Source organism: Bos javanicus, chromosome 18 (assembly GCF_032452875.1).
Source record: "Bos javanicus breed banteng chromosome 18, ARS-OSU_banteng_1.0, whole genome shotgun sequence".
Classification (NCBI taxonomy): domain Eukaryota; kingdom Metazoa; phylum Chordata; class Mammalia; order Artiodactyla; family Bovidae; genus Bos; species Bos javanicus.
Window position 1 is genome coordinate 52242751 of NC_083885.1, and position 72089 is coordinate 52314839.

The 72089-nt window shown below is 42.1% G+C and overlaps 2 protein-coding genes across 3 annotated transcripts in view; both read right to left on the reverse strand.

Moving 5' to 3' along the window:
• Positions 1–18412: 18412 nt before the first annotated feature.
• Positions 18413–35988, reverse strand: ZNF235 (zinc finger protein 235). Its single transcript, XM_061388559.1, has 5 exons — positions 35483–35988; positions 33306–33371; positions 28947–29073; positions 28019–28111; positions 18413–21256 (listed from the first exon to the last, which is right to left on the reverse strand). Exons 2-5 carry the CDS (start codon positions 33318–33320, stop codon positions 19290–19292), a joined length of 2202 nt encoding a protein of 733 aa, XP_061244543.1. The 5' UTR covers positions 33321–33371; positions 35483–35988; the 3' UTR covers positions 18413–19289.
• A 14445-nt stretch (positions 35989–50433) lies between these two features.
• ZNF112 (zinc finger protein 112) overlaps positions 50434–72089 on the reverse strand; it is a 27996-nt gene continuing 6340 nt past the window's right edge. Inside the window, exons 2-5 of one of the 2 annotated variants that reach the window (XM_061388551.1) lie at positions 64595–64642; positions 61469–61595; positions 58901–58987; positions 50434–54363 (exon numbers count right to left, since the gene is read on the reverse strand). In XM_061388551.1, the coding sequence (XP_061244535.1) occupies positions 51869–54363; positions 58901–58987; positions 61469–61595; positions 64595–64609 (2724 nt within the window). In that variant the 5' untranslated portion in view covers positions 64610–64642 and the 3' untranslated portion in view covers positions 50434–51868. The remainder of the gene's footprint in view (positions 54364–58900; positions 58988–61468; positions 61596–64594; positions 64643–72089) is intronic. The other variant, XM_061388550.1, reaches the window with a different exon arrangement.

Genomic DNA, 72089 nt, shown 5'->3' on the forward strand with positions numbered 1-72089 from the left:
CGTCTGCTCTGTAGGAGGGGCACCTTCTTGTAATTTTCACAAAGATGCCAAACAGGCTTTCTCTCATCATGTCTTTTTCTAGCTCTGTCTTCTCATGACTCTGCCCTTCCCCAGAGGAAGGAGAAAACAACCAAGTTCCAGGTGAGTTGTTTTCTCATGTCTTGTTTTGTAATGTGTGGCCGTGTCTTTTCTGATTTCTGGAAGTATGAAATATGATACTGAATATTTAGTACTTGTGATGTGCCAGGCATTTGCCTTTTATGGTGCAATTTCATTTATAGTTTTTGCTTGTTCTTGTTTGTTTCCCAAATAATAGTATAAAGGTGAATTTAAAAGTTTCTGCATTACTACTTCATTACAAACCAGTTTTCTGACTTGAATTTTATTTACTTGTTATTGAAGTTGATCTTACAATATTGTGTCTTAGATGTATAGCAAAGTGACTCAGTTACACATATATTTATATATCTGTATTCTGTTTTCAAAATTCTTCTCTGTTATAGTTTATTATAAGATACTGAATATGGTTCCATGTACCATACAGAAAATACTGCTCTTTATCTATTTTATATGTGGTAGTGTGCTTCTCTTAATCCCATACTCCCAATGTATCTCTCCTCTAAGCCAGTTGTTTTCAGCGCTCTTTAAAAAAAAAAAAAAGGCATTCATCCTTTCAACCATGAAATTTTTGCATGTGTTTATGTTCCTGGATATGTTCCAGTGTCTCCTAGTTTATGGGAACTTGACTAGAATTTGTATCCTACTGTTGTGTGAAAATTGTAAAAAATTTAATTCTGTAGAATTAGTTCGTAGTGCTGTCTCAGCTCTACTATGTTCTCTGTATATTCATTCTATTAATTTTTTGAGTGTTTGCTATTGAAACTAACCAAATATCTTAATTTATCCACTTAAATAATTGTAATGTATTTTTGGTTGTTGTTTGGTTGCTGAGTTATGTATAGTGGAACTATATGTAACCTTGTTCTGTATTTTCCAAGTTACTTGTATCTCCCAAGTAAATGTGTTGTTATACTTTCATAATTTAAAAAAGAAAACATAGGCATTCGTGATAATATTTGCAATAATAGAAAAAGTGATTTTGAAGAGTGCTGTCTTTGCCTACTTTTTATAACTGCTTAATTGAGCTATAATTCACATACTGTGTAATACACCCACTTAAAATGTAACATTCAGTAGTTTTTCATATATTCACGGATATGTGCACCTATCACCACAGTTAATCATGGAGCATTTTCATCACCTCAAAAGCAACACTGTACCCTTTAGTTACTACACCCCCAAACCCCTCATGAAAATGGATCCTATAATATATAGTCTTTTTGTGACTGACTTGCTGGATAGGGTGTAATGTTTTCAGTTTGATATGGTGTAATGTTTTCAGGGTTTATCCATGTGTGACATGTATCACTACTCTGTCCTTTTTTGTGACCGAATAATATTCTGTTTATGATATAGTACATTTTGTTGATCTACTCATCCATTTGGGTTGTTTCCACCTTCTGACTGCTGTATATAATGCTACTGTAAACCTCTATACATGTTTTTGTGTGAATATGTTTTCATTTGTCTGGGACATTTCTCTTTAGAAGTAGAATTACTGGGTCATCTAGTAACTCTATGTTCAAATGTTTGGGAAACTGCCAGACTGTTTTCCAAAGTGGTTGCACCATTTTACGATCCTAATAGCAATGTTTGATGGTTCCAACTTCTCCACATCTTTCCCGACACTTATTGCTTGTGGATTTTTTTATTTTTTCATTCTGGCAATCCGAGTGGGTATGAAGTGGTTTTGATCTGCCTTTTCCTAACTAATCTTCTCATTTTAAAACTGGGTTATTTGACTTTGTATTATTGGGTTGTAATAGTACAGCGTATGTTCTAAATACTAGCAGATACACGATTTGCCAATATTTTCTCCTGTTCTGTTTCACAGATAGGTTCAATTTGTCATATTTTAGATTCCATATAAGTGATATATGAGTGATACCATACAGTATGTCCTTCTCTTCCTGAACTTCACTTAGTATGATTATCTCTAGTTGCATCCATGTTGCTGCAAATCGCCCAGCAACTTTTGACACCCTTCGTAGCGTTCTGTCTTTGTAAGTCCATGACTCTGCCTTCTTCGGAACACACTTGTGTGGTTACCTGAACCTGCATCTCCTCATTTGCAATTCTTAAGACCCCAGATAAACTCTTATTTGCAGCCTCCTACGTTATATTTTGGTTGACCAGGAACCCATACAGGACGTCTCACTCCTCAGCTTTCCCTTTTAAGCTGTGTGATTAGTTCATTATGGGCCCCAACTGAACTGCCTTGGGCCACCATGGTGCACGAACATTGTATGGGGTGGGCCTTCCAGGGAATCTACCAACTGGCCCAATAATAACTCCTTGGGAAGGAGGCTTGGGAAGAGCTCTAGGTCTGCTCTGCTTCCTCCAGGATAGGAAGAACAGGGTCTCAGTTTCCACGGCTACTGCTGAGCTGGGGAGTGGGAGGTGGGCCTAAGCTAAAGTAAAACCACAGACCTTCCTCTCCTGACTGACATTCAGCAATTTTTCTTGACTAAATCCACCTGGGTTGGTTGCTGCAGGTCTTTGGTTAACTTCCAGAGTTCTGGAAAAAAGTCAATCCCATATCTGCCAATTTTTTTTCTTTTTTTTTTTATGTAGAGTGGACTTTCCAAAGTCCTTAACTCTACCATTTTGGCCAAACATTTCTATATAAGTACTTCCATGGATTAATTTGTCCTACATCAACACCCAGGAGGGTAATCAGGAAAGATAGTATATTAAGGGGGCACAGGAAAGATAGTATATTAAGGTTTTTAAAAAAACAGCCAGACTTCCCCCGCTCCCAGTAAGTTGTACTATTTTCGATACAAACCTCAACTTTATGATTCATAATGTCACATGAACTGAATCATACAATTGAAATGTCATATAACTTAATTATGTTTTCATGTATGACTTACTGATTTAACATAGAGTTGAGGTTCATCAATATTGTTAATTTAATGTTTATCAATTAGAATTAATTAGTTCATTAATCAGTTCATTCCTCTTAAGATTCTATTTCATGTTATGGCATGGATATAAATTTATGATATGAATCTGTCACAGTTGTTTACCTATTAACCAGCTGATGGAGCTTTCAGTTTGTTTTCAGCAGTTGGCACTTATGAATAAAGCTGCTATAAACACTGCATACAGATTTTTGAAAGCATGTTTTCATTTCTTTTGGGTCACTGCCTAAGGATTAAGATTGCTGGGTCTTAGGGTACATTTTAGTCATTCTCATAATAAACTATCAAACAATTTTCCAAAGTGCTGTTAAATTTTATGTGAGTTCCAGTTGTGCATCCTGAGTAGAACTTCCTTCCTTATTAATTTGATCCATTCTAATAGGTCTGTTGTTGTTTCGTCACTAAGTCATGTCCAATTCTTTTGTGATCTCATGGACTGTAGCCCACCAGACTCCTCTGTCTGTGGAATTTTCCAGACAAGAATACTAGAGCGGGTTGCCATTTCCTGCTCCAGGGGATCTTCCTGATCCAGGGATCAAACCCATGTCCCTTGTGTCTTGTGCACTGGCAGGCAGATTCTTTACCACTAGCGCCACCTTGGAAACCCACACAATGTCATGCTGCTGCTGCTGCTAAGTCGCCTCAGTCGTGTCCGACTCTGTGCGACCCCACAATGTCATAATCTTTCAAATAATGCTGCGTTGCTTAAAGAATGATGTCAGATCATTACAACCATGTGCTTCTAGCTTCTCCCTTCTGTCCTTTGTGCTATCATCATACATTTCACCCCACACATGTAATTTCAAAAATATTTGTGCTTCAGATAGTCTATTTCTTCAAAGTTTATTTAAAATATCACTATTTTACTTTATAATAAAAATGACTTCATAATAATAAAGAATATTTTGGTGTTTAATTCTTTGAATTATCTATTGGCCATTCTGTATGGCTTGTGGGAATCTCAGTTCCATAACCAGGGATCGAACCTGCATACCCTGCACTGGAAGCATGGAGTCTTAACTACTGGATGACCAGAGAGTTCCCAAATGCTGTGAATTTTAACACATGTATAGATGCGTGTAAGCCTCATACTCAGAATACAAAATGGTATCTTCACACCAAAAAACTTCCTTATGCTATCTCTTTATGGCTCCTCCTCATTGATAAACCCTCAAAACCAGTGATATGCTCTCTAACCCTATGGTATTGTCTTTTAGAGAATGCCATTTAAATGAAACCATATAATGCTTAACATTATGTAACTGGATTCTTTCAATTAAGATAATTCCTTTAAGGGACTTCCCTAGTGGTCCAGTGGTTAAGACAATGCTGGGACCCCGGATTCCATCCCTGGTGGGGGAACTAGACCTCACATGCTGCAACTAAAGATCTTACAGGTTGCAATTGAGGGTCCCACATACTGCAGCTAAGACCCGGTGCAGTCAAATGAATAAATAAATAATTTTAAGTTCAGTTCAGTCACTGAGTTGTGTCTGACTCTTTGCGACCCCATGGACTGCAGCATGCCAGGCTTCCCTGTCCATCACCAATTCCTGGAGCTTGCTCAAACTCATGCCCGTCGAGTCAGTGATGCCATCAAACCATCTCATCCTCTGTCGTCCCCTTCTCCTCCTGCCTTCAGTCTTTCCCAGTATCAGGGTCTTTTCCAATGAGTCAGTTCTTTGTATCAGGTGGCCAAAGTAATCTTAATTTTAAATTAAGATTCATCAGAGTTGTTGTGTATATCAATGGTTAGTTCCTTTTTATGGCTGAATGGTATTTCATTGTACAGATATACTGCAGTTTATTTATCCATCCACCCTTTGAAGGGCATTTGGGTTATTTCCAGTTACTGACAATTATGAATAAGGCAGGTATAAATATTCATATACAGGTTTTCAGTCGTGTTGGGCTCTTTGCAACCCCATGGACTGTAGTCCACCAGGCTCCTGTGTCCATAGAATTCTCCAGGCAAGAATACTGAAGTGGGTAGCCATTCCATTCTCCAGGGGATCTTCCAAATCCAGGATTCAAACCCAGGTCTACTGCATTGCAGGCAGATTCTTTACCCTTTGAGCCACCAAGGAAGCCCTTTACTATAAGCATAAGTTTTCATTTCTCTAGGAAAGATTGCTGAGAAGAGTATTCTAGAGTATTTTTTAATTTGTTGCAACATTTCTAATTGATTTCCACCAGTGTTGTTCAGTTGCAAAGTCATGTCTGACTCTTTGAGACCCCATGAACTGTAGCACGCCAGGCTTCCCTGTCCTTCACTCTCTCACTGAGTTTGCTCAAAATCATGTTCATTGAGTCAGTGATACCATCCAACCAACTCATCCTCTGTTGCCCCCTTCTCCTCTTGTCTGTACCATTTTCCATTCCTCCCCTCCCCAGTCATATATGAGAATTCCAGTTCTGGGACCTCGTGACAATTTGACATTGTTCCTATCTTTGTTTTGTTTTTAAATTTATTTTTAATTGGAGGATAATTGCTTTACGGTGTTGTTGGTTTCTGCCATACATCAACATCAATCAGCCATAGGTGTACATATGTCCCCTCCCTCTAGTACTTCCCTCCCACCCCACCCCACCCCACCCCTCTATGTTGTCACAGAGTCACACAGCAAATCCCCACCGACTATCCATTTTACATATGCTGGTTTGTATGTTTCCATACTACTCTCTCAATTCGTCCTACCCTGTCATTCCCCACTGTGTCTACAAGTCTGCTCTCTATGTCCACATCTCCACTGCTGGCCTGAAAGTGGGTTCATTAGCACCATCTTTCTATATCCGATATATATGCCTTAGCATACAATATTTGTTTTCTCTTTCTGACTTACTCCACTCTGGGTAGCAGGTTCTAGGTTCATACACCTCATTAGAACTGACTCAAATGCATTCCCTTTTGACTGAGTAATATTTCATTGTGTATATGTACCACAACTTCCTTATCCATTCATCTGTCAATGGACACTTAGGTTGCTTTCATGTCCTAGCTGTTGTAAATGGTGCTGCAATGAACACTGGGGTCCATGTGTCTTTTTCAGTTATGGTTTCCTCAGGGTATATGCCCAGGAATGGGATTGCTGGGTCATATGATAGTTTTATTCCTAGTTTTTTAAGGAATCGCCATACTGTTCTCCATAGTGGCTGTATCAATTTGCATTCCCCCAACAGTGCAACAAGAGGGTTCCCTTTTCTCCACACCCTCTCCACCATTTATTGTTTGTAGACCTTCTGATGATGGCTATTCCGACGGGTGTGAAGTGATAACCTTGTGGTAATTTTGTTTTGCGTTTCTCTAATACTGAGTGACACTGAGCATCTTTTTGTGTGTTTGTTAGCCATCTGTATATCTTCTTTGGAGAAACACCTGTTTTGGTCTTCTGCCCACTTTTTGACGGGGTTTTGTTTTGTTTTTCTGGTATTGAGCTTCATGAGCTGCTTGTATATCGCTCCTATTTTTTATTTAAGGCATTCTAATCGGTGTGTGAAAGTGAAAGTCATTCAGTCGTGTCTGTCTCTTTGTGACCCCGGACTGTACAGCCCATGGAATTCTCCAGGCCAGAATACTGGAGCGGGTAGCCTTTCCCTTCTCCAGGGGATCTTCCCAACCCAGCCAGGGATCGAGCCTGTGTATCCCACATTGCAGGTGGATTCTTTACCAGCTGAGCCACAAGAGAAGGTGTGTAGTGGAATCTAATTGTGGTTTAACTTGTAATTTCCTTAACTGCTAATGATGTTGTATATATTTTCATGTGCTTATTTGTCATCATTATATCTGCTTTGGTGAAGTGTACATTGATGTCTTTTTGCCCATTTTCAATTGGGTTGTTGGTTACTGTTGAGTTTTAAAGTTCTTATTGTTGAGTTTTAAAAGTTCTTTACATATTATGGAGAGAATATTTTTTGAATATGTGTTTTGCAAATATTTTCTTCCTGCCCATTGCTTGAATGTTTCATTCTCTTAATGTTGTCTTTTACATAAGTTTTAAAATTTGATAAGATTTAGCTGCAGTTCACGGGGTCACAAAGAGTCGGACACAACTGAGCGACTGAACTGAAATCTGAATGTGTTTTTATATGGAGTGTACTTGCGGTGTCAAGTCTAAGAATTCCTTGCTTAGTCTCAGACCCCAGAGATTTTCTCTTATGTTTTCTTTTTTAAATTTTCCCCCCTTTAAAAAAAAATATTGGAGTATGTGGATTTAGTGTTTTAGTTTCAGGTGTACAGCAAAGTGAATCAGTTATACATATATCCTCTTACTATTTTTTAAATTTTATAATTTTGTAGTCAGATTTGTAAGTCATTGCTAATTTTTGCATCAGGTATACGTTTAGGTTAAGGGTCATCCGTTTTCCGCACTGGAGATCAGTTGTTCAAACACCATTTGTTGAAAGACTGTCCTTTCTCCACTGAATCGCTTTTGCCTCTCTCTCAGTTTGCCAGGTTTACATGCGTACATTTCTGAACTTTCTGTTTTCTGCTAATCTGTGTGTCTGCCCCTTCACTATCACAACATTCTTGCTTACTGTAGCGTTAGAGGATCTCTCAACATCAGGTAGTGTGTTTCTTCCAGTTTACTCTTTTAAAATCAAAACTTGTCTATTTGTTTCTTTGTTTTTCCATATACATTTCATTTATTTTTAATTGGAATATAATTGCTTGACAATATCATGTTGGTTTCTGCTGTACAGGAATGTGAATCAGTTATAAGTATACATATATCTCCTCCCCCTTGAGCCTCCCTCCCACCCCTCTAGGTCGTCACAGAGCACTGAGCGGAGCTCCCTGTGCTCCACAGTAGCTCTCTCCATCAGTTTTACACGCAGTAGTATATGTACATCAGTGCTACTCTCTCAGTTCATCCCGCCCTCTCCTTCCCTGGCTGTGTATGCATGTCTGTTCTCTACATCTGTGTCTCTATTCCTGGTCTGTAACTATTAATATTTGTTGTTCATCAGTACCAGTTTTCTAGATTCCATATATATGCGTTAATATATGATATTTGTTTTTTCTGACTTCACTCTGTATGACAGACTCTAGGTTCATCTATATCACTACCAATGACCCAATTTCATTCCTTTTTATGGCCGAGTAATATTCCATTGCATATATGCACCACCACTTCTTTATCCAGTCATCTGTCAATGGACAGTTAGATTGCTCCCATGTCCATAGTGTTGCAATGAACAGGGGTATGTGTCTTTTTCAGTTACGGTTTTCTCAGGGTATATGCCCAGTAGTGGTTTTGCTGGGTCATATGGTAGTTTGATTTTTAAGTGAACCTGCATACCAGTCTCCATGGTGGCTTTATCAGTTTACAGTCCCACCAACAGTGCAAGAGGGTTCCCTTTTCTCCACGTCCTCTCCAACACTTATTTGCAGATTTCTTGATGGCAGCCATTCCAAGCGGTGTGAGCTGATACCTTGCTGTAGTTTTGGTTTACATTTCTCTAATAGTGATGTTGAGTTTCTCTAATACTGACTGATGTTGAACATGTTTTCATGTGTTTGTTGGCCATCTGTGTGTTTTCTTTGGAGAAAAGTCTGTTTAGGTAGTTTCTGCCCATTTTTGATTGGTTGTTTGTCTTTTTGATATTGAGCTGCACGAACTGCTTGTATATTTTGAAGATTAATCCTTTGTCAGTTGTTCCACTTGCAAATATTTTCTCCCATTCTGAGGATTGTCTTTTTGTCTAGTCTATGGCTTTCTTTGCTGTGCAAAAGCTTTAGAGCTAATCCACATCTATGGGCTTCTGTGATGACTCAACGGAATCCACCTGCAATGCAGGAGACACAGGAGATGTGGGTTCAATCCTGGGTCAGGAAGATCCCCTGGAGAAAGGGATGGCAACCCACTCCAATATTCTTGCCTGGAGAATCCCGTGGACAGAGAGGAGCCTGGTGGGCTACAGTCCATGGGGTCACAAAGAGACCCCACTGAGCAACTACACACACACGCACACAATCTGTATTAGGAAAATGCTACTGGGGGACTTTCCTGGAGGTCCGGTGGTTAAGACTCTGAGCTTCCACTGCAGGGGGTGTGGGTTCAATCCCTGGTTGGGGAACTAAGGTCCTGCATGCCTTGCGTTGATGCAAAAAAAAAAAAAAATGCTGCTAGAAATTTGATTAATGTTGCATTAAATCTGTAAGTCAATTTGGGGATAATTGATATGTTTACTGTGTTGAGTAGTCTAATTCATGAATACTGTATATCTCTTCAATTATTTAGGTGTTTTTTGGTTTCTTTCTATCAGTACTTTGTAGTGTTTAGCACACAAATTCTCTACATGTTGTTAGATTTAACCTAATATTTCATTCTTTGGAGAGATTGTAAATGGCATTATTTTTAAATTTTGTATATTGCTAGGGCGTAGAAATATTATACATTACTAGGGAAGTGAAAATTGGACTCTTTGAGACCCCACGGACTATAGCCCCACCAGGCTCCTCTGTCCCTGGGATTCTCCAGGCAAAAAGTTGTTCGGTCATTCAGTTGTGTCCGACTCTTTGTGATCCCATGGACTGTAGCACGCCAGGCTTCCCTCTCCTTCACTATCTTTTGGAGTTTGGTAGGATATTGAAATATAATTGATTTGTGTTTTTGTATTTATTGGCCTTAAATGACCTTGATATACTGCTTCTAAATTCTAGGTATTTGTAGATTCCTTAGAATTTTCTTGGGTAGATAATTATTTCTTCCTTGCCAGTCCATATACCTTTCTGTCCCTCGCTTTGGTGCACTGGCTAAGACTTCCAGTGCAATTTTGAATAGAAGTGGTGAGTGAATGTTCCTGCTTTGTCCCGTCACATGGGAAAAGCCTTCAGTCTTTACTAAGTATGATGTCACCTGTTGGGTTTTCTCCATGTCTTTTATCAAGTTGAAGTTCTTTCCCTAGTTTGCTCAAAGATTTTTATCATTACTGGATATTTTATTTTGTCAGATGCCTTTTCTGTATCAATTGAAATGATACAATGAAATGTTTTTTCTTCCTGAGACCAATATTGGTAAACATTTTCTGAAAAGGTGTGTGTGTGTACATGCTCAGTCGTGTCCGACTCTTTGCAACCCCATGGACTGTGTAGCCCACCAGGTTTCTCTGTTCCTGGGATTCTCCAGGCAAGAATACTGGAGTGGGTTGCCATTTCCTTCTCCAATGCATGAAAGTGAAAAGTGAAAGTGAAGTCGCTCAGTCGTGTCCGACTCTTTGCGACCCCATGGACTGCAGCCTACCAGGCTCCTCCATCCATGGGATTTTCCAGGCAAGAGTACTGGAGTGGGGTGCCATCACCTTCTCCGTATTTAGGGCTACTCTTTTACTATTTATGATCTTTCCTCTTGATTTTTGTTTCTCTGTTTTTCCATTCCTGCTATCTTTTGGACTAATTCAGTATCTTTAAGATATTTCAATGATTCCATTTCAATTATTTATTGTTTTCTTGGCTATACTTCTGCATCATTTAACAGGGAATTTAGTGATTACAAAATTCTTCCTAGCTTTTCACAGTTGTCTTAGAGTGACTGTTGTGTCATTTCATCTAAAGCAAATAGTGTATTTGTACATGTATTTCATCAATATACACTATATATTTTACATCAACAGTCATGTATATTAATTAAGAAAAAATATTATAGTTTATATTTATCCACATCCTTGCCATTCCTGGTGTCCTCCTGCACTTCCTGGAGATGTTTCCCCAGCATCATTTCTGTTCATCCTGAAAAACTCCTCGAGCATTTCTTACGGTGTGGTTCTGCTGGCAGTGAACTCTGTTTGCCTTTATCTGAATGTCTTTAGTTTGTCTTTATTCTAAAAGAAAGCTTTCTTTGAAGGTAGGATTGATTTTCTTTTTTCTTGCAGTAGTTTAAAGATATTGCTCCTCTTTTTCCTGCCCTAGATTTCTTTTCTGTGTGGCATTTTTTTTTTAAATGTCAGCTGTTGTTTAAATCATTGTTTTCCTCTGCAATATCATTTTTTCTTTAGCTGCTTTCATGGTTTGACTTTTATCTTTTCATCAGTTTGACTACAATGTATATAGGTCAGTTTTTCCTATTTGGAGTACATTGAGCTCTTTTTAGAAAATATTGAAGTCTAGTTGATTTATAATGTGTTAACTTCTGCTGTGATTCAGTTATACATGTATATATATGTATGCTGACATTCTTTTCCATGTTCTTTTCTAGTATGGTTTATCACAGGATAATGCACGTAATTCCCTGTGCTGCACAGCAGGACCTCGTTGTCTATCCAGCCTATGTCTAACAGTTTGCACCTGCTCATCCCAACCTCCCACGCCATCCCTCCCGCACCTCCTCCCCCTTGGCCCCCACAAGTCTGTTCTCTGTGTTCCTGTTTCATAGATAGGTTCATTTCACCCTGGGTTTCTTGAATCTGTAAAGTTACATCCTTCACCAAATTGGGCAACATTTTGGTCTTTATTTTTTCAAATTCCTCTGTGCCTCAATCCCTGTCCCCCTCCTTTTTGGAATGTAAATACATGCACATTATACCTTTGTATTACCCCTCTGATTTCAGAGGTTCTCTCCAATTTTTCTGTGGTATTTTTTCTCTGCGCTCTTCAGATTTGATCATCTATTAATCCATCTTCAAGACCACTGATCATCTTTTTCCATTCTGCTCTCTTAGTAATCTGGCAAACTCACTTTGGTTATTATATTTTTAATTAACAGATTTTGTGGATTTTTTAAAAGAGAAGTTTTATGTTTACCAAAGAAAAAGAGGCAGATAGTAGAGAGTCCCCATGAACCCTGTCTCCCTGTCCTTCTCCTCACCCATTTCCCTCATTATTAACATCTTGGATTAGTGTGGTATACTTGTATAACTGATGAACCAATATTCAACTTTAAACATTAAACTTTATTATGGTATAAATTCTTTTCATACATTGTTGGATTTGTTTTGCTAGTATTTTGTTGAGATTTTTTGCACTTTGTCCATGAGAGAGATTTGCCTATAGTTTTCTTTCTTCTAATATCTTTACCTGGCTTTGATATTAGGGTAATACTGCCCTCATAGAATATCCCTCTGTTCAATTTTCTGGAACAAATAATATCAGTTTTCTATAATTTCTTCCTTAAATGTTTGGTAACTTCACTGATGAAACCCTCTGGGCCTCACTTTTTGTAAGTTTATTACCACTGGTTCAATTTCTTTAATAGACACAGGCCTAGTCAGATTACCTATTTTATTCTTGATTGTGTCTTTCAAAGAATAAGTCCATTTCATCTAAGTTATTTTCAAGTTCACTGAGATACTTTTCTCTGTCATTTTCATTTCCGTTACAGTGATCTAGTAAATTTAACTTAGGATACATATATATATATATATATTTTTTTTTTTTAGTTCTTGAATTTTTATTTTGTTCTTTTAGGATAGATCCAATTTCTCAGCTGAGATTTCTTATCTCTTCCTTCATAGTGAGTATAAATCCCTTTACATGTTAAGTATAGTTATGATAGCTTTTAAAATTCATTATCTAATTGCAATATCTGGATCATCTCATGGCTGATCTCTATTGATCTCTTTTCTCTTGAGAATGAGTCACGTTTTCCCATTTCTTTCATTTGTCTAGTAATTTTGGATTATTTCCTAGATATTGTCATTAATATATTGAAGAAACTGGATTTCATTGAGTTCCTCCAAAGAATATTGATTTTCTTTAAAAAAAAAATGTAGTTTTATTAGGCACTTAATTCAGCTGGATTCAAGCTGAAAATTCTTTCCTGTGAGTAACAGCTCAAATTTCAATTCAGCTCTCTCTGTATTGACTTGGTAGCTTTAAGTCTCCTCTGCCTTTTAGAGTTGAGTTTGGGATTTTCCCTCTCTGGCTTTTTTCCAGGCTGTCCTACACATGTCATTTTCCAGCAGCAGTTATACAGGCCTTGAACTCTTTTATAGTTTTCCAAATGGTAATGTCCAAGATACAATCTAAAATTTTAGCTGCCCTAGATTTGACTGGGCCTTGCTCTCAGGGTGAAAGCCATGTAGAAAACTGATCCTGTCATTTCCTTCTCAGTATTGATCTAGTCCCAGGATAGGATAAGTAGGATGTACCTACTTTTGTTCATTCGCCATTGCTTTTGTATAGTTAAACATTTTTTAATTTAAAATATTTGGTATAGAATTAATACTTGCTATCCATTAAGAGTTTTGGTACAATAAGAACTTCCTTTGAACTCCAGCATATTTAAACTCTCCTCTCCTCACGTCCTTCATATGTGGTTACCCGTTTACATGTATGTCTATCCCAGTAAGCAGTGTATCCCTTAAGTGTTTTCCAGCTACATCATGACAGCTCGTGAGATGCTTCCCAGATAACTTGTTCTGGCAATTGCTCAGTCTCCAAACTCAGAAATTATTTTTTTTTAATCCCAAGAGTGTTGGTGTTATTACTCTAATAGCCCTATTCTCACCAGAACAGCAATGTTCTTTAAGTGGAAGACAAAAATTAGAGTTGGAGCTAGTATGCTTAGAATTCATTTCAGTCACAGCCTATCTGAACCACACACTATAGACAGCTTCATCCCCCACGTATTCCTAACCCAAATTCCTAGCTCTTGCTTGCGTCTTCTGTAACAAACAACTGGAGAAAAGAAACTCAGTGTTCCCCGGTGCTAGAGGCTGACTTGAGACACAGCTCTGGACAGTGGGACACAAACAGAAGCCCACTCCCTTTTCTAGACACAGGAGCAAATACCTTGAATGTCAAAGAAGAGAAGAAGTGACCAAGGAGAGTGAAAAAGCTGAGAGCAATGGGTTTTAGGTCCTTGTGCTCTCAGTTATTAAAGTGGGAGCAAAGAGGGAATAAGCTGGGGAAATAAGAGTTGGTGATTGCAGAGTGGAGCACTTGAACTTGAGAGGAAAGAGGGGTTTCAGGTGACTGGCAGTGAGGTGTTACCGTGGAGGCAGGGGCGGAGACACTGTGGAAGACAAGACGCCTGGACGCAGAGAGTGGAGGGACTGAGGGTTTGGGAAGTGGGTGTGTTAATCTTCAAATAGTGTGGCTGGAGGAGTGAAACTGGTTCTGGAGATAAAACCTTCGAGGAATAAGGAAGAATGAACAGATTGGTAGGTGGCTCTATGGAGAAGGCATGGTGGATAGTTTGACATGAAGATTAATGCTGGAGGGGTGGGAACTGGAATTTCAGAAGACAGTTTGGAAGGAGAAATGAATAAGACACCCACCCCATGTCCAAACCTAGTGGGACAAGGACTGTGAGAGAGAACACAGGAGACCACTTGAAAGAGAGAAAGAGGAGCGTCATTGGGGGGCGGGGGATAACTTCACTGAAATTTCAGAATATTTATTAAGAATGCCTCATTTATAGGCAGAAATATATAGTATAAATAATATTACATATTAATTATTAGTATACATTAATATGGGCTTCCTGGGTAACTCAGCTGGTAAAGAATCCGCCTGCAATGCAGGAGACCCTGGTTTGATTTCTGGGTCAGGAAGTTCCCTTGGAGAAGGGATAGGTTACCCACTCCAGTATTCATGGGCTTCCCTGGTGGCTCTGATGGTAACAAATCCGCTTGCAATGTGGGAGACCTGGGTTCAATCCCTGGGTCAGGAAGATCCCCTGGAGGAGGGCATGGCAACCCACTCCAGTGTTCTTGACTGGAGAATCCCATGAACAGAGAGGAGCCTGGCGGGCTATAGTCCACAGGGTCTCAAAGAGTTGGACACAACTGAGCGACTAAGCACAGCACACACATTAATATACATATTATTAGTATACACGAATATACATATATCTATAAATTCATATATCATAACTAGTAAATTGTCCAAGTCTTAAAGCAACCATATTAACTACAGAGCTCTGCTATAAACTTTCTGACCCTAAATGTCTATACCCACTAGCTCTTTCTATATTATATAATTCCTGGCATATTTTTGATATAAAGAAAAATATAAGAATGAAACAAATATTCCTTTATAAGCCATCCAGCTTTTGTTGCTGTTCAGTCACTAAATTGTGTCCAACTCTTTGCAACCCCATGGACTGCAGCATGCTAGGCTCCCCTGTCCTTTGCTGTCTCCAGAGTTTGCTCAGGTTCAGGAGTATTGAGTCAGTGATGCTCTCTAACCATCTCATCCTCTGCCACCCTCTTCTCCTTTTGCCTTCAGTCTTTCCCAGCATCAGGGTCTTTTCCAGCTTTTGTAAACCCACCCAGTTTCTACCATGTATTATAGTCTCTCCATTCGTATGGTCTACCTACGCAAAGGAATACAACGCAGTCATTAAAGATGAATTTCATGAAGAATATGGAACGCTGAAAAGCATTTACTGGGTAATTCCAAGGAGGTAAATAGCCCACTTTAAATATCTGAAGAGGGACTTCCCTGGTGGTCCAGTGGTTAAGAATCTGCCTTGCCACACAAGCAGGCGTGTTTTTTTGCAGTGACATTGTTTAGGAACTCTAAAGGTACTTGCTGCGTTTGGAAAGTGAAAGTTGCTCAGTCGTGTCTGACTCTTTGCGACCCTATGGACTATACAGTCCATGGAATTCTCCAGGACAGAATACTGGAGTGGGTAGCCTTTCCCTTCTCCAGAGGATCTTCCCAACCCAGGGGTCGAACCCAGGTCTCCCGCATTGCGGGAGGATTCTTTACCAGCTGAACCACAAGGGAAGCCCAAGAATACTGGAGCGGTTAGCCTACCCCTTCTCCAGCAGAGCTGCATTTTGGAGAACTGAACAAATGAGTAAACAGACCGATGACTGGGAGCCAATTTCTGACTATTGGAGAACGAAGTCAATATGGAATAGGGAAAGACTGGAAGACTTACTTGAAATGAAAGGTGTCAGCATTTACACACATATACACGAAGGACTGCTACCCCAGTAACAATGAGAACAGTGAGTGGTTTCTCCACTCCACAGGACTCAGGGCTCTGTAGTCTGTGGCTCCAGCACACAGTAAGATAAACCCAGGATCCTGCTGTGCCAGTAAGCAAGGATTCATACTGAGGGAGAGCCATGGGGGAGAGGGGAAAGCTCTTCTAACGGCAGAGCACCAACTCCTAAATATAAAAGGGATGAGGGAGTAAGAAAGTCATCCTTTTGCCATCATTATAAGTGATAATTGATTCCAAGAATATTCATGAATGCAAAGACTAGCAGGTGAAGGTTATGATGAGGTAGTTGTTACACAGTCCCCAAGACGTCCCCACAGATTAGTTATTAATTTCAAAGGCAAATAGCAATTTCACAGCTGGAGAAATCTAGTAGTTATCAGTGTATCCAAGTGACCGAATTCACCATCATTAATGTAACAGATACATTGTGTTTCCTGTCCTACCACACTGGGAACTATGCATCATTCATAACACTCACGTGACAAATGTTTAACGTGAATCTAATTATGAGGAGTCAAAGCCCCAGTTAGGAACATCTACAAAATAACTAGCCTGTGCTCTTCAAAAAGACGAGTTTCATGGAAGGCAAAGGCAGGCTGTGGAATGGATCCAGATTTAAAGCCTAAAGAACATGACAATCAAATGCAGATTATGACACAAGATTACATCCAGAAATAGGGGGAAAATGTTATACATACATATATATATGTGTGTGTGTGTGTGTATATATAGGGGTAACTGTGGAATTTGAATGAACTGTTTATTAGAAAGTGTTGTAGCAATGTATGATAGTCTTACTATGTTTGGTAATTCTTTGACATTCCTCACCTCAGGTGGGGTCCATATCCCCTCCCCTTGATCCTGGCAGGCTTTTGTGACTATTTCTACAGACTGGCTGACAGTGTTACTTCCACGGTCAGATCAGCAAAGGCCATAGCGTGTCTGCTGGTTTTTCTCAGCAGACTCAGCCCCTTGTCCAGTCCAGTTACTGTGATGCGGTCATGCTGGAGGCCATGCCGATTTGTAAAGACAGGCCAAGGCTCCCTGGGTTCTCAGTTCAGCTATTAGATAAATAGGCTTGCTTGTAATCACATTACTCAAAAAGTATATATGAGATTTCTATTTTTCTTCTTTCTGAGTGTTTAGAATGAACTAAAATGCTCTAAAACACTTTAATTTCAAAAAATTAAAAATTTACAATAATGCCCTTAGGTATCTGTGATGTATCTTTATTGTGACATATATGTATATGATCTAGTTACCTTTAAAAGGAGGGCATTATGTGAAACATTTCATACAGAATTCTTTGCCTCTGCCCACTTTCCTCAGGATATTCTGCATACCTACTAATGTCAGTAACTGTGAATCTACCTTTTCCTGTTTGATGCTGTATCATATTCCACCGAAGGGATAAGCCACAGATTGTTCTGTCAGATCCAGCTGATGAATGCAGCGTGTGCTGCTACCAGTGATGCTAACGGTGAACACCCTTCTGTGTACATCCATGACACAGGCTTACATGCTGTGAGATAAAGCGCTTAAGGGATTTTCATTCAGTAACTTTGCTGTCCCAGCTTTACTGCTTTGGTAAAATGGGTAATGGTCACTGTAAAATAATTTTTCAAAAAGGTAAAGAAAATCCATCCCAACCTCTGCTGGAGTAAACCAGGTAGCATATTAATCAGTACCGCTCCACCTGTCATCTCAGTGCCCATGATCACACGGTTGGGTACACCTCCGTGCCCTTGATCACATCATTAGGTATATACATCCTTTAATGACCTAGACTACACCAGGAACTCTCACCTCGTTTTCTCATGAACATCTTTTTTCCTGTCATCACAACCTGTAACATATTTTCCATGGCTGTGTATTATTAGAATATATTTATGTAAGTATTTTGTTCCCCCCCACCCCTTTTTAAATCAGTATAAGCATCTTTATGTACAATTTTCCTTGCATGCTCAGTCGCACCCGACTCTGTGACCCCATCTCCTCTGTCCCTGGAATTTCCCAGGCAAGAGTACTGGAGTGGGTTGCCATTTCCTTCTCCAGGGGATCTTCCTGACTCAGGGATTGAACCTGCATCTCCTGTGTCGGCAGGTGGATTCTTGACCACCAGGCCACTAGGGAGGCCCCTTGAACGAGTGAGACGATCTTCCTCTGTGTAAGCAAAACCCCTACTGCTAGGACTTGCCAGGTCAGAGTATTTTGATATATATTAACCAGTGAATGTTCACTAAGACGTTCAATCCTTGAACGCTTAATGCTGTGTACATGAAATCTCACAATCCAAAAGCATTCTTGTTTACCCCACCCCATTTTTAGGGAAGGAACAACTGGGTGGAATGTGACCAACAATATCCTTGGTTTCTGCCAAACCCACTGCCTGAAGAAGTGTGGATGAAGGGTCATGCATAGAAAAGACACTGTGACCAGGACCTGAATGGAAACCGTACAAAGAAATCAATTATTAACAATTCAAGTTTACTAAGAAACTTTTTGTCACTAGTAACTACTTTTAACACTTTCAGTTACAGTAACACCCTACCGTAACAAGTTAGGGTACAAAATTTCCCATCATATAAATTGTAATATGTTATTAGACTAATAAAAAGTCTTTTTCAGTGTATAAAATACAAGCTAATGATACTCAATATTACACTGGTCACAATGGGTAATTCCATACATATGACTGAAGCTGGATGGAGGCTGGTGGCCATTCACAAGCCTTGTCCAAATCTATAGTGTTGGGGGTGGCAGTATTAATGTGATTCTGTCAATGAATGTTTCCTGAAATTAATTTTATTAAGGCGACTTGCAGGATTCCTCTTGAGTATGTTGTTACAATTTAGGGAACGGACTAGAATTTTCAAATATCTGTCCTGATTAGAGGGTTTTTCTCCACTTGGTTCAGTAATCGCCGGGGACCTATTAGAAGCCACACACAGCTCTACACGGTAGAGCCGGAGTGGCGACCAACAGCCCACCCTGTGCGCAGGGCACCCTGCAGTTGGCATTGACCGTCTGCACTATACTTCTGTTAGTTCAAGTCCTGCCCAGAAAACCTTCTCTCCCAGGAAAAGGGCAATGATTCTTCTCGAGTCACATCTTGAGAGGGCCCTCAGGGTTCTGGTGTAACTACTGACCATATTTATAGAATACAAAGAGGTCACCTCCCGGCTGAAACTTGCAAACACTGCCTTTCTACAACTTCTTTCCCATGAAGATGCCTCGGAGCTTCCGAGGCCCACAGGAACCTCCCATGACCCCTGGGACAGGACTTTTCCAACAGAGGTGAAGAGGTGGGTTCTCACTGAGGCCGGTTCCACACCCCCAACCCCTATAGATTCCCTCCTGCGTGGACCCTCTGGTGGTAAACAAGATGTGATCTCTGGCTGAAGCCCTTACAACATATGTCACATATGTAGGGCCTCTCCCCCGTGTGGACCCTCTGGTGGGTGTGGAAGTGCGAGGCCTGGCTGAAGCCCTTGCCACACTGCTGGCACGTGTAGGGTTTCTCTCCCGTGTGCACCCGCTGGTGGGCGCTGAGCCCCGCGCTCCAGCTGAACTCCTTCCCGCACTCCTCGCACTTGAAGGGCTTCTCGCCCGTGTGAATTATCTGATGGACCTGAAGGTTCGACCTCTGGCTGAAGGCCTTGCCGCAGGTACCGCACTTAAAGGGCTTCTCCCCGGTGTGGACTCTCTGATGCGCCTGCAGGTGCGAGGCCTGGCTGAACCGCTTCTGGCACGCGGCGCACTTGAACGGCTTCTCCCCGGTGTGGACGCTCTGGTGGGCCTGGAGGTTGGAGGCCTGGCTGAAGCCCTTGCCGCACTCCTCGCACTTGTAGGGCTTCTCGCCCGTGTGCACGCGCTGGTGGTTGTGGAGGTTCAGGCTCCAGTTGAAGCGCTTGCCGCACACCTCGCACTTGTAGGGCTTCTCCCCGGTGTGCACGCGCTGGTGGGCCTGGAAGTAGGAGCTCTGGCTGAAGCCCTTCCCGCACTCGCTGCAGCGGAAGGGCTTCTCGCCCGTGTGCACCCGCTGGTGGCTCTGGAAGCTGGAGGCGGAGCTGAAGCCCTTGCCGCACTCCTGGCACTTGTAGGGCTTCTCGCCCGTGTGCACGCGCCGGTGACTGTGCAGGTTGAAGCTCAGGCTGAAGCGCTTGCCGCACTCCTCGCACTTGTAGGGCTTCTCCTCCGTGTGCACCCGCTGGTGCGTGTGAAGATTGGAGCTGCAGCTGAAGCGCTTCCCGCAGTCCGCGCACCTGTAGGGCTTCTCGCCGGTGTGGATCCGCTCGTGCGCCTGCAGGTGGGACCTCTGCGTGAAGCCCTTGCCGCACGCCTCGCACTTGTAGGGCTTCTCGCCGGTGTGGACCCTGCAGTGGATGTTGAGGTCGGTGCTCCGGCTGAAGCCCTTGCCGCAGCTCTCGCAGCGGTAGGGCTTCTCCCCGGTGTGGATGGGCAGGTGGGCGTACAGGTGCGAGGTCTGGTTGAAGCTCTTCCCGCACTCGTGGCATGAGTAGGGCTTCTCCCCGGTGTGGACGCGCTGGTGGGTCTGCAGGTTGGAGCTCTGGCTGAAGCCCTTCCCGCACTCACGGCACCAGTAGCGCTTCGTCCCCGGGGGGGCTCCCGGCGGAGTGGGGCGTGCTGAGCCGTGAGCTGGGTCCTTCTTGGGCGTCCTGTGGGTTGGGGACTTCCCGCCCAAGTGTAGCCGCTGATGAAGCTCCAGGCTGGTGCGGTCACCGAGTCCTCTCTCACCCTCATTGCACGGGTAGGCTTTCGGTCCAGCCTCAACGATGCTTCGCTGGGCTAGTGGTGATGCCTTGAGGAGGTCTTTGCCACACTCTCTCGTGCCCTGAGCCTTCTCTCTTTGGGGCACTGTGTGGTCATCATGGTGGGGGGAGATACGTGGGAAAAAGTCAACACATGGAGCAAACATACAGATCTTGTTCTTCATGGAAGTCAGCTGACAACCCCTCTGGTAATTCTGTGTCTCGCTCAGACAGAGTTTACTCCAGGAATTCGGAGCTCTCCCAGTTGGAAATTCTTGATTTTCAATAATATCAGAATGATCCTCTATAAGAGTCACGAAACAGCTGCCTTCCATGGAAGCCTGAGCGGACACTCCTGCAGGGGAATTATGTTGTTTGGGGGACTGAGAACTCTTCTCTTGAGTATTTATCACAGAGTCTTGGCTTTTAGTTGATTTGCTCACAACGTGTCTCCTGATTTGCCAGCATGAAAGCTCTACCCGTGAAAGGCACCTCACTCCTGTGTCCTGAACAGTTGCCATCTCATGATTCCCGCCTCCTGAAAGGGAAAGAATAAGGAATTAAGGAAGGAGAGCATGGCATCACCAAGATGGTGGGCCGGGCAGCACCAAGCCGTTGCTCCCGCCATGGAAACATTCAGTAAGCGACTAGGGAAAATGCCTTCATCAGAGTTCCGAAAAACAAAGGCCTACAGAAACCAAGAGAACATCAATGAAGAAAAAGCCACATTTAAAAAAGTATGGCAGGGGAGTAGAAAAAACTTAAATAATTTTTAAAAAGTGCTGTTTGGGATCAGTTGAGAGTGAGATGTGCCCATATCCTTGGTGGATGCAGACAAGGAAGAGACGGAGGGTCTGGACTGAAAAACAGCCGCTAGAAGCCAAGACAGACACGGAAGCGTGACACCAACACACGTGATTTACCCAAAAGAATGAGAAGAGGACAAAGATGAATAAAACAGAGGAGAACCCGCCCCCAACAAGTGATTGTTAATATACTGTTTCAGTAACCATATTGTGTGGACGCAGACTCCCCTATAATCTCTACCGGCATTCACGCAGAAGGAAGCAAGAGGCATACAGATTGGGAAGGAAAGCGAAGAATATATTTGCAAAGGTTATGAATCTACATAAAGAAAAGTCTTTAGGAATATACAAAAATGCGTTTAGAATAGGTGAATAGAGGAATGTCACAAGCTACAAGATGGTACAAAAATCTGGGGCACTCTTTCTGCTCCCTTCTGAGGTCTGTGTCAGAAGTTTTCTCTGTTTTCACTTTAAACTTTTGCTGCACAAGAAAATAAAATTATACAAAAATATATTCAGATGTAATAGAAGTAATTGGAAAGTGGAATTAACTCCATTTATATAGCATCAAAAAAAACCACTTCTGAAAAAGCGACATACAATTCCTATACACTATATGCTATAGGTGAGTGGTGATTTGTAACAGGTGTTTCATTGTCTTCCGTGGTTCCTGGCTCACGGCTCCTAAGGGGAAAGAAAATGGGAGTGTCTTTTGTTCCAATACTTGGTTTTTTACTTTGTTCTAATATTTTGGTCTCTGTTCCTGAAATGGCTTCAGAGCTCTAAGGGTGAAATGGGTGTCTTATTATTCATAACAAGCCCGGGATGCTTCATGAATTGATGATTAAGTCCATTTAGATCTTCACATTTACTCCGTTGAATTCTGTCTCGTATCAGATCAGTAGCAGCAACAAGATCCCCAAGCAGAACTTCTGAGGGTGTTCTGGGTCAAGAAGAAACACAAGCACGGCGTCGGGAGAGCCATTCTGAGTTCACTGTCTTTCTCGCCATTTCTGGGGACTGGTGGTACATGTTGCAAGTGTTCCTGAAATTGTGTGTCCTGGCATGAAATGTTATAAACATTGTCTGTCATCAAAACTGAGGTTGAGACAGAAAGGACTGCACCCGAGTCTCAGGGAAGCGCCCTTGCTGACCTTTACACGAAGGCAGCAGCAGCATCTATTCAGTGTGGTGTGTGTGGATGAAGTGCACTCTGCTTTTGTACAGAGCGACCCCTCAATGCCAGACTTCTGTCACCCTGACATCCTTGTCACCTGGCAACACCCAGCTCCTGAATCAGACTGAGACATGCGAACAATGGCTGTAAATTCAAGGGATAGTCAGGGCTCCAGGAAAAACCCCAGGTGGCTGCTTGATCTTTCCAGCTCCCTGGAAAACCCCACTGTTGGTGTCTGCATTCCTTCACTCACCACAGTGCGTTTAAGAAAAACCTCTAAGTCAAAACTCTCTGTACAGCCTGGTGACTACAGTTATAATACTGTACTGCATATTTGAAAGTCGCTGAGAGGAGACCTTAAGATAGGAGACCATAAAAGTTTTCATCACAAGAAAAAAAAATTCCATGTGGTGATGGATGTTAACTAGACTCATTCTGTCATGTATACAAATGTTGATTCATTATGTTGTGCACCTGAAATTAATGTTAATTACCTCAATTTAAAAGAAAAAGTAAAACAGGCCTCTAGGGAGGACAAAAACTCTTTGTCCCTAGAGGCCTCAGACCTGCTCTTTGTGGATCCTCTGACTAGTCGGCAGCAGCAGAGATTCATTCAAGGGCCCCTCACTGTGGGTCACTAGGCAGGATGTCTTCCAGGTGGTAAAGCCTTTCCCGGCCACAAGACCAGAGCCCTCATGGCGGCAAAGAAACTGTTAGAGACTGAGTTTCCTGCTTGGGGTGCACCTTCCAGTCTCTAATGATACAGGCACCCACATCAACCGGGCAAATCACATGAAAACCCTACGAACTTTTTGGAAGGATTGCTGCCCTGTTGACCTCAATCATCAGGCAACGTTGAAAGAATTAATGGGAAAAACAAATTCAAGCAGAATTAAGTGTTAATTATGGGACAACAGAGGCTGGGGAGGATGCTCTGATGTTTTTTGTTTTTCCAGATTTATTTATTTATTTATTTATTTTTTGTTTGTTTTTCCAGATTTAGAGAGACCTTTTTCTCTTAGGTTACCTATGACTTAACAGCAATCTGGTAAAATATACTTTTGTTAGCAAAGATGAGACATCTACTTTAAAAAAAAAAATTTACTTATTTCTTTGGTTTCACCAGGTCTTCTTTGCAGCATATGAGCTCTTACTTGCAGCATGTGGGATCTAGTTCCCTGATCAGGGATTGAACTCGGGCCCCCTGCATGGACAGCAGAGTCTTAGCCGTTGGACATCTAGCCCTGAGACATCTATTTTTTATCCTTAACTGATCCTTCCAGAATTCAGGAAGTCTCAGTGACTATCCTTATTTTCCAGACAGTGTATCTGTTCACATAAATTCACTAAGAATCTGTTCTCCTGGTGACAGGACACAAATTGAAACACCATCATTTACCCAGGCTTGACTGGAATATCGTATTTGAGAGACGGGTGTAGATTTGGACGCGCCCACACAGCTTCAAGGAACTGCCTGGAGCAACTGAGCTGGTACCTGGCTTTCAGGCCTCCAGGAAAGCAATCTTAGAAAAGATTTAATGTGATCAGTCACCTTTCCTGCTGTGCTTATATAAACAATCAGGCCAAGTTTAACACAAACAAATGAGCTTTACTGCAATCATCTTTGGTTAAAGAAAAAAGGGTGGGGGAGTAACTATAAAGAAAAAAAAAAGGTTTTACCTCTGTGGCTATTAGATTCTACTCCTGCTAACTGTCTTGGAGCTTTTTTCACATATGTGTAAACTGGCCTGGATCCTGAATTTTTCTGGTTTCCTCAAATATCTAACTGATTCAAATTAACACTTCCAATTTTCTCCCCCCTTCTGATTTGGAATCAGGAAGAAGAAAAGCAGCCCTCATGCCCCTTCAGAAAGGGCCTCACCAAGTGTGCTTATCCACTGCCCCTTCGGGGAAACTAGAAGGTACGCTGGGGACCTCCCGACCACAGTGACACAGGCGAGAGGCAGCTGACACCAGGGTAGACAACTGCCTCAGCCCAACGTGCCGGATCCAGGCTTTAACTAAGCGTGAATCCTGTTCTTTACTCCCGCGTTGACCTGGGGAGATTATACCGTCACTTGCACCCCCCAGGCCACAGCTAAGGGGGTAATGCCTGGAATTTAGATTTTGTCCTAGCCTTATATAAAAGTTAACAGACCCCTGGTTTGAATGATAACAAACAGATAACGGTTCTTATAAATGAATCCACTAATGGGCCGTCTTCACAGAAGTGGTTTGTGCCCTGACAAGGCTCCTCTTTCTCTGGGGTGATTATGCTTCTCCTCGGGCCTGTGGATGCCTCAACGGTGGCACACAGCTGGGTAATGCTGGTCAGTTACATAACCATGCCCCCTACCTGCTCTAGAAAGGGCCTACCGGGAGGCTTTTCCTGATTCAGGATCCGCTTCCTTTGGCAGGGCCCTACTTCCCTGATTAAGAGTAGATGTAAGTGAGGCTGTGATTAGAAACCTTAATTCTTGAAGAGACTGCAGATTCCGTTGCTATGACACTAGCTGCCTAAAGAAATATGTGGACCTTCTGGTTGAGGTTGCTGCTAATAGGATTGTTGTTTAGTTGCTTAATCATGTCCGACTCTTTGTGACCCCATGGACTGCAGCCCGCTAGGCTCCTCTGTCCATGGGATTTCCCAGGCAAGAATACTGGAGTGGGTTGCCATTTCCTCTTCCAGGGGATCGTCCCAACCCAAGAATTGAACCCGCATCTCCTGCTTAGCAGGCAGATTCTTTACCACTGAGCCACCTGAGAAGCCTGCCTGACAGGATGGCCCTCGATTATCTTCCCGCTGAGAGAGGTGGTATCTGTGTTGTGGCCAGCACCACTTGCTGCACCTGGGTGAACACTTTCAGAGAAGCTGAGGCGCAGGTACAGAAGATCACTGAGGAGGCCACCCGGCTTAAGATGGCTCCATGCTATGCGCAGAAAATCCTAAAAACGCTACCAGAAAACTACTAGAGTTCGTCAATGAATTCAGCAAAGCTGCAGGAGACAAAATTAATACAACAAATCTTTTGCATTCCTACTACACTAACAACAAAAGATTGGAAACAGAAATTAAGGGGAAAATCCCATTTACCACTGCATCAGAGGAAAAAGATCTGTACTCTGAAAACTGTAAGACATTGATGAAAGAAATCAAACAGAAGACATGATGATGGAAATTCTCTGCTGGAGTTAAAAAAAAAAAAAAGATGGGTGTTAAAACTGAACTCATTTTTATCATGTATACCCTCAGGTTGGTGCTTTTGTATATGATTATCTTAATCACATTCACACGTTTAGAATTAACTGATTTTCTGTATGAGATTCTTCCACTTCTGCAGTAGATGCTGCACTTGCCAGGAGATGGCAAACAGGCAGCTTAGGGGTCCACGGAAACGCTAACAGGGACTACAGTTTTCAGAGTACAGATCTTTTTCCTCCTCAATCATCACCCATGGGAATGAACCCAGGCCCTTGGCAGTGAAAGCACGCAGGCCTCACTACTGGTCCACGGGGAATTCACAAGGTGGTGCTTATAATACTAAAGACAAATTAAGAGTAATACCAAATTATGCAAATTAAACTTAGAATGGCAGAAGGTTCATTTCTGTAACTTCTTCTCTGTTCCTACACAGAGCCGCCTCATCGACCCAGCTGCAAGATCTGTGACTTCTATAAATGTTACATTTGAAATGTAGAAAACGTCACTGAGGCCATGTGATTGTTTAAGTACCGGAGAGGGGCAGAGAGGGTGAGGTGACTGCCTGCCTGGCTGGGAATATGGACTCCACACAGGAAAAAACTGCTAAAACCAGTAAGTGAATTCAGCAAAGCAGCAGGGTATAATGTTAACATACAAAGATTCGGTTGCATTTCTAGCCACTGTAGAAAACAGTAGGGAGGTTTCTCAGAAAACTGAAAATGGAATTACCATGTGTGTCAGCAATCCCACTCCTGGGCATATATTCAGCCAAAACGAAAATTCAAAAAGATACAGGCACCCCTATATTCACAGCAGCACACAGCCATCGACAGATGAACGGATGAAGGAGATGCGGGGTGAGCACGTACACAGAATAGAATACTGCTCAGCCGTAAACAGAACGAAGTAATGCCACTTGCAGCAACGTGGCTGCAACGAGATTATCACACTAAGTGAAGTAAGAGAAAGACAAATACCACACGATGTCATTTATGTGTGACATCTGAAATCCGACACAAATGCACTTATCTATGAACCAGAAACATGGACATAGAGAACAGAGTGGCGGCTGTGAAGGGACATGGGGGGACGGAGGGATGAACTGAGAGTCCAGGGTCAGGAGATAAAGCTTTTATATACAGCATGGATAAACAAGGTCCTACTATATAGCACAGGGAACTGTATTTAATATCCTGTGATAAACCAAAATGGAAAAGAATTATGTAGAAAAGAATGTGTGCATGTATATCTCAATCACTTTGTTTACAACAGAAAATACAACATTATGACTCAACTATACTGCAATTAAAAAAAACCCAAATTAGCTGCATTTCTATCCTCAATGAACAATTTGAAAACAAAGAAAAAAATTCCATTTATAATAGCGTCAAAAAGAATAAAATACTTAGGAATGAACCAAGGAGGTGAAAGGCTTGTACACTGAAAGCTACAAAACGCTGGTCCACAGATGGGGAGATTTAATACTGCTTCGCCAGTGCTACCCAGAGGGATCTACAGATTCAATGCTATGCTTGTCAAAATCCCAACACAGAAATAGGAAAATTCATCTGAAAACTCATACAGAATCCAGGGACTCTGCTGGTGGTCCAGTGGTTAAGACTCTCTGCTTCCACTGCAGGAAGCTGGGGGTCCATCCCTGGTCAGGAAACTAAGACCCCACATGCTGCACAGCGCAGCCAAAAAAACAAACAAACATGAATTAAGAGTAAAAGGAGCAGCCAGGGAAGGCCGTGGGTGAGACACCTTCTGAGCAGAGGATGAGGGGTCGGAGGTCTGCGGGCTAGCAGCCTTCCGGCCAGAGGAAAAAGAGGAAACGATCCTCGTGTACAAACATAAACCTCGGATGTGAGAACAGAGGACATGGGAGGGGATGCAACAGGAGGGAAGTGCAGGATGGCACGGCTGGGCGAGGGGGCCCTTAAACACAGCGGCCTTTATTCCTAGTGGAGTGGGTGCTGGGGGCGGCGCGGGAGGACTGGAGCGCCAGACTGTGCGGTGACTGAGCTCTTCAAAGGGCCGCTCTGGCTTCTGCAGGGAAAAGACACAGATGCTCCAGACAGACGCCGGGGAACGGCCCGGCCGCGCTGTTCTCACCTGAACACCCTCCTCTCTGGGGCTGGATCTCTGTCATCCAGAACTCCTCTCTCTCCAACTCGGATATCATGTCTGGCTTGGAGGACTGGTGCCCTGAGAAAAAAAGCAGGGGGGAAAGTACTGAACAATTCTGGTTCCAATCCCATGATGAACATTTTTCATCAGACCCACTGTGAAAAATACATATAGTCTCCTTAGTGACTACCCCACACAAACTACTGAAATAAAAGCCAGAATGACCTGGCTCTCGTTGTGGTCATCACATCCTTTGTAGACTCCCACACTCCTTACTGTAAGCACTGCAGTTACCGCTACAATGTGCACCATTCTGGCCGAGGGGCTCTGATGTTGCTACTTTATTCTACATTATGGTAAGAATGCTAAAGCAATTTACTAATTTCATGATGCACCAATGGATCAGGACCCACAAGTTTACAAAAGATATAATAGGAAAGGGTTTTGTGTGTATTTTTTTTTTTGGCTGCAAGGCATGTAGGATCTTAGCTCCCCAACCAGGGATTGAACCCACACCCCTGCATTGGGAGGCGAATTCTTAACCACTGGACCACCTGGGGAAGTTTCAAGGAGAGAGTTAAATTTGGGATTTAAAAAAAGCAAGCTATAATATGAAATAAGGAGCCAGGTGCAGTCAAGCTCGACTGTTCACACAATTTATTTACAAAAGACTAATGTTTACCTTGGAACAAAGACTAGGAACATTTTGTCTCTGTTTTCCAAAGGGACTGGAAAACTGGTCTCTGAGGAGTCCCAAAGTCTTGAAGTAGTGGGCAGAGGGCCAGGGACGCTACTAAACATCCTAAAATGCTCAGGACAGTCTCCACGACAGATCACCTGGCCCCAAAAGTCAGTAGTGCCGACGTAGGGAACCCTACGGGGGTGATGCCAAGTCACAGGGCGCCATCCTCACCCACGGACAGCAGGTTCCGGAAGTTCTCCAGCATCACGTCTCGGTACAGCTTCCTCTGGGCCAAGTCCAGCAGCCCCAGCTCCTCCTCGGTGAAGGTCACAGCCACATCCTTGAAGGTCAATGCCTCCTACGACACCAAACACATGTAGCCTCAGTCCTACAACCAACTGCCTTTGAGGGAAGAGCAGCACGGAGACGGTGGAGGAGACACATGGGAAGCTGTTCCAGATTCTAAGTGACCTGAACCTCCTTTTAGGAGACAGTTTCCTCTTCCCCTTCCACAGTCACACCAGAGACGCAGGGAGTGGGAGGGGGATGGTGGAGGAAGGAATGAAAAAGAAAAATTCTAAAACCTTCCGTGCACGCAACACGGCGCCCTTTGTATGGTCGTGTCTCTAGAAATGTCGTCCTTCAATCATGGTATACATGCATTTTACAATTTGAAAGTGCCACGTTTTGTAAGAAATATTGAGTTCATTGGCTCCCAATAGTATTTAACAGTGCCCATCTCCTCCTCTGAGTGGGCAGTACCACAATTTTGTCAATGCCTGCCCATCTAACCAGCCTTCAGCACCTCGAGTGGAGGCAGGTATATAGTTCATTCTGTCTCAGGAGCGTGCCGTATCTATCAGTGCAGCAGCATTCAGTGCCAAGGTGGAGAACACAGGTTTTGGAGACTGAATGCTTCAGTTCACACTCTCTGGCTCCACTTCTAACTTTATGGTCTTGGACAAGTCACCTAACTTTTCAATCCCTCAATCTCCTCATCTGCACAAAAGAACATCAGGGACTTCCCCAGTGGTCCAGTGGCGAAGTCAGAACTCCCAATAGAGGGGGCTCAGGTTCAATCCCTGGTCAGGGAACTAGATTCCACATGCTGCAACTAAGATCCAATGCTGTCAAATAATTACTGTTTTAAAAAATAAAAAGGCGACTCACCATAGGGTACTTGAAGGGATTAAATGAGAATGTGCAAAAGATTTAGGATAGTACCTGACACGTGTCATTAAATAAATATTCAACAAATGTCAGCCACCACTATTCCTATTATCATTATTTGTGTCTGCCTGGTACTTCGCCCAAGTGAAAAATACATTTAATCATTCCAAATAAATGATACAAAAATTTAAGGATTTAAACCTATTGAAGATGCTGCACAAACAAACAATCATATTTTCATATAGACCTCAGCCAACCTGTCTGGTTATTTCCTTAGGTTAAGTTCCAAGAAGTGGCAACTGCCTATCAAAAAATATGCACCTCTAGGGACAAAGGTCCATCTAGTCAAGTCTATGGTTTTTCCAGTGGTCATGTATGGATGTGAAAGTTGGACTGTGAAGAAAGCTGAGTGCCGAAGAATTGATGCTTTTGAACTGTGGTGTTGGAGAAGACTCTTGAGAGTCCCTTGGACTGCAAGGAGATCCAACCAGTCCATTCTAAAGGAGATCAGTCCTGGGTGTTCTTTGGAAGGAATGATGCTAAAGCTGAAACTCCAATACTTTGGCCACCTCATGAGAAGAGTTGACTCATTGGAAAAGACCCTGATGCTGGGAGGGATTGGGGGCAGGAGGAGAAGGGGATGACAGAGGATGAGATGGCTGGATGGCATCACCGACTCGATGCACATGAGTTTGGGTGAACTCTGGGAGTTGGTGATGGACAGGGAGGCCTGGCGTGCTGTGATTCATGGGGTTGCAAAGAGTCGGACACGACTGAGCGACTGAACTGAGGGACTTCCCTGGTGGTCCAGTGGTTAAGAATCACCTGCCAAATGCAATACTCTAAAGCAGTTATCCTTCCAGTTAAAAAAAAAAAAGAATCCACCTGCCAAGGTAGGGGATAGTAGTTCCATCCCTGGTCCGAGAAGATCCCACATGCTTCTGGGCACTAAGCCCGTGCACCACAACCACTGAGCCCACGTGCCTAGAGCCCCTGCGCTGCAACGAGAGATGTCACCGCAGTGAGAAGCCCGTGCACCAAAACTAGAGTAGCCCTCGCTCTCCGCAGCTAGAGAAAGCCCGAACACAGCAAAGACCCAGTGAATAAAGTAACGTACCACAGGGCCGCAGAGAGTCAGACATGACTGAGCGATTGAGCACAGCACAAAATAAAACATTTTTTAAAAAAGAAAGAATCTGCCTGCCAATGCAGGGGACCCAGTTTCGATTCTTGTTCCAGGAAGATTCCACATGCTGCGGGGCAACTAAGCACTTGTACCATAACTACTAAGCCCGAGCTCCAGAGGCCATGCTCCACAAGAGAAGCCACAGCAGTGAGAAGCCCGATCACCGCCTGCAGGCAGCAACAAAAAAGACTCAGCAGAGCCACAGATAAACAAATGAGACTATTTCCCTAAAGGTTTCGCTCATCTCTGCACTTGCTCTGACTGGAGTCCTGAGCACTGATGTATTAAACAACTAGTTGGCACATCTGGCAAAGAAGAGGCAGGCACTTAGAAAAGGCAGGACGTGAGGGGAGTGTTATTTTTGGAGTCCTCCAGCCACCGGCCCTGCCAGGCGTCTACACGACTCGGCCTCAGGGCCCAGAATAGAGCAGTCTCTTCTCCTGGCTCTCTCCATTTACCCTCATCCAACTCCTGTGAAGATCTAGCCCAGGCAATGGAAACTCTGGTGTCAGCTGGGGACTGAGCAGATTTTAATAGGAAACTGAAAGCTCACAAATCTGTTAAAATGCAGCTGTATTTTAACTGTATCTTTATACAGCTAACTGTATTTTAGCTGTAATGCAGATACAAGGCATCTATGGTAAAGAACCCGCCTGCCAATGCAGGAGACTCGGGTTCAATCCCTGGGTCGGGAAGATCTCCTGGAGAAGAAAATGGCAACCCACTCCAGTATTCTTGCCTGGAAAAATTCATGGACAGAGGAGCCTGGGGGCCTATAGCCCATGGGGTCACAAAGAGTCAGACACGACTAAGCACACACACATATCCTTACACAGTTGCTCCATAGAGTAAATGTCTGGTAAGTCCCTGATGCTACTAGACTCTCCAAACTCAAGTGTGTCCCTCTAAAATATATTTATACGGCAATGAATAAAACAGACACTTAACTATAATAGATACACGTGTAACTCAGAATTACAGAATCTAGTCTTTCTTGGAACTTCCTTGGTGGTTCAGTGGCTAAGACTCCACGCTCCCAATGCAGGGGGCCGGGGTTTGATCCCTGGTCAGGGAATTAGATCCCACATGCTGCAACTAAGACCCAGCACAGCCAAATAAATAAATAAATTACTCAAAGGAAAAAAAAAAAACCTCTAGTTCTTTTTGTCTGAAAACAAAACTATTTTCTCTGAGTTCAATATCAGTTGGATTCTGTTACACTAAACCATATTTTAGACAATTTAGACACAAAACTTGAGGCTCCCCATGAGAAAAATGAGCTCTGAAAATTTTAGAAAGAAAATGGCAGAGCACTCAGAATTCCTGTTTGGGAAGAAAGGTTATATGAAGGAAAACTGTCACTGCGAACATTTTGAAATGGTAAAATTCATTGTTTTTTAGTTGCTAAGTCATGTCCAGCTCTTTGCAACCCCATGGACTGTTGCCCGCCAGGCTCCTCTGTCCACGGGATTCTCCAGGCAAGAATACTGGGGTGGGTTGCCGTTTCCTTCTCCAGGGGATCTTCCCGACCCAAGAATTGGACCCAAGTCTCCTGCCTTACATGTGGGTTCTTATCACTGAGTCACCAGGGAAGCCCTTTGAAATTCATTAACCACATAAATATGGAGAACAGGGAAAAATATTAGGTAAATTATGGAAAGTGATATGACCATTTAAGTTGCAGGTGCTATACAATCAAATTTTAAAAATCCCAAATGGTACTGAAACTATAATCACAAATCTATACACGTAAATACAAATGAAAAGGAATGCGGGAAGATGAAAACTGATTTGTAAACATGTTTATAATGTGGGAGCTATTTTTTATTTTTTAACAATATTAATTTTGGAGACATCTCTAGTGGTCCAGTGGTTAAGAATCTACCTTGCAATGCAAGGGACTCCAGTTTGATCCCTGGTGGGGGAACAAATCCCACATGTCGCGGTGCAATTAGTGAGGCCCATGGGTCACAAGTACTGAAGCCGGGAGCCATGACTAGAGACTGTCCTGCAATAAAACATCCCATGTGATGCAACTAAGACCTGATGCAGCCAAGTAAGTATTTTTTTTAAAAAATATTCTCACACCATTATTTGGAAATAAAAAGCAAGGGCCCGTCACACAGTTCCTCAGATGCCTTTGGTTCCCTCTTACCTTTCCTGAGCAGGAGAAAACCATGTCCAGTCTTTGTGAAATGAGATGTCATTTTAAGAAACAGGCATATCCGACTCACCTGGAGTTTGGTCATTTTTTTCTCCCTCTTCCTTCTGGGGAAAGGCCGAGTTCTGGGAAGGTAAAACTGGGGAAGGGAAAGAAAGCCACGGTGAGACAGCTGCCGGGATGGCTGGAGCACGTGGGGCTAAATGTACAGGAAGAGGGTCCCCTTTCTCTCGGCAATCGCAGTGACGACATAACCCCGTGAGAACGGAGCTAGATTCCAGCTCCCTGGGCCCCCCTTGGCCAGCTGCCTGAGTTCATGAACAATCCAGAAACAGCCCTACCCTAAGTGTTTCTTATAAGCTCCCAGGGTATTCCTGAGGCTGGCTATCAGAGGAAATGAGATGCAGACAGGCAGCACCAACAACTTAATGGGGCCAAAATATCTGGGATCCAATTCCGGCCTTTCTGCTTGTTTTCTACTTGTCACATAAACCTTGAGCGGGCTGTTAATCTCTCTGATCTCAGTCCAGTCTACTTGTATATAAATGGGCACAACAGCGCCCTAACTCCCTGTGGCCTGCAGCTTCCGACAAGAGGTCCTCTTAAGACTCATAAAACTTCCACAGAAGACGGATCTTAGGAAACACTGACTTCACAGATGATGGCTCCTGAGTTTCCCTCACTTTCAGAAAAAAGTCTAATTCGGACAAGTGGTCTCACAGGTGATTTGTGCTGTTGTTAATGAAGGTTAAATGGTCAAGGAATTTTCCTCCTTAATAAGCTTAACTACTTGCATGTGTTGTTAAGCTGGAGGCACTCAACTAAGTTTCTTCTAGAATATGCATGAAGGTAAACAATGACTAATAAAAACCTAAGACTAAGAAATCATGCTTCATTTAAATTAATGACACAGAGTTGTTACACAATACTAGGCATTTTAAAAAATTAAGGCCCGGCTAGGCTGCAGGCACTGTGCTAAGCTGTGAGCAGGATCACTCTGAAATGAAGCAGGACCCTGTGGTCCCTCCCCCGTATAGTGTCAGCCTGCCTTTTGTCTGTGGACAAACTTTAGCCAAAGAAGAAATTTAATCAGAGAAGTGAGAATATGCAGAAAAAAAGGGAAAAGAGTCCAAGGAGAACAAATGATTAATAGTTTGGTCATTAAGCACAGTCAAGGGCCTTTAGCTCCTTCTCAGCGGCTATAGGTAATATTCGGAGTTGTATCCTGTGAGCGAGCTGTCTTCTAGCTACTGGAACCTCCACCAGGTGGAAGAAGTTAACTACATGATGACCAGACTGTGGCCATGACATAAGCTGCCATCCCAAGAACTGGCCTCAATGAAATGGGAACCAACCAACCCTGGAAGTGAAGAGTAGCTGTACCTAAAACAACTAAGATGATGCTAGTCAGACCACTGAAGATCAATTTCCAGATGACTGTCACAGCTGACTGTGCTGTTACTGCAGGTCGTCCCCTCCTCCCTCTGTCTATAAAAGATCTTGCCCACTGACTGGGGGTGGGGGTACTCAGTCTTTGGACAGGTATTCCTCTCCTTGCCAGCATCCAAAATAAAGCAAACTTTCCTTTCCACCAATCTGGTCTCTTTACCGGCTTTTGAGAAACAACCAGCCAGACTCCGCTGTTATAATTTCTCTGTCTGGGATAAGCCACAGAGGAGTTTTCCCTGAATCCAGCTGAAAACAACTTTCCTTCCTAAACAAGTGTCCAGAAAGAGTCCAGGAATCCAGGACCAAACCCACGGTCAGTGACGAGGGAAAGGACAGCGGGGCTGCTGCTGGAGCTCCGACCCCATCTCCGCTCGCAGGAACTTCCCAAACAACAGGGCGCCTGAGTGTTTAGTGGACTTTATGGTAACATCCAACATCTTACCATACTCAGCCCTGTTCTTTTCAAATATAATCTCAATCCTCAGAAGACCACCACTACGAAAGAACTAACCCGAGGAAACAGGCAGAGAGATTACACAAGCCGCTCAATAATTTGCCCAAGAAAGCGACAGAGCTGGCCCCTGGTTCCCCGAGGAGGGCTGAGGGAGCAGAGCGCGGGAGACCCTCAAACTCGACGCAGGACGCGAGCCCGCCCCCAACTCGCGACTCCAGGGGAGCGCCGCGGCTCCCTGCCGCTCCCCGCCGATCGCCGAGGATTCCCTGCCCCAGGAGCGAGGACCGGGTCTCTGCTGGCCCCACGCAGAGGCCGGCAAGGATTGCAGGGACGCTGGGTTAACTCACCTCCCGGGAAGCAATCTCGGCCCCAACCTGGCCTTCCCAAAGCGGAAGTGCCTTGGGCTATACACAGTTCCCGGACTACACTTCCCAGAATCCCCACGAAGCGCCTCAGATTTCACGCAACTCCCGGACTACATTTCCTAGAATGAAGTTCACCCCTGCTTCCCACCAGCTGTCTTGGGTTTTGACTGGAGACGGTTCGGATTTAAAGTCGCAGGTGCTGAACCTGTCAAATTCCTTTCTGTTTTATTCAGTTATTAAAACTCATGAGAAAATAATGCTGTAAATGCGAATTTTAAAAAAATGCAGCCGTATAAGAGAGAAAAGCAAGGCTTGAGCTACCAAAATAAATTAAAAAACAATTTTTTTAAGGGAAGACAAAAGGTAGACTAAGAAATGGGAAATATAAAAGTAACTTAGGCTGGGCTGCCTAACACAGAACTTATGGAACACTGGATTTTTCACTTGCTTCGAATTCTGGCTCCCCAAATATCAGCAACAAAATTTGTTAATGAGACAGAAACGTAGTTTATTGCTTACCGCAGTAAGGAAGAACACCTCCACAGAGCTTCAGCACCTTGACGGTGTGCACAGAGCCCGGAAGCCAAGGTTGGAATTTACTGATAATTGGAAGTTTGATTTAAGGTGAGTTTTTCAATGCAGAAGAGGAATGGGATTGCTTGATGGTCAGGATGCTGTAGTCCAGGACTGGTGGGAGCAGCAACGATTTTTGTGAGGTGAGGAAACTACAGCTGAAATTGTTGACCCTCTCTTTAGATGAGATGGAAGAGTGGATGGGTGCTTGTGGAAGTTTCTCTAAAACTCAAGCCATTTACTTGGGCAAGAATCTTTTGGAATAATAATGGCATGACAACAAAACTTACTAGTTATGTACTCTTGCCTGGAAAATCCCTTGGACAGAGGAGCCTGGTAGGCTGCAGTCCATGGGGTCTTGAAGAGTCGGACACAACTGAGCAACTTCACTTTCACTTTTCACTTTCATGCATTGGAGAAGGAAATGGCAACCCACTCCAGTGTTCTTGCCTGGAGAATCCCAGGGACAGGGGAGCCTGGTAGGCTGCCGTCTATGGGGTCACACAGAATCGGACACGACTGAAGTGACTTAGTAGTAGTAGTAGTAGTTATGTTAATATAAACAGTAAATTGTAGGAGGGAAGGTAGGGGTCACCAACCAGCTGGGGGTTGGTATTGTTAGGGGAACCACTGACTGAAACCACCCACCCTGGCCAGACATCAGAGTAACCACTTGCACGAGTTACCAGGACTAGGAGGTCCTGGTAAAGAGTGTAGAACTAACAAGCTGCCACCAATCAGAAGACTTCGAGAAAGGTCAAAAGGAGAGAGAAGACTCCAGTCCACATGTCCTACCAACCTCCCAGAATCCTTCTGGTTGGAATCCATCTTGGTTGAGTAATGTGAGCACCACCAGGAAGGATCCTGAGTAGGAATGATTGGCCAGAGACAACCTGGAAACTAACCCAATTACTATAAAACCCGAGACTGAGAGCCACGTGGCAGAGCAGTCCTCCTGGGTTCCCTTAGCTGCCTGCTCTCCACCTGGGCGTCCCCTCCCAATAAAGTCTCTTGCTTTGTCAGCACGTGTGTCATCTTCACATCCTAATGAAAGCTGGATGTGCTGGCCAAGAGCCTGGCAATGCAACCAGGCTGCTGAGACTTACTCCTGGCTCTGCCATTTCCTGGCTGTGTGACCCTCAGTATAAGCCATTGTTCAAGGAACCTCTCTGTGCCTCTCTTCCCTCTCCTGTAATGGATGGGTCATATGAGGATTATGCAAGCTGATACGTGCAAAGCGTTAGAGTCTCTGCCTATTAGTAAGTGCTTCATAGCTGCTAATAATTATCATCATTATGATTAAAGTCACCATATGATACATACAGGAACCACACATTTAGTGCTGGTTTGTTTCTAAAGAAACATGTCTTAGATCATGAAAGTATTATCAATAATTATATGTCTACAACTCGATAACAAAAAAACAACCAACTGAAAAATGGGCAGACCTAAAGAGATATTTCTCCAGAAAAGAAATACAGATGGCCAATAGGCATGTGAAAAATATGCCCAACATCAATAATTATTCTAGATATGCAAATCAAAACTACAATGAGTTACTACCTCGCGCTGGTCAGAATAGCCATCATTAAAAAGTCTACAAATAACACATGCTGGAGAGGGTGTGGAGAAAAGGGAATCCTCCTACCCTTTTGGTGGGAATGTAAGTTGGTGCAGCCACTATGAAAAACAGTATGGAGGTTCCTCAGAAAAAAAGTCGACTTACCATATGATCCAGCAACTCGACTCCTGGACATATACCCAGACAAAACTATCATTTAAAAAGATACATACACCCCTATGTTCATAGCAGCACTATTCACAACAGCCAAAACACAGAAACAAATGCCTATCAACAGATGAATGGATAAAGATGGTATGGTACATGTATATATGCGATGGAATACTACTCAGCCATAAAAATAACGCCTTATGCAGCACCGTGGATCCAATTAGAGATTATCATACCAAGTAAGTCAGAAAGAGAAAGACAAGTACCTATGATATCACTTACATGTGGAATCTAAACTATGGCACATATGAACCTATCTACAAAACCAAACAGACTCAGGACAGAATTGTGGTTGCTGGGCTGAGGGTGGGCAGTGGGAGGGGGATGCACTGGGAGTTTGGGGCTGGTAGATGCAAACTATTACATTTAGAATGGATAGATAAGAATGTTGGTTAAAGTTGCTGGCCCCTTGGTCATAAAACAGTGGTTACCAAATATGTAAGCAGTTATTGTATTCTTTTTTTAAAAACTGTGCCGCATGGCTTGCAGGATGTTAGTTCCCCAACCAGGGATTGAATCCAAGCTCAGCAGTGAAAGCACGGAGTCCTACTTAGTGGACCACCAGGGAATTCCCAGTTATTGTATTCTTAATTGCCGTTCACTCAGAAAAAAACAGTGATAGTTTTGCTTAAGAATATACTTGATGAAACAGTAAAAGTTATTAATTCTACCTGGTAACTCAGGTAAATTAGGCATTTGTTTATGAACAACACCCTTTTCTTGAAAGAACTGGGAAACTACAGTTGGTTACATCCAGGTATTTGGCAGAACTTTTGGAAGTGAGCACTGGCACTTCAGAGAAAGTTACTGTCAGCATCTGTTGCCAATGACCAAACTTGTGCTTTCAAGAAACTATAAGGGGCTTCCCTTATGGTCCAGTGTGAAGACACCACACTTCCACTGTAGGGCGCACGGTTCAATCCCTGGTAATCCCTCATGCCATGCATTGTGTCCAAAAGAAAAAGAAAAAAAAAAGTATCAGAATTTTGGAAAATTTGTGTCACTAAGAGCTTGACAGGTTCCCAGTGCTTAAAGACTTCAGGTCTTTAAAGATAGAACTTTTCTGATGAGATGGGTGATGGTATGGACAAATGTGATTTTTTAAAGGTATTATGAAATCAATAAAACTCAGTCATTTCGTATTTTCCAAATGAGGGATGCATAATTTCACAAAACCACGAATAGATAAAAAGACTCAAAAAAGTACAGGACAAACCAAAGAATTTTAATGGAATAGAGTAAGAAATACTCTGAGATGGTTTCAGGTTGTACACTGCAATAACCTTAAGAAACTATCACATACGGAACTTGGGTGCAGTATCAAAGGTGAGCATTGCCTGTAAAGTCTATCAATCTTTTCTTTCTTAATTATAACTGTGGGGCTGGGTTTTTGTCATTACTTCAACCAAAATAATATATCACCACAGGTAACAGAAGATATGAAAATCCAGCTTTTTTTCTCATAAAAAACAAAAAGATTTGCAAAAATGTAAAACATTGCTACTCTTGTTAAATTTGTTTTTGGAAATACCGTTTTCTCATAAAAGCTAGTTCTGTTATTGGTTTATTTTAAAAATAGACTAACCAAAGTTTTAAAGTAATTTTTAAAAAGTATTACTATTCCTAAACAGTAAATAACACTTTTCATCTGGTCACCCTAAATGTAATTTGTATAAAGCCCTTAGACTGGAACTTAACTAAGGTGTAACTACTGGCATCCCTCACAACCAAATAAATAGTGCGAGTATCTTTACAGGAGAAGAATGCCAAGTCCTACTCACATGGGGCCCTGGGCCAGGAGCCGAGGGGTCAGTCACTCCCTCCAGTTCAGTTGAGTCCAACTGTTTGCAACTCCATGGACTGCAGCACGCCAGGCTTCCCTGTCTATCACCAACTCGCAGAGCTTGCTGAAACTCATGTCCATCGAGTTGGTGATGCCATCCAACCATCTCATCCTCTGTCATCCCCTTCTCCTCCTGCCTTCAATCTTTCCCAGAATCAGGGTCTTTTCAAATGAATCAGTTCTTCGATTCAAGTAGCCAAAGTATTGCAAGGAAGTGACCACTCCCTTCACGTCAGTGCAAGTCCTTATGAAGTCAGGGCTGGGGAAGGAAAGGAATTTGTGAAATATCATCATGGCTCAAATGAACCACAGAAGGGCTTCCAACGCTATTAGGAAAGAATTGCTATTAATCCATTTTATAGATGTGCAAACAGGCATAGAGAGATTATAAAATTTATGCAATATTACACTGCTAGAAAATAGCTAACAGATGGGAGAGGTTAGCTGGGGGAACTGAGCATGGAAGGGACTGCAACCCGGGCCCCGCGCCCAACTCCGTGTGAGGATATCTCCCCAAACTCTAGCCGACTCCGTCTAATTGAACTAAAAATGTCGTCCTTACACCTCAATCATCCTTTTTCTCCTTAAACCCACAACCGGTTTGCTGCTGCTTGCAGAGCAACTCTTAAGTTCGGAAAAGTTGCCGGAAGCGAAACTGACAATCACTACAAAGGAAGAGTTAGTCACAACCTCGTCCGCCTGGGCCGGAAGTGCCTGCAACTACCAGGTGCCCTAGATCAATGTTTCCCAGAATACCCCGTCACGGCCCTTTGGGAACGGAAGTGCCTGGGACACCACGGAGTTCCAGCACTACACTTCCCAGAATGCGGGAGGAGACAACATCCACTGCCCGGGCCCTCTGGGCGGAAGTGCCCTAGAGTATTCTGAACTCCAGAGAGGTGCTTCCCAGAATGCCGCGGGAGACCGCTGTCCATGGTCCTGCCAAGTGTTTGTGGCTAAGGGGAGCGCCTGGACAACACTTTCTACAGTGGCCTAGGGCAGCGAAGACTACAGCCCAGTCTTCTAGGACGGAAACGTGGAATACTACTCTAAGTATCTGGGTTAAATTTCCCAGAGTCCTAGAGGGGAAAATATTCGATAGACATGGTTGTGGAGCCCAAATGGCGCCAAAAAAAAAAAAAAAAAAGCTCTAGCGGACTGAGCACCACTGACAGCTTGCCTGACCAGAAGTTTCTTTCTCCAGTTTCTAGAGTGGCTGCAAGGTAGTGCTTACTGTCATGAAGCCCTTGGGTGTTATGAATAAGTGGGTTCAATTTGGATGAATTCTGTGCCGCTGACTGAGCCCAGTTTTCCCTTTTATCACTCCCCCCTCTTTTTTCATGTAACTGTGGTGTTGCAGAAGACTCTTGAGAGTCCCTTGGACTGCAAGGAGATCCAACCAGTCCATTCTGAAGGACATCAGCCCTGGGATTTCTTTGGAAGGAATGATGCTAAAGCTGAAACTCCAGTACTTTGGCCACCTCATGCGAAGTGTTGACTCATTGGAAAAGACTGATGGTGGGAGGGATTGGGGGCAGGAGGAGAAGGGGACGACAGAGGATGAGATGGCTGGATGGCATCACTGACTCGATGGACTTGCGTCTCAGTGAACTCCGGGAGGTGGTGATGGACAGGGAGGCCTGGCGTGCTGCGATTCCTGGGGTCGCAAAGAGTTGGACACAACTGAGCAACTGATCTGATCTGATCTGATCCTAATAAGCTATTGTCAAGAAAATACCTTGTATAGGAGAGAAAAGTGAAGCTTGAACTATGGGAAGAAAATAAAAATTGTTACAGAAGGGGAGCAATGTGTGAGTTAAAAATGGAGATCTTGAAAGAGGATTGGCCTGAACTGCATTGGAAAATTTAAGGAACACAAGATCTCAGTCTTACCTTGACTGGTTTGCCTTCTTTGTTCCATGTGTACCTGGATGCATCTGAAACTTCTACCAGTGTCAGCTGGTGTAGACTGTTGATTCAGAAGTATTCAGTTCAGTTCAGTTGCTATCATGCCGACTCTTCGCAACCCCATGGACTGCAGAATGCCAGGCTTCCCTGTCCATCACCAACTCCCTGAGCTTGCTCAAACACATGTCCATTGAGTTGGTGATGCCATCCAACCATCAGAAGTACTACGAAATCACAAAAAGACAAATGTTCATTAGGTCATAATGCAGAAGTATTTAAAATTCCCAGCATTTCCTTAGTCTTAATTTCTCACTTTAAAAGTGAATGAAAGCTACACTGGCAGGGAACTGGAGTAAACACCGCAACACTTAAAAGGGTAAATCGTATACAAAATCTTGAGAATATTTCTTTTTAATCTTGAGATATCACATCACCTACTACTAACCTGCTCTTGGCACAGTAAATCCAATGAGTTAATGATATGCCTTATTATTCCACATGCCAATTGAAATCAGAGAGGCCATGATTTATCATGTGAAATAGGGGCTCAAGTCTAGAAAAACTATACAACAACAAAACTGATTACCACCAAAATTGAAAAATCTCACAAAATCCAAAAAGGCTGTCCTGTCTACTTTTCAATGGCATAAGAATGAAATAATCTATAGTGAAAACTTAAAAAAAAAAAAAAACACTGGAGAAAAAAGTTAAATGTGCATAAACACATCTTACAAATGAAACATTATTGACATGCTTCCCCATGTGCTTCATTTTCTCCTTTCTTTTTTAATAACTGACATAAGTACAAATCCATGACATCTTGTCACTTCTCCCTAAAATATTTTCATATATTTCTCAAAAATATAGGACATTTATTTTCATAACCACAATCTAGGTGGCTCAGTGGTACATAATCTACCTGCAGAAGCTGGAGACGGGGTCAATCCCTGGGTCGGGAAGAGCCCCTGGAACAGGAAATAGCAATCTGCTCTAGTATTCTTGCCTGGGAAATACCATGGACAGAGGAGCCTGGAGGGTTACAGTCCATGGGGTTGCCAAGAGTGGGACACAAGTGAAAATGCACTCATGCACGTACTCACTATCACACTGAACAAAATTAATAGTCTCAATAATAATTTACTCTATCCTTACTTTAAGTTCCAAATTCTTCCAAGTGTTTTACACTTTTTAAAAAATCTGTATCAAAATATGTCCATTCAATGCATGATTTTTGCATAAGTCTTGTGACCCTCCTGCATCTTTATATTGTCCACTTTTTTTTTTCACTAGAAAAATATTTCATTCTAGTAAGTGTGTAGTTCCATCTCATTGGGGTTTTAACTTGAATTTCCTTGATGATAGTGATGCTGATTCTAATATGTCCATATGTCTAATACGTTCTTTGGTGAAGTGTCTGTTCAAAACTTTTGCTTATATACTTTTTTTAATGGGTTATTTTCTTGGTGTTGAACACAAGTTCTTTTTTAGTGTTATGTTTCACAAATATTTTCTCCCAGTCTGTAGCTTCTCTTTGTATTTTTACAAATGTCTTTTGAAAAGCTGAGGTTTAAAATTTTGATGAAGCCCAACTTATCAAATTTTCTTGTATGGATCATACGAAAAACTTGCCTATTCAAGCTGACAGGTGATGAAAAAAACTGTCCAGTTTCTTCAAGAACTTCTTATTATTTAGGATTAAAAATTTCATTGAAAATCCATTTTGAGTAAACTTTTTATACAGTGTGGTGTATAGGTTAAGATTCACTCTTTTGCATGTTGATGTTTAATTATTCCTGCACATTTCAATGACATACTGTTTCTCTCATTGAATTGCCTTGGCATGTTTTTAAAAATATCAATTGACCACATATATGGCTCTATTTTTGGACTCTGTTTAACATCCTACTGTTCTATATGTTTATCGATTTACACACTGTCTCAATTTACAGTAACTGTAACTTTATGGTAAGTCTTGAGATCAGATATTATGAATCTTCAAATATTGTTCTTCATTTTTTATATTTTTAAGGCTATTCTTGTTTCTTTGCTTTTTGCATAGATTTTTTAAAATAGCGTGTCAATTTCTGCAACATCTCCTGCTGGGATATTGAGCAGGACCATGGGCTTCCCTTGTGGCTCAGCTGGTAAAGAATCCACCTGCAATGTGGGAGACCTGGGTTCGATTCCTGGGTTGGGAAGATCCCCTGGAGACGGGAAAGGCTACCCACTCCAGTATTCTGGCCTGGAGAATTCTATGGACTGTGTGGTCCATGGGGTTGCAAAGAGTTGGACACAACTGAGTGACTTTCATGTTCACGTTCATGTTGCACTTAAAGATCAATTTAGGATAAATGGCTTACCAATATTGACTCTTCCATTCTATGGAACAAGCTCTTTATTTGTTTGATTAGTCTTTTAATTCTTTCATCAGTAATTTTACTGTGCAGTATAGAGATCACACACCCCCATCCCAACCACCAAATTATATATTGGGCACTACTGTAATTGGTACTATGCTGTGTGCTTAATTGATCAGTGCTACCCGACTCTCTGTGGCCCATGGACTGTAGTCGACCAGGCTCCTCAGGATTTCCCAGGCAAGAATACTGGAGCAGGTTGCCATTTCCTACTCTAGGGGGTCTTCCTTACCTAGAGATCAAACTGCATCTCTTGGCATCCCCTGCATTCGCAGGCAGATTCTTTACCACTAGTGCCACCTAGGAAGCCCTTAACTGTAATGCTTTTTTGGGTGTGCCAGTCTCTTAGTTGTAGTATGAGTGATCTTTCATTGCAGCACATGGGCTTCTCTCTAGTTGCGGCCTGTGGGCTTCAGAGCCCATGGGTTCAGTAGTTGTGGCAGGCAGGCTTAGTTGCCATGCAGCACGTGAGATCTTAGTACCCCCACTAGGGATCGACTCTGTGTTTTCTATCTTGGAAGGCAGATTCTTAACCAACGATGATCAGGGAAGTCCCTGCTTTTTTCAGTTTCCAATAGTTCAAGTATAGTGATTTTATGGGTTGTTGTTTTTTTTTTTTGGTCCATGACCCAAGGCAGGCAGGATGTGGGATCTTATTTCTCCGCCCAAGTTTTGAACCCAAGCCCCCTGCAGTGGATGCAAGGAGTCTTAACTACTGGACCACCAGGGAAGTCCTGATTTTGTATATTTGTATATTGACCTGTGACTTTGCTAAACGCACTACTTCTACTAGTTTTTCTGTTGATTCTTTAGACTTTTCTACATAATCTTGCCTTCCGTAATTAGAGAGTTTTGTTTCTCCCTTTTCTATCTGTATATCTTTTCTTTTTCTCACTTTGGTGCACTGGCTTTTAGCTCCTATATGATGTTGACATGGGTGGTGAGAATAGAAATCTTTCACTTCTTTCCAAACTTTGGGTGAAAGCTTCAATCTGTTCAGTTCAGTCACTCAGTCATGTCCAACTCTTTGTGACCCCATGGACTGCAGCACACTAGGCTTCCCTGTCCATTACCAACTCCCAGAGCTTGCTCAGAACTCATGTCCATTGAGTCCATGATGCCATCCAACCATCTCATCCTCTGTCATCACCATCTTCTCCTGCCTCCAATCTTTCCCAGCATCAGGGTCTTTTCTAAGGAGTCAGTTCTTCACATCAGGTGGCCAAAGTATTGGCGCTTCAGCATCAGTCCTTCCAATGAATATTCAGGAATAATTTTCTTTAGGACTGACTGGTTTGATCTTGCAGTCCAAGGGACTCTCAAGAGTCTTCTCCAACACCACAGTTCAGAAGCATCAATTCTTTGGTACTCTTTATGACCATAAAGCTTTCTTTATGGTCCAGTTCTCACATCCATACATGCTGCTGCTGCTGCTAATTTGCTTCAGTCATGTCCAACTCTGTGCAACCCCATAGACGGCAGCCCATCTGGCTCCGCCGTCCCTGGGATTCTCCAGGCAAGAACACTGGAGTGGGTTGCCGTTTCCTTCTCCAATGCATGAAAGTGAAAAGTGAAAGTGAAGTCGCTGAGTTGTGTCCGATTCTTTGCGACCCCATGGACTGCAGCCTACCAGGCTCCTCCGTCAGGCTCCTCCATCCATGAGATTTTCCAGGCAAGAGTACTGGAGTGGGTTACCATTGCTTTCTCCACACCCATACAAGACTACTGGGAAAATCATAGCTTTAACTAGATGGACCTTTGTTGGCAAAGTAATGTCTCTGCTTTTTAATATTTTGTCTAGGTTGGCCATAGCTTTTATTCCAAGGAAATGTCTTTTAATTTCATGGATGCAGTCACCATCTGCAGTGATTTTGGAGCTCAAGAAAATAAGGTCTGTCACTGTTTCCATTGTTTTCCCATCTATTTGCCATGAAGTGATGGGACCAGATCCCATGATCTTAGTTTTTTTAATGTTGAGTTTTAAGCCAGTTTCTTTTTTTAAAGCCACTTTATCATTCACCATTAAAAATAATGCAATCGAGGGACTTCCCTGACTGTTCAGTGGCTAAGACTTCTCATGCCCAATGCAGGAGGCCCAAGTTCAATCCCCGGTCAAGGAACTAGATCCCACATGCATGCCACAACTAAGAGTGCACACATAGCAACGAAGATCCTGTGTACCACAGCTAAGACCCAGCCCAGCCAAATACATCAATATCTTTAAAATGATGCATTCCAATGTTGTAAATCAACTATACTATGAAAAGAGACAACAAATTTGGTATACTTCTCTGGAAGATTTTTTTTCTTTTATCAGACTTGGAATATTTGATTCACAGCATTTTGTTTCAGAATGTTAAAGATGTTACTCCACTGTCTTTGGGCTTGCATGGTTTTTGATGAGAAGTCTCCTCTTTTCCTCATCTCTGTTCTTTGTATGCATTGTGGCTTTTTTCTGTTAATATTTCCTCTGCATTGTTCATTTTCAATATGAACACTGGCAATAATGCACCTACTTTTAGAGGTTTGTTTTGTTTGCTTTTAAATTCTTCTTGTGTAGAGTTCTAGGATTGGGCAAAGTCTTTTATTGTTTAAGAAAAAATTCCCACCATCTCTTAAAATATTTTCCTTCTCATTCTCTCTCTCTTCTCCCCCTGGGTTTCCAATTACACATAAATTAAACCACAAAAAAATTTTCCCACAGTTCTTGGATACTTTATTCTGTTTTCTTCACATTTTGTTTGTTTGGATTATTTTCATTGGCCTTTATTCAAGTTCCCTGACATTTTTCTCAACTGTTTTTAGCCACTTACATGTTCTTCAAAATAATCCTTTGTTGTAACACTTCTTTACTCGCATTTCCCATTTGATTATTTATTAATTTCCACTGAAATTCCCCCATCTGTTCATGTACATTGTCTGCCCCTTTCATGAAAACTTTTAACACATCAACCAGAAATATATAAAATTCTTTATTTGGTATTTCTAAAATATGGTCATCTCTAAGTGAGGTTCTGATGGGTCTGCTGTCTCTTAGCAGAGGGTTGCATGTTCTTTTTTTAAAATCTTGTAATTCTTGATTTGAATGCCAGGTACCATGTATCAAACAGTAGAGACTTAAGTAAATAGTATTTTTGCTGGAACTGGGCACACCTGTTTTGCTGGGATGTTGAATCAGTCTCATTGAGAATTAAGTTGAAATTGGATTCTGTTTTTACAATAGTTATCTTCCATACACTGCTTCAAATTTTTCTAACGTTCCCTTGTTTTAGGGTGGGTGCTGGAGGATTTTCCTCAATGTTCCTGTCCACCTTCAGCTTCTGGCTATGCCTGTGCCCTGTGACACAGAAGGATTCTCCATCCACGTTCTTCTCCTTTTCCCTACATAGCCTGCTACTGGCCTGTCACTAGGAGAAAGCTAGACTGTTTATGGGGACCAGGGATGTTCTTTATTGAGTTGGTTTAGTCTTACTCTTGAGTGGGGATTGGAGTGATCAGAGACTTGGTGCATTTTGGGGAGCTAGGACTACATAACACTAATAATGAGACAAACTCTCTTCTCTAGGCTATGAACAAAAAAAGCAGGCGATACTGCCTCTTTGTGAGGAAAATGAAGTCCAGAGAAAAGAGAATTAAAGAAGAGCAACATAATGCCCTTTTGAGTGACCCAGACCCGAGTCTTACCTTACCAGTATCTTTTCACTTAAATGAACTGAGAAAAAATGTTGGTTTAAGCAATTCTGTAGGTTAATGAAACTCTGTAGGTTACAGTTTGTTAACCTACAACTAAAAGTATCCTGAGTGAAAAAACCCCCATGAGCTCTCATGATCTTCCCTTGGAAATGAGAGTACTAAAACACATTAAAAGCCCTGAATTTCTGATGATACTGTGAAACTTGAACTAGCACCTTGGAAGCCAGATTAAGCCTGTGCCTTGGTCACCCCACTCACCTAACAGATTGATATGTTAACAGAATATGTTAACATAACAGATATGATAACAGAAAAACTATGGAGCACCAATTTATACTATGTCTGAGTTGTACCAGGTTGTTTAAGGCTGCATGGGCTTTGAGACCTAAAGAAAATTTTATAGGAAGTTAAAGCTGCTGACACCTAATCTATCTGTATCCTCTAGAGACCTCTGAACATTATCTTCAGGAGCTTTATTCTTTAATTTTGGCTGTAATGCCATCTGAAGAAATAGAACAATCACATTATGAGTTCTTAACTATAAGGGACAATGTCTCAGTACTTTATTGCTTTGGTAAGACATTAATTGTGAATTTTAAAAGGTACGAAAAAGACTAAGCTAAAATTCTGCTTGCCACAGAAAACCACTGTATACATGATAGTGAATAATCTTTCACAGATTATCTATTAAGCATGTATTTGAACATATATGTACATAGACCAAAGGTAACTGGATATTATGAAGGTACAATCTGCATTTTTTACTAAACAATATGCATGAGCTTTCTCTGTCATTTTACATTGATTCTATGTTTCCCATAGCACCATATTATAGGAACATTGAGAAATTTATCTTATTAATTTGCAGTTTTAATAATTACCCTTATGTACACAGCCTGTTTAAAACCACTTTATCATAAACTATTATTCTATGATTTCCAGACACTGACTGGTTCAGAATTGGGAAAGGAGGACGATAGACTATATACTGTCACCCTGCTTATTTAACTTATATGCAGAGTACATAATGAGAAATGTCAGGCTGGATGAATCACAAGCTGGAACAAAGATTGCCAGGAGAAGTATCGGCAACCTCAGATATGTAGATGATACCACTCTAATGACAGAAAGAGAAGAGGAACTAAAGAGTCTCTTGATGAGGATGAAAGAGGAGAGTAAAAGAGCTGACTTGAAATTCAACATTAAAAAAACTAAGATCCTGGTATCTGGTCACATCACTTTATGGTAAATAGGTGGGGAAGCAATGGAAACAGTGAGAGACTTTATTTTGGGGGGCTCCAAAATCACTGCAGATGGTGACTGCAGCTATGAAATTAAAAGACACTTGCTCCTCGGAAGGAAAGCTATGATAAACCTAGACAGCATATTAAAAACCAGAGACATCATTTTGCTGACAAAGGTCCATCTAGTCAAAGTTACGGTTTTCCCGACAGTCATGTACAGATGTGAGAGCTGGGCCATAAAGAAGGCTATGTGTGTGTGCACATGCTCAGTCATGCCAGACTCTTTGCAGCCCCACAGGCTATAGCCCACCTGGCTCCTCTGATCATGGAATTTCCCAGGCAAGAATGCTGGAGTGTGTTGCCAAACAAGGCTCTGCACTGAAGAATTGATGCTTCTGAATTGCAGTGCTGGAGAAGACCCTTGAGAGTACTTTGGACTGCAGGGAAATCAAACCAGTCAATCCTAAAAGAAATCAACCCTGAATATTCATTGGAAGGACTATTGCTGAAGCTCCAATAATGTGAAGAGTCAACTCACTGGAAAAGATCCTAATGCTGGGAAAAACTGAAGGCAAAGGGAGAAGGGGACAGCAGAGGATGAGATAGATAGCATCACCAACTCAATGGACATGAATTTGAACAAACTCTGGAAGATAGCGGAGGAAAGAGGAGCCTGGCATGCTGCAGTCTATGGGGTCGCAGAGAGTTGGACATGACTTAGCGACTGAACAACAAAAATGTACACTTTACATCTTGATACATATTGTACGACTCTGACAAATTTGTATTTTTCACTTCCTCCAATAAAATGCATTGTTCTTGAAGATACAGATTAGCAAGCAAAAGGAAATCTTATCCTAATAATCAATACATTTGAAAAAATGCCTAGAAAAATTCAATATTTCTCCTTTCCTTACTAAAAATAAAAGTATCATATGATCCACCAATCCCACTCCTGGTCATACATCTGGACCAAACTATAATTCAAAGAGATACATGCACTCCTATGTTCAGAGCAGCAGTATTCACAAGAACCAAGAAATGGAAAGCAACCTAAATGCCCATTGACAGATGAATAGATAAAGAAGATGCAGCACATATATATAGTGGAGTATTACTCAGCTGTAGAAAAGAATGAAATCATGCCATTTGCAACAACATGGATGTAACTAGAGATTATTACACTAAATGAAATGTCAGAAAGAGAAAGACGAATACCATATGGTATCACTTACACGTGGAATCTAAAATATGACACAAATGCACACATCTACGAAACAAAAAGAGAATCATGGACACAGAGAACAGACCGGTGGTTGCCCAGGGGTTGGGGGAGGGATGGAGTAGGAGGCTGGCTTAGCAGACATAAGCTTTTATATATACAATGGATAAGCAGCAAGGTCCTACTGGATAGCACAGAGAGCTATATTCAATATCCTATGATAAACCACAATGGAAAAGAATATTTTAAAAGAAATTTTTAATTGATTTGCTTTGCTGTACAGTAGCAATTAACACAATACTGTAAATCAACTATAGTTCAACTTTTTTTCCTTTCTTTGCATGAGTGGGAAAAGTATGGTGATATAAAATTTGACAAAATTAAAGTCCTCCAAACTTGTCACAGATCCTGCTAAAGAGGTCTGAATTGGACAAAGGCTATATAGAAACCAGTCAGATCAAAAGGATTTTAATGGAAATATGGAAGCTAGAAAAACAAATATTGTAATTTGAACATTTATTAAGAAAGTTACTGTTACTGTTAGTAACCATTTCTGACACTTTCCAAATATTATAGTAAAACTGTCTTAACACACAGGGCAGGAGTAAAAATTCAGTTATGTAAAATGCAGCGTTTCATTTTTGCCAAGTTAACCAGAAACACTGTTTTATCAGTTTGTATTGTCCTTTTAAAGTGCACATAGGTATACACACACACACAGAGCTAAACTTAACCCGATAGTACACTGTAGAGAAAGAGACCAAATGCTAAGAAATTCAGCCCATCCCTGCTGATGAGGGACAAATGGGGAGGACCAATCCTGGGGGGGTTAAACCAAATTCATGTCATTTAAGACTGCGATACTGCCCATGTTCTACATTTCAAATAATGTTTATGCTTACTTATTTGCTTACATTAAGACTTGCAGGATCCCTCCTCCAAATACATTTTAAATTATTTTTGGGGGAAAATCAGCATTTCAAACATGACAACTTTACATACTTTTAGTCATTTAGCAAAAAAGTACTGAGCACCTACATTGAGTTGGAGATGTAGCAATGCATGAAACCCCTTCTCTTAATAAGCTTACGTTCCAGTGGATGTAAATTTAGGTATGCGCATCATTGTATAAATTCGGAGAAGGCAATGGCACCCCACTTTAGTACTCTTGCCTGGAAAATCCCATGGGCAGAGGGGCCTGGTGGGCTGCAGTCCATGGGGTCGCTAGAGTCAGACACGACTGAGCGACTTCACTTTCACTTTTCACTTTCATGCATTGGAGAAGGAAATGGCAACCCACTCCAGTGTTCTTGCCTGGAGAATCCCAGGGACGGGAAGCCTGGTGGGCTGCCATCTATGGGGTCGCACAGAGTCGGACACGACTAAAGCGACGTAGCAGCAGCAGCAGGTGGCTAGCCATACTCATGTCTTTTCTAAGCTCTAGTACAAGAGCTGATTAAAGTCACTTGCAGTGACTGATATTCAAGTTCTCATGAAATCCCATATGGAACGCTTCTTATTAGATAAGTCTCTGCTGTATGGACTATTGTAAATGTTGATGTTGAGCAGAAACATTACATTTTCATGAAAGAAATTCTTTTTCTACTATGAGAACTCAAGTGAGTGGAAAATTTCAGCTCTTGTTTGAAGACTTCAGAACAAAATGGAACACCACATTACAGAACTTCGCTTCTGTACGGATTCTCTGATGAAGGATAACCCTTACTATACTCTTCACTTGTATAGAATTTATCACCACTGTGGACTCTTTGATGAATTAGAAGACCTGAACTCCAACGGAAACCCTTACCGCACACGTCACATTTGTAGGGTTTCTCTCCTGTGTGGACTCTCTGATGAGCCTGGAGGTTTGATCTCTGACTGAAGCCCTTTCCACACACTTCACATTTGTATGGTTTTTCCCCAGTGTGGACTCTGTGATGGGCTTGAAGACTTGAAAACCCACTGAAGCCCTTGCCGCACTGTTCACATTTATAGGGCCTCCCTTCTGTGTGGACCCTCTGATGGGCTTGGAGGCGGGAACTCTCACTGAAACCCTTCGTGCACACTGCACATTTGTAGGGTTTCCCTCCGGTGTGGACCCTCTGATGTGCTTCAAGGCGTGAGCTCTGACTAAAGCCCTTCCCACACATCTCACATTTATACGGCTTCACTCTGGTGTGGACTCTCTGGTGGCCTTGAAGATATGCTCTCTGACTGAAACCCTTCCCACAAACCTCACAGATGTATGGTCTCTCTCCAGTGTGGACACTCTGATGGCTCTGAAGGTAAGACCTCTGACTGAAGCTCTTACCACACTCATCACACTGGTAGGGTTTCTCTCCTGTGTGGACTCTCTGATGGGCCAAAAGAGTTGAGGCCTTGCTGAAGCCCTTCTCACATTCTCCACATTTATAGGGTTTCTCTCCTGTGTGAACCCTCTGATGAATTTGAAGATTAAAGCTCCAACTGAAGCCCTTCCCACACTCCTCACACTTGAATGGTTTTTCTCCCGTGTGAACCCTTTGGTGGCCTTGAAGGTGTGAACTCCGACTGAAGCCCTTCCCACACTCCTCACACTTGTATGGTTTCTCGCCAGTGTGGACTCTCTGATGCCCTTGAAGGTATGAATTACGACTGAAGCCCTTCCCACATGCCTCACATTTGTATGGTTTTTCTCCTGTGTGGACTCTCTGATGGGCTTGAAGGTATGAACTCCGACTGAAACCCTTATCACACTCCTCACACTTATAAGGCTTCTCTCCTGTGTGGACTCTCTGATGAACATTAAGAACAGATCTATGACTGAAGCCTTTACCACATGCACTGCATTTGTACGGCTTCTCGCCAGTGTGGACTCTCTGATGATCTTTAAGTTTTGAATTCCAGTTGAAGCCATTCCCACACACCTTGTAAGGTTTCTCTCCGATGTGAATTTTCTGATGGGCTTGAAGATACGAACTTTGGCTGAAGCTGTTACCACATGTGTAACGTTTATAGGGTTGTTCCCTAGTGTGGACTATCTGAAGGTTTTGAAAATGTGAGGCCAGACTGAAGCCATTAGCACATGCCTCAGAATTATAGGGAACCTCTTCCATGTGAACTCTGTGCTGAATGTTCAGATCTGAGTTACAAATGAAACCTTTCTCACACTCCATGTCTGTGTATCGTTTCTCTTCAGTGTGGATTTTCTGATGGGCTTGAAGACAAGAATTCTCATTAAAGGCATTCCCATTCTCCTCAGATTCATGGGATTCCTCCTCGATGTAGACCCTAACAATACTACTAAGGTCTAAGCTATGACTGAAGCCTTTCTCATACACGCTGCATCTATCAGACGTCTCTCCTCTGGGTATAAGTTGATATGTGTTATGAGAGGAGCATTGATTGATGCTCTCACTGTATTCACATTTAAATGGCTTCTCTTTTGCGTGTCCTTTCTGATGCGATTGCAGATGTGAATTCTCAAAAATACAATGATCTCCTCTACAAACACTCTGATGAATATGAAGAACTGACCTGTAACTACAGTCCTTTTCACATGGACTGTATGTACAGGGCTTTCCTTCTAAATCTAATTGCTGATGAACTTCAGAGCTGGAGTCATCGCTGAAGGCTTTTCTGAACTCATTACCAGGATAGGGCTTTTGCCCTGTTTGAATATGATTAAGCAATGAAACCTTCATGACATCTTCTCCACAATCATGGCAGCTGGAGCTTTTTCCTGTTCTGTGTACACCCAGATTATCACCATGATGTGAGATCCAACTGATGCTGTCAGATTTACAGAAATCATTTTCCTTGGAAACTTGCTGACATCGACACTGATAATTACGTGACTCTGTAAGGTACATTTTCCTCCAAGAATGGTGGGCTCGCCAAGAGGGAAATTCTTGATTTTTTATGTCATTGGAACCGTCTCCTATGTGAGTCAAGACACAGTTCTCATCTTCAGAAATCTGAATTGGTATTCCTGCCCAAACCTGGCAGGGGGAATCACCTTGTTTTTGCAACTGAGAAATATTCTCTTGGAAGTTTCTCATGGAATCTTGACACCCAGTTAACCTGCCTGCACCTCGTTGCCAGGACTGCCAGGTGGAAAGCTCTTTGGGGGAAAAGCAGCTTAATCCCACTTCTTGAATACTTTCCATATTATGTAGACTCTTGGTTCCTATAAGAATAAAGAGATTTTAGACATGTGCGCGATGAATGCTTTTATTCAGAGATTTCAAGATTCTGCACTTAGATCATGACATGAAACTTCAATAAACTGGAGGAAAGTTTGTTACTACCTCTGACAATACTTAGAATATCGTTTACCTTTGGCTACACCAGGAATAGAAGTAGGATTCACAGAATTCGGGCTATGCATATGCCTCAAAATCAGGGCTATGCAATGCAACCTGGACATCAAAGATGGTGGCTCTGTTCAAAAGGCCTAGTTAAACCATGCACACATTATCATGGGCTGCCTGGAGATTCCAAGGAAAAAACAGAAGCGGGTAGTGTCAAACTGGAAAGAATATAGTTTCAGGTGGACAAATGTATTTTGCCACACACAAAATCGTGTGTTAAATGCTATGTAGATGAAGGTAAACAGAGACCTTTCATCGATTCTTGATGTCTTGTATGGCCTATCTCTAATGAGTTCATTTTCATGAGAATAATGCATTCTCCTATGTCACTGTAAGCCATAACCAGTTTAAACTCCTTTTAAAAGATATTTTGCAATTAGCAAGGGCCATGGGGCAGGTGAAATGTGAAACACTGTGGCAGAATTGCAAAGGCAAGATGGGAATTTGCTCTATGACTCAAGAAACTCAAACCAGGGCTCTGTAGCAACCTAGAGGGGTGGGATGAGAAGGGAGATGGGAGGGAGGGTCAAGAGGGAAGGGACATAGGTATACCTATGGCTGATTATGTTTATATTTGGCAGAAACCAACACAATACTGTAAAGCAAGTATCATTCAATTAAAAATAAATAAATTTAATTCAAAAGAGAATTGCACAGGCAAGTTTCATGGTCCTTTGAGGCAACTTAACAAGTAAAACTCAATGAACAATGACTGTCATTTTGCTGATAAAGTACTTTGATGTTTAAGGAATCTGAGGCACTGGTAGAGTTGAAGATGGGCATGTTGGGTGGAAATGGCTTGTCTGTTAGTTACTAAAGCTCAGGTTATCAGCAGGCAGCATATCATTCACATCCTAGTGAGAAGTACATTTATTCCCGGAGAACAAGTGGCCCAACAGGGCTGAAGCAATAACACGCACGCTCCTAATACTTGGCAAAGTATTAATCCTCTTTCAGTATCCAAGGTGAGGGGGAAAAGGCAGTAAAAGGGAATTTTTTTCTCATAATGTGAATATTATCTTCAAATGCAATAATTCTTCCTTAGCTACTGGTGTTCTCCTGTCTCTAAACACGGGAGTGTATTACATACAAGGAAGAGCACTTTGCTGTGTGCACTGTCTCACCCTTACTGCCTCTAACACTCCTAGTGAACAGCAGCTGCTCAGTAAGCATTTAATGAATAGATCACAGCTTGAGTCATTCTCAGTCACAGAACTGACAGGGCATGCATGTGTAAGTTACTTTTTATGGGAAAGAAGCTGGTGATGGCAATTTTACTGCACAGCTGAAAAGCTGTATGAGAGGCAGGGTTACACTCAGTTACCACTTGCCAGTGAGAAAAGCAAAGGTCACAAGAATCTTGTGGACTGTGTCTTTTTAATTCTGAAAATAACCTTTGAAATGGTGTAGTTTTTCTCACACAAAATCTTAACTCTTAGCCCCACCCTATCGCCAACTTTTAAAACAAGGAAAAAAATAAAGGGCGACACTGACGACTGCGTGGCAGCAGGCTCTGGGGCAATGTGTTGGCTGCAGGGCCTACGGCACATCCACGAGTACGCATCTCAGTACTTAAAAACAAGAATGCTTAGCGATGTCTTTGGTTTCTCAAAAGCAAGGCTTTCAGTTATTATACTAACATTCTGTCACCTAAAGATGAAATGGAGTTCCCTGGTGGTCCAGTGGCTGCGACTCCACACTCCCAATGCTGGGGGACCCGGGTATCCCTGGTGAGGGAACTAGATCCCACATGCTGCAGCTAAGACACAGTATGCTGCATGCAACGTGCAGCATATGGCTAAATGCTGCATGTTATAGCCACATATTGGATTATGTAGCAATGATTTTTTTAAAAAAAGAGTTATAATCTCAGATTGGGAGGGATTTCCCCAAGGTACCATGAAGGAGAAAAATTAGTACTTTATTACCGTGAAGGAAAAAAATTAGTACTTTAAAAATAAGAATATATATTTTCAAAATTTTGCATGAATATAAGGTATAAACATGTTAATATATGGAAATACTAAATAAAAAGGTGCTTCAAAATATGACATTACATTCCTACTGATACCATCAGGCAGCGGGACTAGCACACTACAGCCCTAGCTCTGTTTTTGTATAGCCTAGGAACAAGAATAGATTTTACATTTTTTAAACTGGTGTAAGAAAAAGCATTTGGTCTCTTTCACAGAGATCAAATATGGTCAGCAAAACCTAAAATATTTACCATCTGGACCTTCAGAGAAAAAGTTTGCTGACACTTTGTCTAAAGAATATATTGCCTGTATGACCTTGAACCTGAACTGAGATGACAACAGAAAAATCATAGAAGTGAAGTAATTTGTTTTGAAATTTTCAGTTGACTCTCATTCCTACCCAGGAGCATTTCCAGCTCCACAGCTGTGACCATGGCTTTTGACATCAGAATCTGAGGACTCAAGAAACATTACTAAAATGTTTGGACTCACATAAATGTCCAGCTTAGAAGTTCTACTTTAAAAAGAAAACTACAGCCCAGTACCGCCCAGTGAACACGATGCAAAAATCAACAAAACATTCTGAATTCAAAAGCACATTAAAAGATCGTACAAGACAATCACATGGGACTTATTCTAGGAATGCAAGGATGGTTCAACGTCTTCAGATCACTACATGTGACACCCAGTATTAGCAAAATGAAGGATAAAAATCATATGATCAAAAGCAACAAAAGCAAAAATAAACAAGTGGGACTACATCAAACTAAGAAGCTTCTGCACAGCAAAGGAAACCAACAACAAAATGAAAAGGCAAACTTACTGAATGGGAGAAAGTATTTGTAAATCATATATTTGATAAGGGGTTAATATCCAAACTACATAGAGAACTCATACAATTCAATAGCAAAAAACAAACTATTCAATTTAAAAAAAGTGGGCAGAAGACCTGAATAGACATTTTCCCAAAGAAGACACACAGCTGGCCAACAGGTTCATAAAAAGATGCTCAACAACATTAATCACCAGGGAAATGCAAACCAAAATTACAATGAGCTATCAACTCCCATCTGCTGGAATGGCTATTATCAAAAAGATGTGTGTGTGCGCTCACTCGCTTCAGTTGTGTCTGACTCTTTGCGACCCTATGGACTGTGGCTCACCAGGCTCTAAGGCAAGAGATGACAAACGCTGGCAAGGATGTAGAGAAAAGGGAAGGCTTGTACACTGTTGGTGGGAATATAAGTTGGTGCAGCCACTATGGAAGTCGTTATAGAGGTTCCTCAAAAAATTAAAAATAGAATTATATGATTCAGCAATTCTACTTCTAGGTATTTATCTGAAGAAAAAGAAAACACTCACTTGAAAAGATACAGCCCATAGGGTTGCAAAGAATCAGACATGACTAAACAACAACACATGTACACTGTACAACATGTACACCACAGAATTATGTACAACAGTCGAGATAAAGGAACAGTCTCTGTCCACTGATGGATAAACGGATAAAGAAAATGCAACCACAGATAAATATGAAATCTTGCCATTTGCAACAATGCAGGTAGATCTTGGAGGTATTTAAAGACAAATACTGCTCGATCTCTATTATACGTGGAATCTAAAACACTCCCCAACACACACACACACACCAAGCAAGCTCACAGATACCAGAAAACGGATGGGTGGTTGCAAGAGGCAGCAGTTTGGGGACAGGAGAAACAGGTGAACTGATTTTTTTAATTTAAACAAACTGAATAAGAAAAGAAAACTGCAGCTAGGTCAAGAGACTGTTACATATTAGAGGATGGGACAGTAAGAAGAACAGAAAAAGATAAAGAACTGGGCATTTAACTGAGGAAGTTAATGCAAGAGTGTCTCACCTGAAATTGCTGCATGGGAGGGCAGATTATCCTTTAGCACTGATCATTGCTGATATTTCTTTTAGCTGCCTGGCTATTCTTATCCTTTAAGAAATAATGAGTACCTATCCATGAATACTAAAGGACACCTACACAGAATTAGGACAGGCATTCATCTGACGACAAACACCACTCTGGAGTATCTCTCTATCACATGGTTTACTCTATACCTGTTGGCTGCCTCAGGGAGGACTGAAGACAGGGAAGACCATGCATGTATTAACTGACTCACTCATTCAAGGCACACAGCAAAGCAAGCCAAGTAACCCGAAGCAGAAGCATCACTGAGACAGGTCTGATGGGTAGCAAGTGGGCCAGTGCAGCTGGGACAGAAGGAATGAGCTAGGATCGGAGAAGCTAGAGCAGTGAGGGTACAGACACCTCAGGGCCTGACCCCTTCTGACTCGTGTTCTGGGAGGGGCTCTCTGGCTGCTGGGTGACTGCCGGATGGTTCTCACCTGAACACCCATCTCTCTGGGACTCCATCATCAAACGCTCTTCTCTCTCCAGCTGGAATATAAGCTCTGGTTTGAAGGGCTGATTTCCTGTAAAAAAGGAGAGAAGAGCAAAAGTTTTCAATTTTGACCAAGTCTAACTTGTGGTTTTTTGTTTTTTTCCCCTCCTGAATCATATTTTTGTTTGTTGGGGTTTTTTTTTCTTCTTCTGATTCACGTTTTTGGCATCATATCTAAGAAATCTTTGCCTAACCCAAGGTCATGAAAATTTTCTCCTGTGTTTCCATCTACAAGTTTCACACTTCTACATTTTACATCAGGCCCTTCATCCACTTCAAGTTAATCTTTCATTTTGTAGGTGGGAGGCATGCAAATATATGCATACAGAAGTCCAAGTGTTTCAGCACTATCTGTTGAAAAAATACTTTCTCCAGTGAATTTCCTTGGCCCCTGCAGAAGAATTGCTTATTCTGTTCACTGCAGTAAACAAATCCACTAAGGAGTGTTGAGGACTGCAATTTTCCTCCCACTAGACCTAAAACTAAAGGTATATAGAGTTATAAACTGTATTCCTTAGCTACTTCCATGAATCCTTTCCTTTCTCTGTTTACTGTGGTTAAGGTATCCCTTTCAAACACAACTCATTTTTCTTTTCGATGATCATCCCTTCACATTCTTATTTGATTTACTTTTTAGAATGTGTTGAACTAAATATTTTCTTAAAAGATTTTTTTGACGTGGATCATTTTTTAAAAGTCTTTATTGAATTTGTTACAGTATTGCTTCTGTTTTATGTTTTGTTTTTTTTTTTGGCTGCAAGGCATGTGGGATCTTAGTTCCCCAACCAGGGATTGAACCTGCATCTTCTGCATTGGAAGGTGGAGTCTTAACCACTGGAGCACCAGGGAAGTCCCCTAACATATTTACAAAAGTCCAAACTAGACCAAAAGGTGTTATTCAGACAAGTGTGACCCTCTCAAACATCCCTTCCACGCCATCACAGCTCACCATTGACAAGAAACTAAATTCATGATTTCCTGATTAATCCTTGTGTTGCTTACATACATTTACTTATTTTTCCCTTTTTTCCCTTACACAAACTAGTAAGTATACTATTAATGCTCTTTTGTACTTGGTTATCTTCAGGGAAAATTCCTACAAGTGAGTTGCTGAGAAAGGGTAAATCCATAGTTCTGTTAGACGCTGTCAAATTCTTCTCCATAGGGGTGGTATCGTGTTGCATTCCCACCGTCAAAACATGAAAGTGCTTTATTCCCTACAACTTTGCCACCCCCCCCCAATAGTGTTAAGTTTCTGAATTCTGGGGGACTTCCCTAGCGGTCCAGTGGTTAAGACTCAGTGCTTTCACTGCTGGGGCCTGGGTTCAATCCCTGGTTGGGGAATGAAGATCCAACAACCTTCATGAGACAGCCCCCCAAAAAAAAAAAAAGTTTTTGAATTTTTGCTAACCTCATGAATGAAAAATGGCGTTTCAGTATAATTTGAATTAGTACCTCTCTTACTTTGAATGAAAATGAATAAATATTCATACATATACATATTTTTATATATCCATGTATGTTTATGTATATGAAAATAGGTGTACACATCCAGACACACCCCTAATCCTAGCTCTAAGCCCTAAGGCCAGGAAACAAAGATACCACAGTGGCAAGGACAGTTCCTAGCATCCAAGGCCTATTCTGTAGCCTTTCCATATAACAGTGTAGCCTTGGGTATAACAGCTTTTAGTGAGTCCTCAGAGTCCTCCTGCAAATTATTTGAGGCTCTGGGCACCCCCCAGCTTGCCACTGGTGTCAAGAGTGTAGTCCTGGGGATTCCTGAACTTGGCCTGCACACAGAAGCATTTAGGGATATTAGGGCCATGGCATGTGTAAATTACCCTCAAATGGTTCAGATGTAAATTATGCATATGAAAAAAGAGCATTCACATAAACGATAAAGTGAATGGGGTGAAATATCACTCTAGGTGTGTGTGCTATGCTCAGTCACGTCTGACTCTTTGTCACCCATGGACTGTACCCTGCCGGGCTCCTCTGTCCATGGGATTTTTCAGGCAAGAATATAGGAGTGGGTTGCCATTTCCTCCTCCAGGGCATCTTCCCGACTCAGGGATCGAACTTAATCTCCTGTGTCTCCTGCATTACAGGCAGATACTTTACCACTGAGCCATAGGTAAAAGCGATAGGGGTATTCTTGTTCTATACTTTTGCAAATTTTCTGTATGTTTGAAGACAAGTATGTCACTAAAGCAGAAAAACCAAAATACCTCTGAAAAACCACAGCTGCAGTTATTGGCACCATGAAAATCCGAAAAGCGCAGCAACTCGACTTTATGGGGCAGGACCACAAGCTCCCCATTCATATTAATAGTTCAAGGGACAGATTTTTTTCCTGGACAGAAACACATTGTCTCTGTCTCTGGGATTACTAGGACTTATAGGTACCTAAGCTGAGAGGACGATTTTAGGAGTTCCAGAGCTTCAAATGACTGCACCCACAAAGGAATCCCAGGAGGATGACACTGAGTCCCCGAGGCACTGTGCTCACCCACTGAGAGCAGGTTCTGGAAGTTCTCCAGCATCACTTCCTGGTACAGCCTCCTCTGAGCCGAGTCCAGCAGCCCCAGCTCCTCCTCGGTGAAGACCACAGCCACGTCCTTGAAGGACACTGGCTCCTATGACACCAAACACACACACACAATGTTTATGGAAGAGGGACAGCCCCCGAGAAAGTGTCAAGGACGGGAAGTGGTTCCAGATTCCTAAGGACCAAGTCACATTTCAGCAACTGCCTTGTTTGCCTTTCACACTGCTGATTCCATCCACCAGAAAGGCTGCAGGAAAAGGAATCCTTGCACTTTAAACTGCTGCCTTTTGATAGTACCCCTGTAGGTAAGTCCCTGGAGCTCTGCTGCATTGCATGGGTTGCTAGAAAAGCTTTAGTTCCAACAGTGTGCGATGGAGTCTGTTTTCCCTCTTTTTATATACATATACCAACCAGTCCATCCTAAAGGAGATCAATCCTGGGTGTTCATTGGAGGGACTGATGCTGAAGCTGAAACTCCAATACTTTGGCCACCTCATGCGAAGAGTTGACTCATTGGAAAAGACTCTGATGCTGGGAGGGATTGGGGGCAGGAGGAGAAGGGGACGACGGAGGATGAGATGGCTGGATGGCATCACCGACTCGATGGACATGAGTTTGAGTGAACTCTGGGAGTTGGTGATGGACAGGGAGGCCTGGCGTGCTGTGATTCATGGGGTCGCAAAGAGTTGGACACGACTGAGCGACTGAACTGAACTGAACTGAACCGCTTATTTGATGCGCCAGACTTACAGGGCATGAGTCACCTTTCCTATTCAAGGATGGAGCCCTCCTCTGTGCCCCATCCGGATGTGTAGCGTTTATGGACACAGCTCTGGGGCCTCACTCTGCCGTGGGGCCCTGGACCCAGTCTGCATCCTCTCTTCACTTGCAGGCTGTTAACTGTACCTTAGGGTACTAGGAATAATAAAATGAGTGACTGTAAGTAAAACACTTAGGAACAGCGCCTGGTACATAGTATATACCCAATGTGTGCATGCTAAGTCGCTTCAGCTGTGTCTGACTCTTTGTGACACCATGAAGTGTAGCCCACTAGGCTCTTCTGTCTGGAATTCTCCAGGCACGAATACTGGAGTGGGTTGCCATGACCTCCAGATCTTCCAACCCAGGGATCGAAACCGCATCTCCTTACATCTCCTACATTAGCAGGCAGATGAATTCTTTACCACTAGAGTCACCTGGGGAGCCCAAGTACCTAATAAATGCTAACTATTATTATGATTACTGTTACCATCATCATTGCTGACATTCCACTTCAGGGCTATACAGTAATTCAAGGAATTGATGGTTGAGAATATAGTGAACTGATACAAATAATGCATGCTTACTTAGTTTTAGAGTAAACAATGTTGCAAGATTGTTTCCATATAGACCTTAGTCCCTAGAACTCTGCTGGTTATCTCCTGAAGATAAATTACAAAAAGTAGAAATGGTAATGTTAAAGAAAAACAAACTTTAAAGTTTTAAGACCATAATGGCAAGTGTTTCCTCCAAAAAGATTTTTCTTAATTTATTCTGCTTCCAAGAAAGTATAAATTCCTAAGCCTCCATACTCTGGACAACAGTGGACACGAATACTTAAGAGCAAAAACCAAAAAACTTGGATAATCTCAGAAGTCAATTTGGGAAGCCAAAACTAGTTATCTCAAAAACTTTCACAAAATTGATAAGTAATGAATATTACTCTTTTCATATGTTTACTGGTCATCTGTTTCTTGTTTTGTAATAACATTCATTCACTTGGGGACAGTAGGCCTTTTCTTCCATATATGATATAAACTCTTTTCTTCCTACCTTGTTATCTGTCTTTTGATATTTTTGCTATAGGGAAATTTAAAATTTCTGTATGAAGACCTGCTCAACACTGCATTTGTTCTGGCTGGAGCTTCAAACACCACAACTTCAAGTCTTGGTCTCTGAATGAGAACTCTGGTTTGGTTTGATTTTTGGTTTTTGTTTTGTGTCTCTTTCCACCCCAACTGTATGCCTGATACTCTTGGTCCAGAAAGACTTTGGAATCGGCCAGACACGTGCCTACTGCAGAAACCTGAACAGGATCTGAACTTACATGAACCTCTTATTTTCATGTTGATGGGGAAGATGATTCAGTCCCTCTCAGGGCAGTGAATAGAGTTACGGATGGAAAGTACCTGTGTCTTTTTTTTTGAGTATAGTTGCTTTACAATGGTGTGATAGTTTCTGCTATACAGTGTCTGTATGACTTACAGTATGACTAAAATTTTACAATTAAGTACCTGTGATGCTCTCATTAATTCATGAATGGTATAACACAGAAAGGTACACAGACAGACACAGACACACACAAAGAAAGCTTTCAGGTCCCGGAAAGAAAGAATCCAGATCTTTTTGAATGAAAACAGCTAACACTCTTTTTCTGAGTTCAGCGTCAGTATGATTCTGTTAGACAAAACTACTCTTTAGGTGTTCTTTTTACAAAGTCTGTGGGGTACCACTTAAAAAAAACTTATTTAAAAAAATTTTTTTTAAGTTTTGAGTCCCTAGAACATTGGACAAATAATATTAGAATTCTGTCAGAATTACTCTGAGTAAAGATTAAATAAAGGGAAAATGAGTCTGTTGTGTAAAAGTGCAAGAATCATCAAGACATTAAAGGTTGTGAATGAGGAATACTTTTTTAAAAAGGAGGAGAATGTATAATAGTTCGTTGAAATAATGACAAAAATTGAGTGCTATAATCTTAAGTGAAAAAAAGACAATTAAAAATTGTATCTATTATTGCAAGTCTAGTTATGAATGCACATAAAAATAAACATAAAAAAACAAGTGATTTGCAGGCAGGGTAATAATGTGTGGACCTTCCCATTTTAAAAATTTCCATTCTCTTTTACACTATTAGTTGTGAAACAAAATGGTAATATATAAAAACTGAGGAAGGAAATTTTAAAGAAGGTGAGTCAAGAGAGCATGGCACACAAGCAGTATTAAATGTCTGCCGCCGTTCTTTACTCTTGGCAAGGAAGAGAAATAAGGTATCCACTGAGACATGAAATTACCTGTTAAGTGACAGAAATAAAAAATCCAACTCACCTGGAACTTCATCATCGTCTTGTCCTTTTCCTGGGGAAAGGCAGAGACCTGAAGAGACACAAAACAAGAAAGAAGCCATGAGGGAGGGGGAAACGCATCTCTGTGCAAATCAGAAAAAGGTGTCCCTTCTCCTGGGCAGATGCAGCCACACACATCTTCACAGGCAGGGTGTGGGCTGGGGTCTAACCATCCCTAGGCTAACCCGGCAGGATGCCCACCAGCGAGGGGCAGCCTGCACCGCCACACCCTGCAGCCCTCACACAGCTCGAGCCTCCCCAGATACACACTGTGAACCTGGGGAACATGCAAAAGGAGACACAGTTAAGTGGGAGAGGAGAGGTGCTCGTTAAAAGCACCTCTGGGGACAGTTAGCTTTTAAAACCTCTAATTGCTATATATTTGCTACACATTTGCTCTATATTCCTTGTGTGTGTGCTAAGTCATGTCTGACTCCTGGTGACCCAGTGGACTGTAGCCCACCAGGCTCGTCAGTCCACGGAATCAGGCAACAATACTGGAGTGGATTGCCATTTCCTTCTCCAGGGGATCTTCCCAACCCAGGGATCAAAACCCACATCTCTTGCATCTCCTGCATTGGCAGGCAGATTCTTTACCACTGCACCACCTGGGAATTGCTCTATATTGGCACTGTTAAAGATCTGCTATAGATTTTTAAACCATGGTTAAATTAATTAACCTCTCTAGGCTTACTTCTGCAGAGAAGGCAATGGCACCCCACTCCAGTACTCTTGCCTGGAAAATCCCATGGATGGCGGAGCCTGGAAGGCTGCAGTCCATGGGGTCGCTAAGAGTCAGACACAACTAAGCGACTCCACTTTCACTTTTCACTTTCATGCATTGGAAAAGGAAATGGCAACCCACTCCAGTGCTCTTGCCTGGAGAATCCCAGGGACGGGGGAGCCTGGTGGGCTGTCGTCTCTGGGGTCGCACAGAGTCGGACATGACTGAAGCGACTTAGCAGCAGCAGCAGCAGCAGCAGGCTTACTTCTGCAAGCTGCAACACTAGGATTGTAATAGTACAAATACCATAAGATTGCTGTTAGGATACATGGGTGAGCTGTGGAAAACTGCTGTAACTATACCAGTGTTTTAGATTAATATCTGGTAGCTTCAGAGAAGCAGGCACTATTCTGCAATATAAAACAGTCCTTCAAATGGGGGTTGTAAGAAATCTGGGCCGCAGAGATTATGGCTTTTCACTTTTGTTGCCCTGATAACATTGCAGGTGGCCAAAAGGTTCATTTGGGTTTTCCATACCATATAGGGAAGAACCCAAAAGAACTTTTTCACCAACCCAATAACATTCGTTTAGACTTTGAGACCACCCTTCTGAGAAGTCTAATGGCTAGTGAATATTCCTCCTGAAGCCAAAGGAGATTCCAGCAGTACATTCCTCTTCCCATGTGAATGTGATAAAGATTACAGAAGCCCATGATGATACTGTATCTATGTGAAGCACTGGCTCCATGCTTGACCCATGGGAGGATCTGGAAACAATGAGTTTGACTTCTTGGGTTCTCCCTCAAGGTTATTTACCATTCTCAACAGTCATTTACTGTTATTTATCTTCTTCACTATTCCCAAGCAACTTCCAAGTCGTCTGTGGAAGAAAAAGAACTCAAAAGAAGGGGGAGGGGGCTAATCACAGGCTTTGTGGCCACATAGTGTCTCTGTGGAATAAGGTTCCTTTTGTTCCTTTTACAACCTTTAAATGTAAAAACCAATCTCAGCTGGGGAGGGAGAGGAGCTTTACAAAAATAAGCCATGGGCAGTAGTTTGCCCACCTGCATTCTCCACCCTCTTAGGTTTTTTTTTAAGTCTTTATTGAATTTGTTACAATACTGCTTCTGTTCTGTGTTTTCTTGGCCCACGAGGCATGTGGGATCTTAGTTCCTCCACCAGGGATTGAACCCACACCCGCAGGATTGGAAGGAGAAGTCTTAACCCTGGACTGCCAGGGAAGTCCTAGCCCTCTTAGCTTTTAACACTCAGCTGGTCCAAGATACCTTTTAACAAGCTTGGCTGCAGTCTTATTAATCCCTAAAACCCACTTTGCCAGTCTAATAGAAGCAATGCTTTGTCCAAGCAGGCAATGAAAGGGGGTATGGGAGAGGTGTCAGTCCCTGGGTTGGGAAAATCCCCTGGAGGAGGGCATGGCAACGCACTCCAGTATTCTTGCCTGGAGAATCCCATAGACAGAGGAGCCTGGTGGGCTACAGTCCATGGGGTCACAAAGAGTCAAATAGGACTGAGCACCTATGTAGCAAAGTAAATTTTTGCAAGTTAATTAACCCCTCAATGCCTCTGTTTCTTCACGGGTAAAATGTGAATAAAAACAGGAAGGATTCTGTAGTGTTCCAGTGGTTAGGAATCTGCACTTTCACTGTCCAGGGTGCTGGTTCAATCCCTTGTTGAGGAACTAAGATGCCACGGGCAGCACGACGTGGCCCAAAATAAATTTTTCTAATGGAAATAAAAATAAGTTTATCATGAAGAAAACATGAGTTAGTGCATCAAAGCATTAGAAAGCCAGTGAGGTTCATAATAAGCACCCAATAAAGATTAGCTATTATTAGTGTCATCCTCATTGTCACCAGGAAATATACAGAAGCCACACATTAGCCCTGGTTTGTTTCTAAGTACATTTATTTTAGGTAGTAATTATCAGTAGGCGTATATCACCTCTTGAATATTCCTAAAAAGCTGGTGGCTTCAGCATCCCACCAAAACTGACTGCAATATGAAATGTGTATGTAAGTAAAGTCATTTCAGTGACAAGTAACTCTGTTGGAGTCACAAGTAGTGCCAGGTGACTTTATCAATTTCCACTGCTGCTGAAAGTTAAAACAAGGAATATCTTCATTCCTGCACAATCTTTTAGTGTGATGTGATGGCCAAAACTCACAGGATTTACACTAAAAGTAATTCTACTGTATGTAGGTTAAACAATAAGTGTTAAAAAATTGAATGAAGCTGTTCAGCAAGCACTTTTCCAACCTTAAAATAAATAAAGATCACCTGGGGTTCCTATTAAAAGGAAGCACCTTGGTCCCACCCCTACCTACAAAATTCTACCTAAATTGGTATGAAACTGGATCCCAGGACTTGCCTGTATACAGAGCTCCCAGGTGATAACAGTGCTTGAAAGATGCCAGAGAAAACCAATGCATTGCCTACAGGGCTACAGTGATTCAAACAGTCCCAGATTTTTCATTAGAAATCACGAGGCCAGAAGGAAGTAGCACAATACTTTTGAAGGAGTGAAAGAAAAGAACTGTCAAAGCAGAGTTGTATACTAAAGAACAATTTAGAAAAATATTTAGGGATGAAGTTTCGTGAAAATGCTCTCCAATAAACTCAGAATTCATAGGGAGCCTACTTGCCTTAAAAGGACTGGTAAAGGAAAACTTTCAAAGGCAACAAGGGGGAAAAAATTGTATCATCAGGAAGGAGTCACAGAACAGTAAATATCTGGGAAAACATGATAGATGACTTATCTCATGAGTTCTTTAAAATACATTTTGCCATTGGAAGCAAAAATTATAACACTGAAAGTTTTCAAAGTATATATTGGGTTGGCCAAAAAGTTCTGATTTGTCCGTAAGAGTTTTTTATATAACAACTAGAACATAAACATAATGCATTATTTTTTCTCTGGGTAATGCTTTTTAGTTTCTTTCTTTGTCTTTAGTTTTGAGTTTATCCTGTTTGTGATGTGCTCAAGTTGTTAAAAGAAAACCTCCAGGTTACACTTAAGATGCTAGAAAAGAGAAGCAAAATAAACCCAAGTCAAACAAAAGAAAGGAAAAAATAAAGGTAAATGCAGAAATCAATGAAATTGAAAACAGATGTGTAATAGAGCCAAGTCAATGAAACCAAAAGTATTCTTTTTTTTTTTTCTTACTGTAACAAAAACTCTAGTAAGAATGGCAAAGAATAAAAGAGAGATTTTAAAAAAGTTACCAATATTAGGAATGAAAGAGTAAATATCATGACTTCCAGAAGAAAACATAAGAGAAACTCTTCCTGACTTCAAGTTAGGCAGAGTTCTTAGACGTGAAAAGCACAACTCATAAAACACTGATAAATCAGACTTCATCAAAATTAAAACTTTTGCTCTGCAAAATACACTGTTCAGAGGATGAAAAGACAAACCAGTCTGAGAAAAAATATTTGGAAATGACATCTGACAAAGAACTTACATTTAGAATACATGAATAACTCTCAAACATCAATAGTAGGGAAAATGCAACTCAGTTACTCAATTTAAAATTTAGCAAAACATATCAACATTTTAGTAAAGAAGATAAATAAGCTGAAGAAAAGATGTATCTGCTGAACATTATCAGTCACTAGAGAAATGTAAATTAAAGTCACAATAAGATAACACAGGTATATCATAATAAAGTTTTTTTAAAAACCAACAGAAAATACGAAGTGCCGACAAGGATATGAAGCACCTAGAATTCTCGTACATCATTAATGGGAACGCAAAACAGCAGATATCCTGGAGAACAGTTTAGCTGCTGCTTACAAAGTTACACATACATTTTCTATATGACCCACCAATCCCACTCCTGGTTATAAACTCTAGAGAAATAAGCAAACAAAACAAAACGAAACCTTGTACACAAGTGTTTATAACAGCTTATTCATAACTGCCAAAAGTTGGGTAGCTCAGCTGGTTAAAATGTCTGCCTGCAATGCAGGAGACCTCGGTTCAATTCCTGGGTCAGAAGTTCCCCTGGAGAAGGGATAGGCTACGCACACCAGTATTCTTGGGCTTCCCTGGTGGCTCAGATGGTAAAGAATCTACCTGCAATGTGGGAGACCTGGGTTTGATCCCCAAGTTGGGAAGATTCCCTGGAGAAGGGCATGGCAACCCACTCCAGTATTCTTGCCTGGAGAATCCCCATGGACAGAGGGGCCTGGCGAGCCACAGTCGACGGGGTCACAGAGAGTCGGACACGACTGAGTGACTAAGCACAGCACAAAAACATTCCAAATTTTCTTCAACGGGTAAATAAATTAGTATAACCATAAACATAATATTACCCAGCAACAAAAACAAAGTACTGATACACACAACAACTTGGATGGAAGTAAAAGGCATTATGCTGGGACTGGTTCTCAGAACTCTCTGAGATGCTGTTCCTGGGTTATAACCCTCAACTTGGCACAGATAAAATTTTCCATTAAAAAAAAAAAAAGGCATTATCTGAGTGAAAGATACCAACCTTAAAGGGTTACACATGGTACAAGTTCATTTAAGTGGCATTCTCAAAAAGATGAAACTATAGGGTAATACCCAGTTGTGGTGGATGTGACTGGTGATAGAAGCAAGGTCCGATGCTGTAAAGAGCGATATTGCATAGGAACCTGGAATGTCAGGTCCATGAATCAAGGCAAATTGGAAGTGGTCAAACAGGAGATGAACATCGACATTCTAGGAATCAGCAAACTAAAATGGGCTGGAATGGGTGAATTTAACTCAGATGACCATTATATCTACTACTGTGGGCAGGAATCCCTTAGAAGAAATGGAGTAGCCATCATGGTCAACAAAAGAGTCCAAAATGCAGTACTTGGATGCAATCTCAAAAACGACAGAATGATCTCTGTTTGTTTCCAAGGCAAACCATTCAATATCACGGTAATCCAGGCCTATGCCCCAACTAGTAACGCTGAAGAAGCTGAAGTTGAACGGTTCTTTGAACACCTACAAGACCTTTTAGAACTGACACCCAAAAAAGATGCCATTTTCACTATAGGGGACTGGAATGCAAAAGTAGGAAGTCAAGAAACACCTGGAGTAACAGGCAAATTTGGCCTTGGAGTACAGAATGAAGCAGGGCAAAGGCTAATAGAGTTTTGCCAAGAGAACGCACTGGTCATAGCAAACACCCTCTTCCAACAACACAAGAGAAGACTCTACACATGGACATCGCCAAATGGTCAACACCAAAATCAGACTGATTAGAGTCTTTGCAGCCAAAGATGGAGAAGCTCTATACAATCAGCAAAATCAAGACCGGGAGCTGACTGTGGCTCAGATCATGAACTCCTTATTGCCAAATTCAGACTTAAATTGAAGAAGTGGTGAAAACCACTAGACCATTCAGGTATGACCTAAATCAAATCCCTTATGATTATACAGTGGAAGTAAGAAATAGATTTAAGGGACTAGATCTGACAGAGTGCCTGATGAACTATGGACAGAGGTTTGTGACATTGTACAGGAAACAGGGATCAAGACCATCCCCAAGAAAAAGAAATAGAAAAAAGCAAAATGGCTAGCAAATAGCTGTGGCCTTACAAATAGCTGTGGAAAGAAGAGAAGTGAAAAGTAAAGGAGAAAAGGAAAGATATAAGCATCTGAATACAGGGTTCCAAAGAATAGCAAGGAGAAATAAGAAAGCCTTCCTCAGCGATCAATGTAAAGAAATCAGAGATCAGATCAGATCAGTTGATTAGTCGTGTCCGACTCTTTGCAACCCCATGAATCGCAGCACGCCAGGCCTCCCTGTCCATCACCAACTCCCAGAGTTCACTGAGACTCATGTCCATCGAGTCAGTGATGCCATCCATCCATCTCATCCTCTGTCGTCCCCTTCTCCTCCTGCCCCCAATCCCTCCCAGCATCAGAGTCTTTTCCAATGAGTCAACTCTTCACATGAGGTGGCCAAAGTACTGGAGTTTCAGCTTTAGCATCATTCCTTCCAAAGAAATCCCAGGGCTGATCTCCTTCAGAATGGACTGGTTGGATCTCCTTGCAGTCCAAGGGACTCTCAAAAGTCTTCTCCAACACCACAGTTCAAAAGCATCAATTCTTTGGCACTCAGCCTTCTTCACAGTCCAACTCTCACATCCATACATGACCACTGGAAAAACCATAGCCTTGACTAGACAAACCTTCGTTGGCAAAGTAATGTCTCTGCTTTTGAATATGCTATCTAGGTTGGTCATAACTTTCCTTCCAAGGAGTAAGCGTCTTAATTTCATGGCTGCAGTCACCATCTGTAGTGATTTTGGAGCCCAGAAAAATAAAGTCTGACACTGTTTCCACTGTTTCCCCATCTATTTGCCATGATCTTCATTTTCTGAATGTTGAGCTTTAAGCCAACCTTTTCACTCTCCACTTTCACTTTCATCAAGAGGCTTTTGAGTTCCTCTTCACTTTCTGCCACAAGGGTGGTGTCATCTGCATATCTGAGGTTATTGATATTTCTCCCGGCAATCTTGATTCCAGCTTGTGCTTCTTCCAGTCCAGCATTTCTCATGATGTACTCTGCATAGAACTCAAATAAGCAGGGTGACAATATGCAGCCTTGACGTACTCCTTTTCCTATTTGGAACCAGTCTGTTGTTCCATGTCCAGTTCTAACTGTTGCTTCCTGACCTGCATACATATTTCTCAAGAGGCAGATCAGGTGGTCTGGTATTCCCATCTCTTTCAGAATTTTCCACAGTTTAT

Excerpts from the sequence above, each read along its gene's own strand:
- ZNF235 (XM_061388559.1), bottom strand. Across the intron at positions 28,112-28,946 it reads CCGGAACCTGCTGTCCGTGG|GGCACCAGTCCTCCAAGCCA; the intron begins GTGAGGATGGCG and ends TTTTTTTCTCAG. Across the intron at positions 21,257-28,018 it reads CCAGAGAGGAGGGTGTTCAG|GAGGCGGGAATCATGAGATG; the intron begins GTGAGAACAGCG and ends TTTCCCTTTCAG.